The sequence below is a fragment of the Xenopus tropicalis genome, chromosome 8, assembly GCF_000004195.4.
Source record: "Xenopus tropicalis strain Nigerian chromosome 8, UCB_Xtro_10.0, whole genome shotgun sequence".
Lineage (NCBI taxonomy): Eukaryota > Metazoa > Chordata > Amphibia > Anura > Pipidae > Xenopus > Xenopus tropicalis.
Window position 1 is genome coordinate 10,866,880 of NC_030684.2, and position 69,807 is coordinate 10,936,686.

A 69,807-nucleotide genomic window follows, 5' to 3' on the forward strand; every position below is an offset into this window, starting at 1 on the left:
GGAATGCCAGGGGGGCTGTAAGGTGCCACAGACACTCACTATTTATTGGGCTGGGGGGGCTGTTTGTGCCTCTGGGTACTGGGAATGCCAGGGGGGCTGTAAGGTGCCATAGACAGTCACTATTGGGCTGGGGGGGCTGTTTGTGCCTCTGGGTACTGGGAATGCCAGGGGGGCTGTAAGGTGCCACAGACAGTGACTATTTATTGGGCCTGTGGGGGCTGTTTGGGCCTCTGTCTACTGGGAATGCCAGGGCCTATTTTGAATCCAAGTCTGGGCCTGGTCCTGTATTACTAATCCCTGCACTTTGTCTTTGAGTTAACTATTAGTATGATGTACGGGCTATTCTGAAACAATTTGTAATTGGTCTTCATTGTTTATTATATGTGGTTTTTGAATAACTTCATTTATTATTAGCAATGCTTCAGTTTATCTGCAGTTATCTGGTTGCTAGGGTCCAAATTATGTTAGCAACCAGGGAGTGGTCTGAAATATTAACAATAACAAAAAAATTCACAGAACAATAGTTTTTGGCTGCGGGGGTCAGTGACCCCCATTTGAAAGTTGGAAAGAGTCAGAAGAGGAAGGCAAATAATTCAGGACATATAAAAAATAAATAATGAAGACCAATTGAAAAGTTGCTTAAAATGTCTACTGTATAACATACCAAAAGTTGAACCGCCCCTTTAGGGTAAATACTGACACTTTGTATTCTGATGATGGTGTTATTTAAATGTCGGTGCTAACAGTCACAATAACCAGGTTTTATTCTAGGAACCATTTGTTTGGGGGCTTCCTGAATCTGCAACTCTTGCTGCCAACCCTCCCCAAAGTCAGCAGAATCTATAAAATCTATTTATAACAAAGGAGACAAAACAGCAGTGGTGTAACTTGGTCTCGCCGGGCCCCCCTGCAGTAAAATCTTTTGGGGGGGCCCAGCGTGACCAGTCACTCACCGCACCTCTGGTCCCAGGGAGGAGGGACTAAGGTACAGCAGACCCTGCGGTCCGGGCCCCCTGCTGCCAGGGCCCTCCTGCGACTGCGGGATCTGCTGTATATATAGTTACACCACTGCAAAACAGGATTAATATAAGCAGTTATCCCCTGAACCCCAGTAACTCACCTTCACACTGAACTGAGACGTTTTCCATTTTCCTTCGCCCATCATGCTGAATACAATCTGACGTCAAGCTGGTGCAGTTGGGGGGATTGAGTAGAACAAGGCAAGAACTGTCGACCTTTGCTTTGTCTTCATAACCTCTTATTAGGCTCCCATTGTCTGTCTGCAGTCTGTACCCCCCGCAGCGCCACGTGCACTTTAGTTCTATTAAAGGGGAGCAGACTTTGCAGCCTTCATGTTGATTCCGACCAGAGAATGCTGTGATGGAAAAGAAAAGGATATCAGATATTACGCTTCCCCTATACTGTACCTTATTTCAAGAGATCGAGTTGTGACTGCTGCGGGTTCGACCGGCCAAACAACAATTTATACTTGTGATACTGCGGCTTTTGCACCTGTGGTGCAGCCGGTGAGCAGGGGAAGGGCGGCTGCCAGATTTGGTATCAGCAATAAATACACTGAGAGCAACCCATCAGCAATTAAGGTCCCCATACACGGGCCGATAGAAGCTGCCGATATCGTTCCCTTGGACCGACTTGGCAGCTTATCGGCCCGTGTAGGGGCAGAAACGAGCGGCCTGGCCGACCGATATCTGGCCTGAAATTGGGCGGATATCGATTGGGCAGGTTAGAAAATTCAATCGGATCGGGGACCGCGTCGGCTGGTTGATGCGGTCCCCGAACCGAATTGCCCAATGGTGCTGTCAGAATTCGATCGTTTGGCCCCAGGGCCAAACGATTGAATTCGCCTACATGTTACCCGATATCGCCCATCCGTAGGTGGGGATATCGGGTAAAGATCCGCTCGCTTGGCCCCGGGCAGCTTTAGATTGAACACCTACAAATTAGAAAACAAAAGGAAAGATCTGATTGGTTGCTATGGGCAACATCACCGGGAGGCGTTGTCTTACACACTATAATAAATACACCCCACGGTATGTGCATACATCTCACCAAATATAACCGCCAGCTTAGAGAGCATCCTACTGGCATGGGCGGCTTAGTTCTGGTGAGGGGCTTTTTTCAGGGGAAAAAAACACTGTTTCCCCTACCGGAATGGGGGCTATATAAACCCTAGGGTTCCCAACTTTTCTGAAAAAAAAATGGCCTCCCAATATTTTTAGCTTTCTTTCCTACCAGTAAATTACTGACCAAATACCAGCCACGTGGCAAGCCACTCGGGGGGATAGATCAGTTTTTGTATGTATAATTGGAGTAATACAAATGATGGAAGCTTATCCAGTATTACAAGAATAAAGTGAACGAGTCAATCAGACACTGACAGGGCAGGATTACTTTGCCTTTATTTCTAAGCCAGTCATACACGTTCTGCTAGTATTCCTCAGAAGAATTTCCTGTAAGCTAGGTGCACAGTTCAGCAGGATGAAAACCCCGTCCCTTTAATGTAAGTGCTGAATAGAACCCGGCCGGTACAACCGAATAACTGCGCTGGAACAGTCACTGCCGGTAAAGGTTTTCCCCAGCCCTGTATCTACAGGCGGTACTGCTCAGCATTTAGAGGAGGGTTGGGCGACAGACTGATTCTACAGGCAGTGCCTTCTAACCAACTGTGTATACACATCGTCATTTAGAGAAACGGCATTTACCAGGCGAGGCTGCTGCCGGTAAGGCTGACACTACAGCAATAAGTGCAATGATAAAGTGAAAAGCCATTGCTGCCCGGTAACGTGTTCCTTAACACTAGTCTTCTTCTTAACAGACTGAAGACTTTCCTACGCGCCGAGACTTTAAAGTGCTAATGATGTAATGACAAACAAACGTGTGTAGCAGCGATTGGCTAGAACATCCAGAAGCTGTTTCGTCATTGAATGAAGTAGGCGGGTTCATAGCATAAAAAGGTGTATAAGGGTCGCGGAGGGATATCTGTCAAACTAGAGACCTAAGCGAAGATCCTTCCACTCCTGTAGCAAATAATTCAGGTGAGAGTTGAAAGAATATTTGCAACCACAGTGTTACTTACGTGTCAGCTCGAGGCAGATTTGCTTCTGTCCCAAATGAGTTGTCTTTTAACCCAAACTGTGTGTTTATGTATTAGGGTTGCCATCTCTGCCGATGTCTGTCGCCAGGCAGGGGGCGGGCAGTGACATCATGAGGCGGAGCCACGACATTGGGTGGGGCTATGACATTGCAATCGGGGATTGGCCGATCGTAGTGTCAATCTCAGTGAGTCCTGCTCGGTTTTCCTAATTCTCAGTACAAAATTGGTGTGCCATTATATGGCTTTATAATACTCAAGTTGCATTGAGTCATGTGACTCAATGACATCACTAAGCACCGATTATAACCGATGACATCAGTAAGCTCTGTTTATAAGGATATAATTTACAAGATATTCATGGCTCTTGTGCATTATAGATATATATATAAATATATATATGCTGCAATAATCCTGATGGACCTGATGTACCCAGTGCTACACCAACCAGAGGCCTTTAGCAGTAAGGATTTGTGACTCTGAAGAAGCCCTCAGTGGCTTCCCATCTTCTTTTCTACTAATTTACAGCTTTACTTAATTATACAAGTCTCTTTGAGGCCTGCCATGGTGCCAAGAAATTGCCAATTTGCTGTCAGGCCTCTCAGTCTGAAAACTATAGGCTTGATAGTTGGACATCTGTGGTAGGAAATCTTTTGGAAGGGATAATAAAGGATATGATACTTGAATACATTGCAAAGCACAATACTATGGGTTTGTGCCTGTATGGTTTTATGTGGAATAGATCTTCCCAGACTAATTTGAGGATGTGAGCTGGAACCTAGACTCAGGGATGGCAGTGAATGTGATTTACTTAGACATTGCTAAAGCGTTTGATACAGTACCTCAATGAAGGTTAATGGTTAAATTTAGGAATATTGGCCTAGAACATAATATTTGTACTTGGATAGAGAACTGGCTGAAGGATAGGCAAGATTATGCACTTTGTTAGAAATTATATAAATGTGAGTTATACAGTAAATAGTATATAATAGTGTGTTGGGGGGATCCTAAATTGGGAAGGATCTAGGCAGAGTCATTCCATGGCTACTAATCAAAAGGCTGTCTTACATAAAAAATGGCATTCAATTTATAAGTCTCTGGTAGAGCCCCACCTTTAGAATGCAGGGCAGTTTTGGGCTCCAGTCCTTAAGAAGGATATTAATGAGCTGGAGAGAGTGCAGAGACGTGCAACTAAACTGGCAAAAGGAATGAAGGATGTAAACTATGAGGTTAGACTGTCAAATTTGGGGTTATTTTCTCTAGAAAATAGATGCCTTTCAGGGGACATGATTACCCTGTACAAGTACATTAGAGGGGATTATAGGCAAATAGTGGGAGATTCTTTTTCCCATAAAAACAATCAGCGCACCAGAGGCCCCCCCTTTAGATTAGAGGAACGGAGCTTCCATTTGAAGCAGCGTAGGGGGTTCATCACGGTGAGGGCAGTGAGGTTGGGGAATGCCCTGCCGGGGGATGTTGGGTAGGGGGTTCCTCACGGTGAGGGCAGTGAGGTTGGGGAATGCCCTTCCTAGTGATGGGGTAATGGCAGATTCTGTTAATGCCTATAAGAGGGGCCTGGATGAGTTCTTGAACAAGCTGAGTATCCAAGGCTATTGTGTTACTACTATCAACTATAAGCATAGATATTGATATATACTGTATAGTTTATATATGTGAGTATATAGATAGGTCGGTAAGAAACTGTGTATATATTTGCACTGGGGGTCATTTGAACTTGATAGACTTTTGTCTTTTACAACCCAAATTAACTTTGTAACAAAAATCACATCGTTCCATTGATATTACATTAAGCCATGAAATTTCAACTGTGTAATAAAATCCATTTTAAAAATGAAATAATAAAGTTGTTTGAATGTTCAGATACTCCATCCCTTTGGTTTTTTAAACAACCCTGTCAGCTTTTATTGGCCAAGGTCTTTCATTTCATTATCAGAAGGTACAACTTAAAAAAAAAGACAATACAACAAGCAAGCATCAGTGGGAATTTTATTCAGCAGCAGCAGTTTATATATGGACTGGTAATGCCAGTCAGGAACAAGGCGAGAGAAGCAAATGCCTTGGGGGCTACAAGGTGGGATTAAAAAAAATACCTTTTGGGGCGGCGCTTCCCTGTAACACAGCTTTGACTTGGACATTTCTGCTACTTTATCTGCTCATAACCAACTGTTTCCACTACTAGGTGCCCAATTAAGACCATTTATGTTTGTGAAGCCAATGGGCAAATAATAAGCGTGGTGTCTAATTGCCTCTGAACTGAGCTATGGTGCATCATTCAGCCTGATCCCAAACTGAAACCTAATGGAGGATTGTGGCATTAAGTGGCTGGAAGGGGGCGGGGGAAAAAACAAAAATAAAGGGAATATGGAAATATTGAGGACTGGGAAAGAAGTGGAGGGTATGCAAAAATAAACCGTTTCTAGCAAAAAGGTAAAATCACCTAGGGCACAGAATACTTAGCTCTTTGGTTGGGTTGGCACAATCAGGTTGCAAGGATATTTTAGCCGTACACGTAAAAGTGGGTGGGGCTTCAGTTCCACAAAGATGTTGTAGCTACAATCCTAGATCTGACTCTTTCTGCCTGTTTGCTACACCCCCTTCACTTTCTGCGACATCACTGGGCGGGTTCATGGCCAAAATGGCTGAGACCAATACAGTTGTTGGTTGGAAATGGTTGAGTTTGGAGCTATTCATACATAGTTACATAGGGTTGAAAAAAGACCAGAGTCCATCAAGTTCAACCCATCCAAGTAAACCCAGCACACACAACCCACACCTACCAATCTATACACTCACATACATAAACTATATATACAACCACTAATACTAACTGTAGATATTAGTATTGCCCGTAATTGTTACCACCACTAGTGTAATCTAAATAAGTGGGAAAATAATGGAAGCATTGATAAATGAATGACTAGCTGCCTCCCCCACAGCTGAGAATAGCTCACCCCTACTCACCTCCCAATAGGGAAATCCTCCGGCACTGGGCAATTCTAATACAGATATATCATGGACCACCCATTATAATCCTTGGTGCCTTGGAATTTCCAGAAAAAGGCACTGTGCCTTAAGGATACTGAAAAGATTTGAACCTGCGCATCGGAATTAGTAGGAATTTATATATTATACCGCTATTGTCCTTAAAACTGTTTTTGGTGTTTGCATAAAGCTGACCCGCGGGTGTTGGTCATGGCCGACATTCCCAGCGGCAGATGAGGAACACGAGAGTGAGGATGGGAAGAAAGCAGAGAACTGTGCGTACAATAAATATAATTTCCAGCGTGTGTATCGTCGGCGCCTCTAAAAAGCAAGAAGACATCTTGGCATGAATGAGCAGGAACTATTTATTTCTCATTAGAAACTGTTTTATACCATATACCAAGTCATAATTTCTATTAGGGATAAACACATTTTTAGGTGGCAGTTAATGCTAAGTGCCTATTCAAGCCTTTTCCATCACTTCAATCCTTAGCACTCCTATGGGATCATAGTATTATCTATGAGTAGTGATGGGCAAAAATGTCACGCATCAAAAAAATTTGTCGTCCGCGACTATTCTTTTGACGCGCGACTATTTATTCTGATGCGCGACTGTTCTTTTGACGCCCATGACTATTTATTCTGATGCGCGACTATTCTTTTGATGCCCGCGACTATTTATTCTGATGCGGGACTATTCTTTTGACGCCCATGACTATTTATTCTGATGCGTGACTATTCTTTTGATGCCCGCGACTATTTATTCTGACGTGGGACTATTCTTTTGACGCCCATGACTATTTATTCTGACGCGCGACTATTCTTTTGTCGCCCATGACTATTTATTCTGACGCACGACTATTCCTTTGACGCCCGTGACTATTTATTCTGATGCGCAACTATTCTTTTGACTCCCGTGACTATTTATTCTGACGCACGACTATTCTTTTGACGCCCACAACTATTTATTCTGATGCGCGACTATTCTTTTGGTGCCCATGACTATTTATTCTGACGCGCGACTATTCTTTTGGTGCCCATGGCTATTTATTCTGATGCGTGACTATTCTTTTGATGCCCGCGACTATTTATTCTGATGCGGGACTATTCTTTTGGTGCCCATGACTATTTATTCTGATGCGCGACTATTCTTTTGATGCCCGCGACTATTTATTCTGACGCGCGACTATTCTTTTGGTGCCCATGGCTATTTATTCTGATGCGTGACTATTCTTTTGACGCCCGCGACTATTTATTCTGATGCGCGACTATTCTTTTGGTGCCCATGATTATTTATTCTGATGCGCGACTATTCTTTTGATGCCCGAGACTATTTATTCTGATGTGTGACTATTCTTTTGACGCCCGCGACTATTTATTCTGATGCGTGACTATTCTTTTGACGCCCACAACTATTTATTCTGCCGTGGGACTATTCTTTTGACGCCCGCAAATTTTCTGCGGCGAATTTTTTCAGCCATTTTTTTAAACAATCCGCCAATGGTGAAACTCGGAAATTCACTGCGAATCCATGCCTGGCGAAACATTTCACCCATCACTATCTGTGAGTCCAAAGTGGAGCCCAGGCTAGATGTATCTGGTTTGGGTAATGTGGCTTAGAAGTCCTTAAAAAATGCTCTACCCCAGCGAACTCTGATACAACTGGTCTTGACAGAGTTGCCATCTGAAATCTAATCCCCCCTTTCCCTCCATGACCAGTGAAATGGTCCCTTGTAAGGGCCAGCAGCCACACATTAAAACCTTGGAAATCCAGAATTCAGCTAATGTTACCTGGTATTTTCCCTATCAGGGCAATGTCAGCCTCAATTATTAGTGAAAAGGCCAACTATAATAATGGGATGGGTGTTATAAAGTGCACGTACCAGCTGCAAGAGTCTCGTGGACCCATACTTGGATTTCCTTCTGGATATCAGCTTTAGGATTTATGAAGGAGACAATGTAAATTCCTTCATCTTTTATCTGCAGATCCCGGAGCAGCAGGGACCCATTTCTCTTGTAGAATTCAATTCTTCTTCTGTCCTCAGCAAATATTGTGGTGTCTCCAGCTTCCCACGTGGGGAATCCTTGTGAGTCGATGGTGCAGTTTTGGCCATAATAATCCACAATGCACTGGTTACCTTTCCACCACTGTATGGTATAGCTAGAGAACTGGTGTGTTAGTTTGTACGAGGTCGGCAGGAGGATGGATTGCCCTACAGTGCCATTAACAGCACCGACATGAACAGTCATCTCTTCCCCTCCTGTGGGTGCTGGGAACACAAAAAAATAGCTATGAATTAACTGTACAAAATCATCTTATAAACAGTGTTAGTGAGGTAATTGGTTATTAATGTTTCTTTGTAGCCTTTGCTTTTAAATATGAGCATATTAGATTTCCCTGTATAACTCAGCCTGCAGCCTTGTGCCTTTATATGGGCACAGAACCCCTCAGTGACTGCTAATATCCTTATCATTTACAGTAGGGGGTACATTATCCCTTATAATACATGAGTGATACTCAGAGTTCCCTGTATAACTCAGCCTGCAGCCTTGTGCCTTTATATGGGCACAGAACCCCTCAGTGACTGCTAATATCCTTATCATTTACAGTAGGGGGTACATTATCCCTTATAATACATGAGTGATACTCAGAGTTCCCTGTATAACTCAGCCTGCAGCCTTGTGCCTTTATATGGGCACAGAACCCCCCAGTGACTGCTAATATCCTTATCAATTACAGTAGGGGGTACATTATGCCTTGTGCCTTTATATGGTCACAGAACCCCTCAGTGACTGCTAATATCCTTAGTTTACCCCCTACAGTAAATGATAAGGATATTAGCAGTCACTGAGGGGTTCTGTGCCCATATAAAGGCACAAGGCTGCAGGCTGAGTTATACAGGGAACTCTGAGTATCACTCATGTATTATAAGGGATAATGTACCCCCTACTGTAAATGATAAGGATATTAGCAGTCACTGAGGGGTTCTGTGCCCATATAAAGGCACAAGGCTACAGGCTGAGTTATACAGGGAACTCTGAGTATCACTCATGTATTATAAGGGATAATGTACCCCCTACTGTAAATGATAAGGATATTAGCAGTCACTGAGGGGTTCTGTGCCCATATAAAGGCACAAGGCTGCAGGCTGAGTTATACAGGGAACTCTGAGTATCACTCATGTATTATAAGGGATAATGTACCCCCTACTGTAAATGATAAGGATATTAGCAGTCACTGAGGGGTTCTGTGCCCATATAAAGGCACAAGGCTGCAGGCTGAGTTATACAGGGAACTCTGAGTATCACTCATGTATTATAAGGGATAATGTACCCCCTACTGTAAATGATAAGGATATTAGCAGTCACTGAGGGGTTCTGTGCCCATATAAAGGCACAAGGCTGCAGGCTGAGTTATACAGGGAACTCTGAGTATCACTCATGTATTATAAGGGATAATGTACCCCCTACTGTAAATGATAAGGATATTAGCAGTCACTGAGGGGTTCTGTGACCATATAAAGGCACAAGGCTGCAGGCTGAGTTATACAGGGAACTCTGAGTATCACTCATGTATTATTAGGTGTGGGTTAGGTGTGCTAGGTGTGGGTTAGGTGTGCTGGGTTTACTTGGATGGGTTGAACTTGATGGATACAGGTCTTTTTTCAACCCTATGTAACTATGTAACTATGTATTATAAGGGATAATGTACCCCCTACTGTAAATGATATCTCAGATAAACTGGATCTCTGTGTAACTCAGCACAGAACACAGTAGTAGAGGAGATACTTACCTAAAATCAGAATGACGGAGCAGAGGGCAAAGCCAGCTAACCCTTCCATAGCCAGTCTTCATATGAGATAAAAAGTTGGTGCACGGGAAATGAAACTGTGGCGGCTGCAGGACAGGATGTGGCCTGACATAGGCACCTGATGCCACAAGCCAAGGGACACTGTCAGCTACGTGAAATACAAACCAACAAGTGTTTGTGCCTGAAAATGTCCCATTTCTCTAGCCCCAGGTGATTATTCCTATTTATGTAATAAACTGAGTATTGATTCATTCTGAGAGGGCAGGCAACACAGCAGAGAGGGCGGAGCTCCACATTTCCCTTATTTTTTAGCTTGTGAATTTATTGGAAGTCCTGGTACAGCTCATTAAGAAATCGGCAGCAGCCTTTGTGGTTCTTTTACCCATAAGAAAGTATCCTCCCCATCTCGGTAAGATTTATGTCCAGCCTTGTTTCAGATTTACTCTCCCTATGACTGTACCATTGTGTTGGAAGGACAAATATATAAGGGCATAAACGGAATAATGTAATATAATGTACAGTCAAATATATAAGGGCATAAACGGAATAATGTAATCTAATGTACAGTCAAATATATAAAGGCATGTAATATAATGTGCGGTGTTCTAGTTACACATAGCAACCAATGATTTCCCTTTCAAACAGCTGGCCAGTAAATGTAAGCTGCTGATTGGTTACTATGAGTTACTAGACTACTAACAAACTTAGCAACTTTTATTACATCACCCCAGGTATATTAGTTGCCATTCTTTTGCCTCTTCTAGAACTTTACATCACAGCAGGAAGACTGCCCTGTCTCAACCCAGGACCAATCCTGCCTCAGAATGAGAAGGACCTTTTTGATCCCTCGTTGATCCATCCCCCAATAACAGCAACATAGATAGGCTCTGTGGGGGCTTTGTCCCTGGAGAGGGATAGGGAGAGGCTGTGAGCAGGCTGGGGTGTTGTGAGTAGTTTGGCTTACAGCCTACACCTGTTGTTATGTAGTCCCAAACCCACCTGGTCCACCTCGTTTTAGGTCTATCCACCGTGTTGGAACACCGCTTTTACTTCAGCACATTCTTGTCATGTTATCTGTCTTGTCATTTGTTCTGGGGTATTATACATGGAATTGGCACTGTATTTATCCCGCTGTGGGTTCTGGGGTATTATACATGGAATTGGCACTGTATTTATCCCGCTGTGGGTTTAGTTAAACAAGGGCATTAAAACTTTTACGAACATTTTTGAGAGAATTTCACAGAACCTGCAGCTTATGGCCTGTCCAGTATCAGGCTGGGGATCAGGATATGGGAAACTCCAGTTGCCGGTGAGGTTACTGATTCAGTCCTCTCCCGCACTGGCCCCTATTGTAATTCAATTACGAGTCAAACCAGACCAGCCAAATATGGGCCACTAGGTGGGTTGAGGGTTCTGCACAGTTCTACGTATAGTCTGATCATTGGGCCCAAAAAATGATCCACCCAAACCCTGCCCATTTACCACAAACTCCACAGATAGCATTTAAGACCCTTTCTGCCTCCGGGGCCCCTAATTGCAGTACCCCCTTGCACCATGGGTGTTCCCAAGCCCCTTGGTGGGTTGAGCCCCACACTCTGGAAGCAACTGGTCTATCATGACTGGATATGCGCATTATTTACTTATTCTATTGGTCTAAATCCATCCATCCAACAGGAGGTAAAGCAGGAGACGAGGCGAGTGAAATCTGTTATTTGTATTTACCTTTTGGCACAGGAATAGGCATTTTATACAGCAAAAAATATAATAAGATATAAATATAATATAAATATTATAATAATATATAAATAACAATTTCCTTATAATAATAATTATTTCCCCAGTTATTGTAAACACAACGCTATGAACCAAGAATTGGACGGAAAACTCGGAAATAAATCCTTCAGGAGTGTTTCTGTTCCCTAAATATACTTGGCGCAACTGCTGTGTCTGTAAAACTGTGTTTGAAAAGCAAAACTAATGAAACTACATCATTTTGTGCCTAATGCTATCAGTCAAAATTGCACATATTTGATTGTGTTTATTAGATTTTAGCAGTTTAACTGCATTGTCATTGATTTTGCTTTAAAAAAAATGAAGTTTGCTATAATTGGTGCCCCTACATGCCACAGTTTGGCAAATCTATGCACATTGGGCATCAAACTGTTCAGAAATCCCCTGGGGTTCATATTTAGGGCATTTTATAAGATAAGTGGAAGCTAAGAGGCAATTTCATCAAAACCGCCAACTACAGGAAAGCTTTGCAGTTTGCTAGTCTGGAGCAGAAAGGCATTTACCCATTTTGGGTGTGGGATAAAGTGTACTTTAAATATATAAATAAATAAATAAATATGGTTTTCTGGGGGAAAGTTGAGTTTGGAGTTGAAATCTAAAGTATGCAGATCTGGTAGTGTCATTCGGGGAGTGTTTGATTTATAGAATTATCTATAAAACTATACATATTTGGTATTAGCATATTTCGGGGATATGAGGCTTTTCAATTTTTTTTTTTTACAACCCCCATTTTCAGCCCCCCTTTTTTTGCCAGGAAAGTATGTCTCTGATATTTACCCACAGAGCTGTCACCTGTAGTGGAATAATCCCACCGCCAAAATTTTGGGGGGGGGGGGGGGGTGAGGCATGGGAGGCACAATATATAATATATATATATATATATATATATATATATACACACACACCAAATCAAACACAACCAGCACCAAGGGTCTTGTGGTTCAAACAAATATTAGTGTATTATAATTGCATGTACAACCGACGTTTCCTTGAAAACCGAAACGTCGGTTGTACATGCAATTATAATACACCAATATTTGTTTGAACCACAAGACCCTTGGTGCTGGTTGTGTTTGATTTGGTATCTATTTGGTATTCCATGCACAGGGGCAGCTACATTGTAGCAACTTTCGGAGTGTGGTGCTGTTGTGTGGACTTATATATATGTTACAAGGGGGGAATTATACAAATAATTGGGCTGTATGTATGTATGTATGTATATCTTTATTTATAAAGTGCTACTTATGTATGCAGCGCTGTACAGTAGAATTCATTAATACAGACAGGGGGTTAAAAATGGATAAATACAAAATGGATAAATACAAAGTACAACAATAAATACAATGTGCAGTTGCAATAAGAGTCAGAAACACAAGATGAAGGATGTCCCTGCCCCGTAGAGCTTACAATCTATATGGGAGGGGTAAAAAAGGGGGGCTGTCATTAAAAAAAAAAAAAAAGCAGTGTCCAGTTTTCCTTGCTGAACCCACAGTTGCCAAGGTAATGCCAAATGTTCAAAATCTGGCACTGGGTGTAAATAAAATACATTCAGCTGGTGATTAAAGGGTTAAGGCACTATATTAATGCCATGTACAGAAGACATACGCAGCGCTTACCACCTATGCTTCTACTAAACATAAACGCATTTACGCTGAGCCGCCATTTTGAGGAACTGTTACCAATAAAATCGGCATCGAGCCATAATAAATAAAAAAAGAATGTAAATTCAAAAGTGCTTAGATTAGAATAACACGGTCATCCATTTTACATTCACTTTTTGTAGAAGTCATTTTTAAAAAAGTGCGCACGGTTTTAAAAAGTGTGTACAAAAGAAGTAATTAAAAGGAAAGTTGCATTACGCACCATTTTTATATACCAGAAAGTAGAATGGATGCAAAAGTCCCACCTCTGCCAATTCATTGGCTGGTGCAGCCTAGCATTTGCGTGCCTTTGCGGGAGAGACAGACTCTATCTGGGGATTACCCAGAGCATGCCTCTCACTAGAGACACAGGCAGCATCAATCCCCCTATATTACATTGTTATTAGGCCTTTTAAAAATGGACAGAATCCTTGATCTTAAACTGCGCAAAATAGTGCGAAGATGAAAGCTGTTTTGGCCCGGTGAGCTTGTAGCCACATTCTGCTCCGGCACAGGAATCAGGCAGGGTCAGCGCTGGTTCCATTAGGATTCTCTGTATCACCATTCGGCACAATTACAACTACTGCATCTTGATTTCCAGAAGGGAGAAGATCATTCCTCTGATCTTGCAGATTGGGATTTGAGGGAATTGTGGGGTTTTCAGAAGAGCTTGTTCCTCCATCTCCATTCACCCTTACTCTGTAATAAAGGGTTAAATACACACAGAATAAGTACTATAAGCAACATGATGGCTGTTTCACCCTAAAAGTGGCCACACACGTGGCGATCTGGCGATGTTTCGTGTGACCATCGGTCACACAAAACATCGTCAGATCCGCCACACACAGTCAGGGCTGAATCGACAGGGAAGGAGGTAGAAACAATAGGATTTCTACCTCCTTCTGCCGTTTCAGCCCCGACGGCAGATTTTGGTCAGGCGCCTTCTATGGCGCCCAATCAAAATCTTTTAACCGGTCCGATCGGCGAGTCGCTTCCTGCGATATCGGTCGACTTGCCAACGTGCCATACACGCACCGAATATCGTACCAAACGAGGTTTCGTACGATAGTATCGGTGCATGTATGGCCAGCTTAAGATTTCATTCCCGTATCCCCTCTCAGTATCAGGCAGCATGAAAGCACTATTCATCAACGTATCTAATCTCATAACAAGGAGGGGCAGTGGCACCCATTAACAGGGTTGTTCACCTTAAAATTGCAGTTGGTCTTCACTTTTAATGCTCTGTGTTTTTTTCACTATTTAGCTTTTTATTCAGCAGCTCTCCAGTTTGGAATTTCAGCAGCTATGCGGTCACTAGGGTTCAGACTACCTTAGCAACCAGGCAGTGGTTTAAATGAAAGACTGATATATGAATAGGAGAGGACCTGAATAGAAAGATAAAGGAAAAAGTCGCGAGTCTTTTTCGGCAATTTCCCGAAATCGCCCCGCCGCGTCTGCCATCCCACCGGCGACTTACATGTTCGCCGGTGGGATGGCAGGGGAAGGCAACTCGAGGAGATTAGTTGCCCGCGAACAGGGAGTTTTGTCGCAGGCGACTAATCTCCCCGTGTGCCAGAGCCCTAAAAGCCTCACAGAGCAATAGTTTTTGGCTGCCAGGGTCAGAAGAAAAAGGCAAATGATTAAAAGGTATAAGATGCCAAGCAGATAGTGCCCTGGCTGGAACTGAACTCAGGACCCCAGCTGTTCCATTTAAGCCTCACTCTGCCTTGTTACAGAATTGTCATTTGGACAAGGAATTCCTAATATTTATCCCTGACAGACTGAATAATGGCCCATAATGGCTCAAGAAAACAAAACTGCCATTGCTTTCTCTGAGAACCACAGCAATCCAAATGGGTTTCTATTCCAGAAGCTGCTGCCTAACAGTATTTCCAATAACGAGCCGCTATATTCTCAAGAAGTCATACTTAAGTGCACTACATATGCGGGCCTGGGTTGGCACAGATTTATGGTATCAACGCACAATTCAGCAGGAACAGCCCCCTAAATTTGCTCATAGTCTGTGCCATAGTTTTATGGTATCTCTCTGTACAGACTATGAGCAAACTTAGGGGGCTGTTCCTGCTGAATTGTGCTTAATACAGGGGAATCCCTATGCTGCCATAGTTTTATGGTATCTCTCTGTACATGCTATGAGCAAACTTAGGGGACTGTTCCTGCTGAATTGTGCTTAGTACAGGGGAATCCCTATGTGCCATAGTTTTATGGTATCTCTCTGTACAGGCTATGAGCAAACTTAGGGGGCTGTTCCTGCTGAATTGTGCTTAGTACAGGGGAATCCCTATGTGCCATAGTTTTATGGTATCTCTCTGTACAGGCTATGAGCAAACTTAGGGGGCTGTTCCTGCTTAATTGTGCTTAGTACAGGGGAATCCCTATGCTGCCATAGTTTTATGGTATCTCTCTGTACAGGCTATGGGCAAACTTAGGGGGCTGTTCCTGCTGAATTGTGCTTAGTACAGGGGAATCCCTATGTGCCATAGTTTTATGGTATCTCTCTGTACAGGCTATGAGCAAACTTAGGGGGCTGTTCCTGCTGAATTGTGCTTAGTACAGGGGAATCCCTATGTGCCATAGTTTTATGGTATCTCTCTGTACATAGGGATTCCCCTGTACTAAGCACAATTCAGCAGGAACAGCCCCCTAAGTTTGCTCATAGCCTGTACAGAGAGATACCATAAAACTATGGCACATAGGGATTCCCCTGTACTAAGCACAATTCAGCAGGAACAGCCCCCTAAGTTTGCTCATAGTCTGTACAGAGAGATACCATACTCCAATAATTCCTACAGTAGTGTAGTATAATGGTATTTCTCGGTGCAGGTAGGTGCAATCCGGCTGTCTAATCCTGCTAAACTGTTTACTTATTCTAAAATACTTTCTGTAAAGGCTGCTAGAAACAATAGATTTGTTCAAATAAAGGTCCTGTAAATTGTATATTGAGTGGCAATGACACTAAAGACCTCCCTGCCTCTTATAATATATGTACACACACACAATTTTTACACTATAAATAAATGGGGAAAAAAAGAAATTGAAATAAAAAAAAAAGTACATGATGCATTGTGGGTAGAAATTCTATTTGAAATTACAATACATTGTCTCCTGAGCTGCGGGCAGAGGAACAGATTCCAGATCATTCATAGCTCAGTTCATGGACTGAGACCAGATTATATGGGATTAGCTACCGTGTCTGGTATCTAAAGCCACAAACCCCATATACCTGTAAATTTGCCCGGGCATCTTAATCTAAAGTGTCGCCTCTAGCCAAGCACTGCACATATCTTATTCCCTTAAACATGGCTACTTACCGTACTGCCTTATATTGGGCAGAATGCTCATAATTGGCCCCCGCCGACAGACAGGAACAACGCTCTCTGATATAATCTCGGAATTTCTGAAAGAGACAGGTGACAGTATAAATAAGGGATTATTTCATGGCTTGGGCTGCAAAAGTTAAATATTCAAAATAAGGGAATTTTCATGAAAGTTAATTTTTAACATGTCGTCTGGGGTCTTTAAAGAGGGACATTTAGTCTCATTCTGAAATAGACATGAAGGCTACAGCCGGGGAGTAGAGGAGTGCCAGGGGCTCGCAGCCTCACAGAAGCTGCATATAGGTTGTGCCCCCCATTTTTTTCAAATTTGTACAAAGTTGCTGATAGGTTATATGAAAAAAGTTGTTTATTCTGAAATTTAAAAGTTTGCAAAATTGTGCTGTATATGTAGCCTTCGAGTTTTGGAAATGATCATTAAAAAGTTCAAAGCCAACCCCATCCCAGTAAAGCTGCATTCATTTAATCATGTAACCTAGGTACCATCCATGAGAGGCACAGGCAGTGAGAAATAACATTTTTCAGCCATAAACGAATAGAAGTTCTTGTACCGATCAGATGGTGGGAATATCACAGAGGCCAGGAGTGGTACTCACCCAGACTATTGCACCAACACCGACGAAAATGACAACACCACCGATACCTAATCCTTAAAGAAAATTAATGATACTTTACTAATAAATTCAAAACAAGTTTTTGTTAATGCAAAATATTCAATTGCATCACCAGCAGAAGTCTGTATGTTAAACAGGAGAGGTTGGGAGATGAAGATGGTGGGAAATAGCTATAATAGCAAAATAGTTCCACTTCAGGACACAGCTGGAATGCTTCCATTCATTGTTAGGCAACTCACAGGCAGCTAGTCAGGGGCACAGGTGGGCACAGCCAAAGAAAATCAAGTTGATATGCCTACTAAGAGGTTCTCTGGTGGGACCTTCAGGGCACACTCAACTACTGGCTGTAGCTACAGCAGAATGATATAAACATATAGGGAAAACAGGAAAGAGCCAGTAGGGGCTGCCCATGGCCGGCTCTGGTTGGAAATGGATGCATTACCATATACACTATTGATAAACACTTACCAATATACAAGATTGTGTTTTTGTTGAAGTCAGATGTAGTCCCATTGGTTGTCATCTTCGGGTCAGTTGTAGTCCCGCTGGGTGTTACCTTCAGATCAGATGTAGTTCCGCTGGGTGTCACATTTGGATCAGGTGTATTCCTGTTGCCATCAGTGGAGGTTTGTGGTGGTGCAGGAATGGTTGGGAACACTAGAGAGAAAGAAAAAAAAAAAAAAACAAGGCAGCAATTAGAAAAACAAAAACAAGTAATCACCCTTTCTGCTCATTAACAACTTTCTGGTTTATGCTCAATTGTACAGATATGTATGGATTATACTGTACATTTCCCCAAGCAAGCGACTGTCACTTGTAGCACTCACCCCTTTGGTTTAAACCCTATAGAAATTAAGAACTTCAACAAATGGTGAGCAGTGCAGAGAAGGGAAAGGGACAGACACAGTGACAGTTACACATAACTATAAACCCAGTGAGAATGAGGGATGAATGGGTATTGGGGAGTTGTATCAGGAGTCAGAACCAGCAGTGCAGAGAAGGGAAAGGGACAGACAGACACAGTGACAGTTACACATAACTATAAACCCAGTGAGAATGAGGAATGAATGGATATTGGGGAGTTGTATCAGGAGTCAGAACCAGCAGTGCAGAGAAGGGAAAGGGACAGACACAGTGACAGTTACACATAACTATAAACCCAGTGAGAATGAGGAATGAATGGATATTGGGGAGTTGTATCAGGAGTCAGAACCAGCAGTGCAGAGAAGGGAAAGGGACAGACACAGTGACAGTTACACATAACTATAAACCCAGTGAGAATGAGGAATGAATGGATATTGGGGAGTTGTATCAGGAGTCAGAACCAGCAGTGCAGAGAAGGGAAAGGGACAGACACAGTGACAGTTACACATAACTATAAACCCAGTGAGAATGAGGAATGAATGGATATTGGGGAGTTGTATCAGGAGTCAGAACCAGCAGTGCAGAGAAGGGAAAGGGACAGACACAGTGACAGTTACACATAACTATAAACCCAGTGAGAATGAGGAATGAATGGATATTGGGGAGTTGTATCAGGAGTCAGAACCAGCAGTGCAGAGAAGGGAAAGGGACAGACACAGTGACAGTTACACATAACTATAAACCCAGTGAGAATGAGGAATGAATGGATATTGGGGAGTTGTATCAGGAGTCAGACAGACACAATGACAGATTTCCTTTCATTAGGCAAAATCTGTTTTTGGGTGGAGATCCCCTTTAATCATCTGTGTTTGAAGATATATCATTGTATCCTTATCCCGATCTGCGCAGTATTGTGTATCTGCCGATACCCTTGGGGGCCCTACAATAGGAGCCACTCTGGTACGATTGGTGCCTGTAACTATTCCATGTTCAGAACATCCTCCCATTTGTTATTTTTAGGGCTTCATCCTACAACTTCAGTCTGAACGTTACCACTGATATCTGAACAATGGTTGGAAGAAAGCTAAAATCTGAAGGTGTAAGGGCAGCTTTATATACATCTCAGCCCCGCTGCCATGGGCTGGCACCCAGACCCCACAATGCTCCTGTGTCACTAATCCCCCGGCAACTTGTTCTCAGGCAAATCCTTTGTATTTTAATGATCATGTTCTTTTATTGTTGGTGCTGCAGACACAATAACCACTGTGTTTCTTGTGCCACTTTGAGGTCTTCTGAAGCAGCTGTTTGGGGTGCACCCTGGGCCTGCAGGTGAACTCCAGCAACACCCACCCCCCCTCCGCAAGGGACAGGAGACTATAACTAGTGAAAAGAAAGCACCAAAGGAGACAAACAGTAATAATGTGACAAGTCTCACCCTCTGTAACTCACCATCACACCGCACTGTGGCATTACCAGGGACTTTACGGCCATCCTGCATACAACCTAAAGTAAAACTGGTGCAGTTGGGTTGAAACTTTAGATGAAGGCAAGAATTATTAACCTCTGCTTTGTGTTTATAACCGCTCGCTAGTTTCCCATTCCGCGTCTCCAGCTGTTCCACCCCACAGCGCCACGTACATTGATGTTGTCTTATTAAATCTGAGCAGACTTTGCAGCTTCCATGCTGATTGGGGCCAGAGGATGCTGTAATGGAAAAGAACAAGGAATCAATGCGGATACACACAGCGAGGGGCAACTTTGCCTTTATTTTCTGGCAGGTACCAGGGTTTGCCCTGCAATGTTCCCCTATAAGCTGGTCACACAGGAATTTAAGAAGTATTCTTGTACACAACCAAAAAAAAGAGCTGCCAGATAACAGACTTTAGGGCTGATTCACTAAAGTGCGTTTTAACGTGCACTATTTATAGTGTGTGTTAAAAATGTTATCGTGTCTAAATTTTCACGACTTATCGCACGAGTCACTATAAGCATACTTGCGATCATTTACGTGCGATAATTTACGTGCGATATTGCATGCGTTATTTAACTCGCGAAGACTATTTTCGTTCGGTATTTGACGGTACATGCGCTAATTAACGCCCGCGTATAGTTGCTGCAAATAGATAGTAGGCGCATATGAATTGTCGCCACATATAAATGGTAGCATATAATTAGTAGCTGCTTATAAAAATAGTAACTGCTAGTGATGAGCGAATCTGTTCCGTTTATCTTTAGCGAAAAATTCGCAATGTCGTGCGGCCAAAAAAAATTGTTGCCCGCGACTATTTATATGCGGATACAATTGATGAAATGTTTCGCCAGGCATGGATTCACTGCGAATTTTGGACGTGCGGCAAATTTTTTCATGCGTTTTGCCGTTGGCGGATTGTTTTGTGAAACGCATGAAAAAGTTTGCCGTGGAAAAATTCACTGCACGTCCAAAAATTTGCTGCGAATCCATGCCTGGCAAAACATTTCATCAATTGTATCCGCATATAAATAGTCGCGCAAATAAATGCACGCCATGTTAGCCATACATGCCAATACTTTTTTAAAATTACTGTATTGAAAATGCCCATTTCCCTGCAAACTGGCGGCTGCGTCACTCTGGGGCCAACACAGACTGAATAAATCCCACTGCAAAGTCCATATTGTGTTGCCAAAAGCTCATGAACTGTACTTTCCTATAATTACCGCCTGCCTGAAGTAGGGGTTATTTTTTGCATAGACTAATGCGATATTTAGCACTAACGCATACGGTTGCGCAAAAAATAACGCATGCGATACGTGACTTAACGCACGCGCTAATTTGCGCGTCTATTTTAACACAAAAAAACGTGCAATAAAATTTATCGCACTTTAGTGAATCAACCCCTTTGCCTGTTACATGATTTGTTTGGCAGGTGAAACTTGCCAGGAATGTGGTTTGGCAGCTCTGGCTCAGCGCCGGCCTGTCAGGTGATGTGTAGGCAAAGCCAGACTGGTTACACTGTTTGGCAGGGGATGGCATTTGGCTACATAGGAAATATGACACTTGGCTGATCAGGAGGGATACACAGGGTACAATGGGCGCTGCTCCCTGTCACACAGGAGGGATACACAGGGTACAATGGGCGCTGCTCCCTGTCACACAGGAGGGATACACAGGGTACAATGGGCGCTGCTCCCTGTCACACAGGAGGGATACACAGGGTACAATGGGCGCTGCTCCCTGTCACACAGGAGGGATACACAGGGTACAATGGGCGCTGCTCCCTGTCACACAGGAGGGATACACAGGGTACAATGGGCGCTGCTCCCTGTCACACAGGAGGGATACACAGGGTACAATGGGCGCTGCTCCCTGTCACACAGGAGGGATACACAGGGTACAATGGGCGCTGCTCCCTGTCACACAGGGTACAATGGGTGCTGCTCCCTGTCACACAGGAGGGATACACAGGGTACAATGGGTGCTGCTCCCTGTCACACAGGGAGGGATACACAGGGTACAATGGGCGCTGCTCCCTGTCACACGGGAGGGATACACAGGGTACAATGGCGCTGCTCCCTGTCACACGGGAGGGATACACAGGGTACAATGGGCGCTGCTCCCTGTCACACGGGAGGGATACGCAGGGTACAATGGGCGCTGCTCCCTGTCACACAGGAGGGATACGCAGGGTACAATGGGCGCTGCTCCCTGTCACACAGGAGGGATACGCAGGGTACAATGGGCGCTGCTCCCTGTCACACAGGAGGGATACACAGGGTACAATGGGCGCTGCTCCCTGTCACACAGGAGGGATACACAGGGTACAATGGGCGCTGCTCCCTGTCACACAGGGTACAATGGGTGCTGCTCCCTGTCACACAGGAGGGATACACAGGGTACAATGGGTGCTGCTCCCTGTCACACAGGGAGGGATACGCAGGGTACAATGGGCGCTGCTCCCTGTCACACAGGAGGGATACGCAGGGTACAATGGGCGCTGCTCCCTGTCACACAGGAGGGATACGCAGGGTACAATGGGCGCTGCTCCCTGTCACACAGGAGGGATACGCAGGGTACAATGGGCGCTGCTCCCTGTCACACAGGAGGGATACACAGGGTACAATGGGCGCTGCTCCCTGTCACACAGGAGGGATACACAGGGTACAATGGGCGCTGCTCCCTGTCACACAGGGTACAATGGGTGCTGCTCCCTGTCACACAGGAGGGATACACAGGGTACAATGGGTGCTGCTCCCTGTCACACAGGGAGGGATACACAGGGTACAATGGGCGCTGCTCCCTGTCACACGGGAGGGATACACAGGGTACAATGGCGCTGCTCCCTGTCACACGGGAGGGATACACAGGGTACAATGGGCGCTGCTCCCTGTCACACGGGAGGGATACGCAGGGTACAATGGGCGCTGCTCCCTGTCACACAGGAGGGATACGCAGGGTACAATGGGCGCTGCTCCCTGTCACACAGGAGGGATACGCAGGGTACAATGGGCGCTGCTCCCTGTCACACAGGAGGGATACACAGGGTACAATGGGCGCTGCTCCCTGTCACACAGGAGGGATACACAGGGTACAATGGGCGCTGCTCCCTGTCACACAGGGTACAATGGGTGCTGCTCCCTGTCACACAGGAGGGATACACAGGGTACAATGGGTGCTGCTCCCTGTCACACAGGGAGGGATACACAGGGTACAATGGGCGCTGCTCCCTGTCACACAGGAGGGATACGCAGGGTACAATGGGCGCTGCTCCCTGTCACACAGGAGGGATACGCAGGGTACAATGGGCGCTGCTCCCTGTCACACAGGAGGGATACGCAGGGTACAATGGGCGCTGCTCCCTGTCACACACAGACACTCACTCACACACACACAGACACTCACACACACACAGACACTCACACACACACACTCACACACACACACAGACACTCACACACACACACAGACACTCACACACACACACAGACACTCACACACACACAGACACTCACACACACACAGACACTCACACACACACACTCACACACTCACACACACACACAGACACTCACACACACACACAGACACTCACACACACACACAGACACTCACACACACACAGACACTCACACACAGACACTCACACACACACAGACACTCACACACACACTCACACACACACACACACTCACACACACACAGACACTCACACACACACAGACACTCACACACACACAGACACTCACACACACACAGACACTCACACACACAGACACTCACACACACAGACACTCACACACACACAGACACTCACTCACACACACAGACACTCACTCACACACACAGACACTCACTCACACACAGACACTCACACACACACAGACACTCACACACACACTCAGACACTCACTCACACACAGACACTCACACACACACAGACACTCACACACACACAGACACTCACACACACACAGACACTCACACACACAGACACTCACACACACAGACACTCACACACACAGACACTCACACTCACACAGACACTCACACACACAGACACTCACACACACAGACACTCACTCACACACACACAGACACTCACTCACACACACAGACACTCACTCACACACAGACACTCACACTCACACAGACACTCACACTCACTCACACACACACAGACACTCACTCACACACACACAGACACTCACACACACACAGACACTCACTCACACAGACACTCACTCACACACACAGACACTCACTCACACACACAGACACTCACTCACACACAGACACTCACACACACACACACAGACACTCACTCACACACACAGACACTCACTCACACACAGACACTCACACACACACAGACACTCACACACACACAGACACTCACACACACACAGACACTCACACACACACAGACACTCACACACACACAGACACTCACACACACACAGACACTCACACACACACAGACACTCACACACACACAGACACTCACACACACACAGACACTCACACACACACAGACACTCACACACACACAGACACTCACACACAGACACTCACACACACACAGACACTCCTTTAGCTGAAACTGCACTGTAAGAAGCCCCCCCAGTCCCATGATAAAACTGCCCAAGCGCTATGTGCATACGGGTATCTACAGGCGAATCTACCCTCAGTCAGTGTGCCGGGGTGACGGCTCCGAGAGGGGCCGGGGTGACGGCTCCGAGAGGGGCCGGGGTGACGGCTCCGAGAGGGGCCGGGGTGACGGCTCCGAGAGGGGCCGGGGTGACGGCTCCGAGAGGGGCCGGGGTGACGGCTCCGAGAGGGGCCGGGGTGACGGCTCCGAGAGGGGCCGGGGTGACGGCTCCGAGAGGGGCCGGGGTGACGGCTCCGAGAGGGGCCGGGGTATGAACCCCTAAGCAGCGGCTCCCAACCAACAGGTGATAAATCGTTCCTTTATCGCTCCCCCCACAAACCCAGACACTTACCGGAAGAGCCCGCCGCAAAGATAAGAAGGATGATCAGGCTGCGAGGCATTGCTGCTCGGTAACTTCCCCCCGAGTGCGGCTCCGTGCTTCTTCCCTCAGTTCGCCGGCTCCTCTCACAGATTTGAAGCGGCACCCAAAGCCCGCGGAACTCTCAGCTGTGCGCAGGCAGCCGTGATTGGGTGAAAGAACTATTGTGGGCGGGAGGGAGGGCGGGTCATATTGAATAGAACTAATGGTTCGGAGTGGGTGGGCGGGAGAGAGGGCGGGTCATATTGAATAGAACTAATGGTTCGGAGTGGGTGGGCGGGAGAGAGGGCGGGTCATATTGAATAGAACTAATGGTTCGGAGTGGGTGGGCGGGAGAGAGGGCGGGTCATATTGAATAGAACTAATGGTTCGGAGTGGGTGGGCGGGAGAGAGGGCGGGTCATATTGAATAGAACTAATGGTTCGGAGTGGGTGGGCGGGAGAGAGGGCGGGTCATATTGAATAGAACTAATGGTTCGGAGTGGGTGGGCGGGAGAGAGGGCGGGTCATATTGAATAGAACTAATGGTTCGGAGTGGGTGGGCGGGAGAGAGGGCGGGTCATATTGAATAGAACTATCTGGAACTATCTGGAACTATCTGGAAGCTGCTGCGCTGCTACAAGCCGATTGGCTATGTATTAGTTTCCTGCGCACCTATCGCTGGAATCGGCAGAGGAGCCGAGTGCGACTAATATGTTTTATTTTCTCAGTGTAACTACAGTTTGGTGTAATTCTCCTTCTGTATTAGAACTGGTTAAGATTCAAAACCTTCAGAATATATATTTTATAAAAAAAAATGAATGTGTGATTGGGAGCTGAAGGGGGAAACGCCACGCCCCCTGAGTGCCCCAATACCTACTGTGTATACAGTAGCTTTGGGGAGATTTCCTACAAAACATTCAGCTTATGGGCAGGTTTCATTAAGCCACTGAATCTAACAGACTTGGGATTTTCCAGTCTGAGTGGCAGTGTTACAATGCCGCAGCCTAACCTGGCAGGTATTGGCGCCATCGGGTCAGGGATTGAATTGACTCCATTGGAAAAATCAAAGCTGCCCCATTGAGATCTGCCCGATTGCAGACGGGTGTCGGTTGGGGAGGCCCATCTGTGGTGCCCATACACTGGCAGATAAGCCGCCGAATCGGTCTAAAGGACACAGTCTAAGGTTTTCTGGTAGGCCCCTGGCACCCTAGTCTGACATTGCCCATTGGCAAGTGTGTGTGTGGGGGGGGGGGGGGGTGAGCAGGTCACAGTGAAGTTAAAAAGGGAGAGTTGTGGGGGGAGAGAGGGTGTTGATGGGTGGGGTGAGATGAGGGTGAGGCTGAGGGGAGAGGGGGGGAGCAGTGGATGAGGTGGCGGCTGGGGGGCAGGAGAGGGTGGGCGACACAGAGGGCTTGCCTTGGGCTCCCTAATGTGTTGCTTCTGCTAAGAATGACTGCCAGGGTTCTTCATTTTAGAATTTTGCCATAAAAGTATTTGCCCGATGCTTTAACATTCCCTATCTGATCCCCCGTGTCCATAGATGGAATGTTCAAAAACACTCTCCCATGGCTTCAATTTGGCTGACCTTTAAATTAACTTTTAGTATGATGTAGACAGTGTTATTCTGAGACAGTTTGCAATTGGTCTTCATTTTGTATTTTCCTTTTTTTTTTCGGTTATTTACCTTTTTTGTTCAGCTTGGAATTTCGGCAAATATCTGGTTGCTAGGATTGTTCCTTAGCAACCAGGCAGTGGTTTAAATAAGAGACTGAAATAGCAACAGGAGAGGGACTGAATAGAAAGAAAAGTAATAAAAACTAACGATAACAGTAACATGTTAAGCTCACAAAGCAATAGTTTTTGGCTGCCGGGGTCAGAGACCCCTATTTGAAAGGCTGAAAAGTATAGAAGAGGAAGGCAAATCATTGAAACACTATAAAAAAATAAATAGAGACCAACTGCTCATTTTGCTAGGAATGGGACATTTTACAACAGACTAAAAGTTATCATAAAGGTAAACCAACCATTAAGGACTTGGTTAGATCAGAAAAACGTGTGTAGGTGCTGTGGGTAATTCTTATACAAAGGGGAGTATTTAATGAGCCAGTCATTATCAAGAATGCTTGGTGCCTTGGGATTACCAAAAGGGGGTCCAAAAGGGGGTCCTTCACCTCTGCATTAACGTTTAGTGTGATGTATGTAAGGGTTAAATCCTGTAATCTCTGTTCGTAACACCTGTAGCACGAACTGTTAGGGTAAATCTCTGTAACTCTGTCTGTGCACCTGTAGCACTGTCCCTATGTATTCTGAGACGATTTGCAATTGGTCTTCATTTTTTATTATTTTTAGTATGGTAGTTATTTAGAAGCTCTTCAGTTTATAGTATTGGCAGCTATCTGGTTGCTAGGTTCCAAATTACCTTAGTAACCAGTGGGTGGTTTGAATGATATATGAAGAGAGGACCTGATTAGGAAAATAAAGCTGTAAAAAGTAACACTAACAATTAAACTGCAGCCTCACTGAACAGTAATTAAGCTTTAGAATTTAGGAAGGAGACCACATAAGTTCCTTTATCTTTAGCTGGAGATTCTGAAGCAGCAGGGACCCATTTCTTTCATACAATCCAATTCTTCTGTCCTCACCACAGTGCCGGGCCAAGTCGGCCATGTGCCCTTGGCAACCTGGTCAGCTTGGCCTGCTCACGATCAACCCCCCCCCCCCCCCCGTGTGTGTGCACCAGTGGCAGGTGAAAGAAGAAATACCTACCTGGTGCCCCCCCCCCCCACCATTGTGGTGTCTCCAGCTTCCCACGTGGGGAATCTTTGTGAGTCGATGGTGCAGTTTTGGCCATAATAATCCACAATGCACTGGTTACCTTTCCACTACTGTATGTGTCCTGCTCCCATCACTGTGAGAAGTGAATCAACAGGCAGTTTACTCGCCCTTCAATCACCACACTGTATACGTTTTGAACTTGTTTAATGATGATGATCAAAAGAAGGTAGAACTGTAGGTACAAACATTACAATGGTATCAGAATACATTCTGGGTATGTAAAATACAGATGAAATACAATAGAAGCATATATAAACATCTTATATGCATTATACAGTCCTAGTGGGGCCTAACAGGCGGCTGCTAAGGGAGAAATAGTGAATCACAACTACTGCACAAAACAGCAAAATACACAGCTTATAATAAGCAGGCATTAAACAAAATGCAAACATACAGCGATGCTCGGATAGGCTTGCTTAGAGATGAGTGTTGGTACTGATTTCACCAGCCCTGGCAAAATGACTACAACATGTTACAACAGAAACGGCTGCTTCCTCTCAGGACCATGAAGTGATGTAATCAGGTGGCAGAGTGAATATCAAAGTAAATAATAAACCGCAGCAAGGGCACAGTACTAGAAGTGGCCAGGGGAGAGGGGGGGGGGTGCAAGGATACATAAAGCCCAAAATGTATAAGAAATTGTTACATATGAAGTATGGTATAGCTAGAGAACTGGTGTGTTAGTTTGTACGAGGTTGGCAGGAGGATGGATTGCCCTACAGTGCCATTAATAGCACCGACATGAACAGTGGGTGCTGGGAACACAAAAAAGCTATGAATTAACTGTACAAAATCATCTTATAAACAGTGTTAAGGCCCCCATACACGGGCCGATAGAAGCTGCAGATATGGGTCCCTTGGAGCGATTCGGCAGCTAATCGGCCCGTGTATGGGAAGAAACGAGCGGCCTGGCCGACCGATATCTGGCCTGAAATCATCCAGATATCGATCGGCCAGGTTAGAAAATCGGATCATTGATGAGGTCCCCGAACCGACTGCCCCATGGCCGCAAATGTAATCCGATCGTTTGGCCCCAGGGTCAAACGATCGGATTATTTTTTTTTAAAGCAACTTGCTACCCGATATCGCCCACCCGTAGGTGGGGATGTCGGGTAAAGATCCGCTCGCTTGGCGACATCGCCAAGCGAGCAGATCTTATAGTGTATGGGGACCTTTAGTGAGGTAATTAGATATTAATGTTGCTTTGTAGCCTCATTAACATTTATAGACAAGTAAAACACTGAAAAAAAAGTTTGAATTATATTGTATATATAAAAAGCTTTTACCTCACATTTGCATTGTTATGCTAGTTTTAGCTTAATGAATGAGGCAATAATAACATTTTCAGCAAATATATTGTATTCATGTTAATTTACAGGAAAAGTAAAGCCTCCCAGGTAAACTTTTAGTTTTAGCAGCAGTGCCCCCCTTTAATCACTTCACTGACATTTGCCCCAACTTATCTGCGCCCCCATAGCATGTCCAGAACTACAGAGCTGCCCAACAGCATTGGCCCCCACTTTTAGCTGTGTCCCTTCTGTTCCCAGCCGCCATATTGGGGTACAGGGTTGGACTGGCCACAACTGGGCACTGGATAAAGACCTGGTGGGCCCTATTCCTGTTGGACCTCTATTCACCGGGCATGTTGGTGTGAGGGCCGGATTGCTGCTGCCCAGTAATGAGTAGGGGCTAGAGAAGAAGGTATTTAGGCCCTTAAATCTTGTTACAGAAGTGGAATTACACAGAAATATAGAAACCATTACAAAGCCCAGCTTGTCCTGATAAAAATGAGGTATAGTCTTCCTGGGCAAACTAAAATTACCCCTCATGAAATGCAAAATCCTGCTGGTAAAATCCTTATCCCAAGGCTCCTGTAGCTGTGGGACTGGGTTTGATGGCACCGACAGATTTACTAAGAGCTAAAGGCAAATTTATAAAAAAAAATGTCGGTACAATGACTAAACCTGAAAACTGGCTGTTTAAAAGACAAATCCTGCACCTCAGCAGGGTTTCCCACTCTTTTTGGGACAAACCAAAGCTGCAGTTCAAGGCATGCCATACTGAATTGGATCAAACCAAGTTTGGAATTCAATAGGCAAGGCATTTTGGCCGACAGTTATTGGGCTTCCCAAACACTTAGCTACAAATGTAATTGTGTCTGTTACTGGGCAGCGCTGATATCACTGTGACCCAGAGTTATTGGGCCCTGGTTAGTGCCGGGCAGTGTTACTGGCTCAATATCCACATAATCCATAACCCCACGTGCATGAGGAGGGGAGGTCTATGTGTACATATGAGTATCACTATACATTATATAGAGGGAGTATACTGTGACTGGGTAGGAGTTGTACTGCGCCATCTTGTAGATCTGAGGAAGGAGTCTATAGGCTATACAGGCCCATAGGGCCACTTAGGGAGGAGAGGAAAGTAAGTGAGGGCCCCAGTGCTCCTGGGAGTTACATATATATATATATATTAGAGTGGGTAACTATGGGACAAACCCCACTGAGTGTCACTGGTTTAGAGACATTGGGATTTGCTTTTGTTTCAGGCTGAAAAATGAAGGTTATTGTCTATGTAGTACAGGTATGGGATCCATTATCTGAAAACCCATTATCCAGAAAGCTCCGAATTACGGAAAGCCCATCTCCCATAGACTCCATTTAAATCAAATGGTTCAGAATTTTAAAACTGATTTGCTTTTTCTCTGTAGTAATAAAATAGTACCTTGTAATTGATCCCAACTAAGATATAATTACCCCTTATTGGGGGCAGAACAGCCCTATTGGGTTTATTTAATGGTTAAATGATTCCCTTTTCTCTGTAATAATAAAACAGTACCTGTACTTGATCCCAACTAAGATATAATTACCCCTTATTGGGGGCAGAACAGTCCTATTGGGTTTATTTAATGGTTAAATGATTCCCTTTTCTCTGTAATAATAAAACAGTACCTGTACTTGATCCCAACTAAGATATAATTACCCCTTATTGGGGGCAGAACAGCCCTATTGGGTTTATTTAATGGTTAAATGATTCCCTTTTCTCTGTAATAATAAAACAGTACCTGTACTTGATCCCAACTAAGATATAATTACCCCTTATTGGGGGCAGAACAGCCCTATTGGGTTTATTTAATGGTTAAATGATTCCCTTTTCTCTGTAATAATAAAACAGTACCTGTACTTGATCCCAACTAAGATATAATTACCCCTTATTGGGGGCAGAACAGTCCTATTGGGTTTATTTAATGGTTAAATGATTCCCTTTTCTCTGTAGTAATAAAATAGTACCTTGTAATTGATCCCAACTAAGATATAATTACCCCTTATTGGGGGCAGAACAGTCCTATTGGGTTTATTTAATGGTTAAATGATTCCCTTTTCTCTGTAGTAATAAAATAGTACCTTGTAATTGATCCTAACTAAGATATAATTCATCCTTTTTGGATGCAAAACCATCCTATTGGGTTTAATTAATGTTTTATTGATTTTTTAGTAGCCTTAAGGTAAGGAGATCCAAATTACAGACAGATCCCTTATCCGGAATAGCCTTGGTCCTGAGCATTCTGGATAATGGGTCCTATACCTGTACAAAAGCAGTGTTGCAGAGGAAGCCCTTTATGTGTGCAATATAAGCAAACAGTTAGTATTACCTTATAATATTTTTTATTAATACACTAATTTATTAATTAAGACACTAATTAAGAATCAGTTCATTGGGGGTAGAGTGGAGTTTGCCCTAAATTAAAACCCTAAACTCCTTCCTGCCCCTGCTCTGCGCTGTCATTGTTTGATATGAATGTTATGTACATTTTTTAATCAATTCGAGTAAACTGTGTAAGTCTAGGGGCCCAAAGATGTTGCTGTGGAGTCCAATAACCAGTCATTCCCCTGTTCATAAAGCTAATACTCATATAATTCAGTAAAATACTTCCAAAATAAACAGCTGATGATATGCTGTAATAAGCAATTCATACAAATAGCTAAAATAAATAATGTGCTGATAAGTCAGTCAGTTCATTGGGGGCAGTGGATGTCGCCCCCTGCCTGCCCCTGTCATGCTTCCCTGCATGGCCTTTTGCTAGTTCTATAAGCTTCTAGGCAGTTTTTGCGGAAGTTACATGAATTACATAAGTTTATATGTAACTTACACAATTTGAATAAATTTCATGATGCGGCCGGGCCCCAATTCCAAAGAAGATTTCACTGGGCCCAGTACAGTACTACCCTTTCCCCCTCACTGATAGAGGCCCTGGGCAATGGCACCCTGTGGCATTTATTAAAGCTATATTATTTATTAAGGCAAGAAAAATTGCCAAGAACTGTCAGAAGCTCCTGCTCATAAACTGCTGCTCATAGGAGATTCCCACTGTCACCCGTCCCACAGAGATAGGTGGGGTCATACATCATCTCATTCCCAAACTTTATTAATAATGATTATTGTTATTAACACATTCCATGGTGCTGTAAAATTAGGTGTATACATATAAATATACAACCAATACAAGTGGTAAAGAAGGGCCTGCTCAAAATGGTTGCTTTTATTATACGATTCATTGCAGTTCATCTTCACTTTCAGTCCCCTCCAATCAGAAACTTTCCTGCATAGGGCTCTATACCTGGGTTATATCGCATTACCCAGGAAGGGGTTCTTTCGGAGTTAATGCAAACTTTACTGACTATATAGATGATGTCATCATGGTGTGGGATGGTGAGAAAAATGAGATACCTGGCTTTCTAAATTATGTTAACCAGCGTTTTTCAACCGCTGTGCCGCGAGATGTTGCCTGGTGTGCCGTAGGCAGGGCCGCAATTTTTACTTTCAAAGGGGGCCCAGCGATGCTACAGTTTTTCTTAGTAGCTCGGGCCCCCTTTAATAAAATCCGGGCCCTGTCATTGGTTGCGCCCCGTGTGTACGGGTGACGTCAGTACGCACGGGGCGCAACGTTATAAAAGGGCCTGTGTGCGGTCGCGTGTAGGCAGAAGTGCAGAGGCGGCGCGCGTGAGGGGAAGATGCTGCTGAAGCCGCCGAAGAGCAGAAGTAAAATGCTGCTGGGCACCAATGTATTAGGGGGGGCCACGGGGCACACTGACTTATGGGGGCACTGCTGCTGGGCACCAATGTACTAGGGGGGCTGGCTCTTGGCACCAATGTACTGGGGGGCACTGCTGCTGGGCACCAATGTACTAGGGGGGCACTGCTCTTGGCACCAATGTACTAGGGGGGCACTGCTCTTGGCACCAATGTACTGGGGGGCACTGCTGCTGGGCACCAATGTACTAGGGGGGCACTGCTCTTGGCACCAATGTACTAGGGGGGCACTGCTCTTGGCACCAATGTACTAGGGGGGCACTGCTGCTGGGCACAGAGTTAAATTTTTTAACATTTTCTAATGGTGGTGTGCCTTGTGATTTTTTTCATGAAACAAGTGTGCCTTTGCCCAAAAAAGGTTGAAAAACACTGACTTATTAAACCTGCAGCCATGATGGTTTCTGAGCAGTTTATTCAGACGCATGGCTGCAGGCTGCTCAGTTTCTGGGATGTAGAGACACTGAAACTACAAAGCTCTACGTATAGGCTACTCCCCCATTGGCAGGAAACTACAACTCCCAGTATCCTTTGCATGACAGACGCCTGCTGCCGGGCCCTGTAACACACAGAAGCGCTGGGTCACTTACAGTAGAATGGGAAATGGCCCTACTTGTGAATATACAGGGGACAAACAGGGACAATATAAGGGCAATTAGGCTACAGAGCAGCCTGGAAGTATCAGAGTAACTACCTCTCCCGACCAACCCTCCCTCTGCTGCGTGTAACTGTAACCCTTTGCCGCCCCTCCTGTCTGTCTGTGGGGCAAAAACAAGGAACGGGAAAGGGCAGCGCTCACTTCCAAGCGTTTCCGGCGCCTCATTCACTTGTTCAATTCACTCGGCGGAAGTGACCGCGTAGCCACGCCCACCGGCGCTATGGGAACAGAACGCTCGGCTTTTTTTCCTCAATGAACTTTATTAGTAAGAAGACACAGTAACAGCGGCCATAGGCAGCCATTAGGGAGTGAAATAGCGATGGGAACTCAGCCCCATTCACAGGTATTATACTGGGGCGGGAGATAAGGGATTTGAGGAGCAGGCTGTTACCCAGGAGCAGCCGCACAGCCGCAGGGACCGCTGCTCTGTACAGAATTTGTGTGACAAGATGGCTGCCTTCAAGTATGGCTTATTTTACTCTGTATTAGTAACCATAGCAACCATAAGTATAATATATAATGTTCATAATGCATTTAAGCAGATGGATGAATTGCATGCTTTGTATGGTTAGGATACAAAAAAAACAATTTGTCATTGAATATTAGTGTTATAGGAGCCTGGATGGGTTACCTGCACCCCCCATGTCTATTGGTCCGTAGGGGCCTCTCCAGCCCTCAAAGGGTTAAGTATCCCCCTGAAACTAATTTAGGTTTCATTAAAATAAGTCATTCTTAGCAAGTTCCAAATATCCACTCATTCTCACTGGGTTTAATGTTATGTCATACCCCCCAACTGTCCCGCTTTTTATAGCGCGTCCCGCTGTCCCGCATTTCCGTAACATTAATGGAACGATCCGTGATAGCGAGATCCGCCGGGTGAAGGTGGGCGCTCCTGCTCCTTGCGCGCCTTCTCTCCTTATGTGGCTTCTCCGGCGGTGCCAGGCCCTTTTATAAGGTTGCACCCCGTGCGTATTGATGTCACACATACCCACAGGCGCAACCTTATAAAAGGGCCTGGCACCGCCGCACATGGAGCCACATAAGGAGAGGAACCGCGGAAAAAGTAGGAGGATTGCACTGTGTATGAAGGGTACTGTGTATGGGGGCTCTGTTTATTGGGGGAACTGTGTATGAAGGACACTGTGTATTGGGGGTACTGTGTATGAAGGGCACTGTGTATTGGGGGCACTGTGTATGAAGGGTACTGTGTATTGGGGGGCACTGTGTATGAAGGGCATTGTGTATTGGGGCACTGTGTATTGGGGGAACTGTGTATGAAGGACACTGTGTATTGGGGGTACTGTGTATGAAGGGTACTGTGTATTGGGGGCACTGTGTATGAAGGGTACTGTGTATTGGGGGCACTGTGTATGAAGGGTACTGTGTATTGGGGGCACTGTGTATGAAGGGTACTGTGTATTGGGGGCACTGTGTATGAAGGGTACTGTGTATGGGGGGCACTGTGTATGAAGGGCATTGTGTATTGGGGCACTGTGTATTGGGGGGCACTGTGTATGAAGGGTACTGTGTATTGGGGGGCACTGTGTATGAAGGGCATTGTGTATTGGGGCACTGTGTATTGGGGGGCACTGTGTATGGGGGGGTACTGTCTATTGGGTCATTGGGGGCACTGTGTATGGGGGGGCAAATCTGGTACATAGTTATAACTCACTTATAACTGACTGCCTTCTCTCTATATTTGTATTTTATATGTAGGAGTTGCTATATTGTTTTCCTTAGGTCGTACAGTATGAGGGTATAGCACATTTGCGTCTGATCTCACCATTTCAACTATATAAGAGGAGTATTTTGGTGCTGCGCGCGCCAAATATTTTTGTCCCTCTTTTCATTTTTCCAATGTTGGGAGGTATGTTATGTGTAACTGTCACTGTGTCTGTCTGTCCCTTTTCCTTCCCTGCACTGCTGGTTCTGACTCCTGATACAACTCCCCAATATCCATTCATTCCTCAGTTACACATAACTATAAACCCAGTGAGAATGAGGAATGAATGGATATTGGGGAGTTGTATCAGGAGTCAGAACCAGCAGTGCAGGGAAGGGAAAGGGACAGACACAGTGACAGTTACACATAACTATAAACCCAGTGAGAATGTCACTGTGTCTGTCCCTTTCCCTTCCCTGCACTGCTGGTTCTGACTCCTGATACAACTCCCCAATATCCATTCATTCCTCATTCTCACTGGGTTTATAGTTATGTGTAACTGTCACTGTGTCTGTCCCTTTCCCTTCCCTGCACTGCTGGTTCTGACTCCTGATACAACTTCCCAATATCCATTCATTCCTCATTCTCACTGGGTTTATAGTTATGTGTAACTGTCACTGTGTCTGTCCCTTTCCCTTCTCTGCACTGCTGGTTCTGACTCCTGATACAACTCCCCAATATCCATTCATTCCTCATTCTCACTGGGTTTATAGTTATGTGTAACTGTCACTGTGTCTGTCCCTTTCCCTTCTCTGCACTGCTGGTTCTGACTCCTGATACAAGTTCCCAATATCCATTCATTCCTCATTCTCACTGGGTTTATAGTTATGTGTAACTGTCACTGTGTCTGTCCCTTTCCCTTCTCTGCACTGCTGGTTCTGACTCCTGATACAACTCCCCAATATCCATTCATTCCTCATTCTCACTGGGTTTATAGTTATGTGTAACTGTCACTGTGTCTGTCCCTTTCCCTTCTCTGCACTGCTGGTTCTGACTCCTGATACAAGTTCCCAATATCCATTCATTCCTCATTCTCACTGGGTTTATAGTTATGTGTAACTGTCACTGTGTCTGTCCCTTTCTCTTCTCTGCACTTCTGGGAATTTGATATTAGATATATATATACACTGATTAACTAACGACATAAATGACATACAAGCAAGACTATATATCACAACTATACATTACCAGCAACTGTGACTGAAGAAGAACGGATAGACTTGTGATCAGCAAATAGCCCCCAAAAGAATATCTAGCTATATGGGCTTACATACTATTATATACTGTTCATAAATAGGGCAATTCTTATCACTTTCTATAATTGCATTAAACACAGATATACATCACTGTAGTAAATATGCCTTTCAAATATAGGGTAACTCATCCTCTCTGTTCAGTTTTTTTTCTATAAAAGAGCAACTAAGACTCGGCTTATAAGCATAAGTTTGCTGTACTAAACTCTCTAACCCCATGCACCGATTGGGCATGCCCTTGCAGCGCTCAGTTCCCAGTAAATATATGGTTTAAGAAGGGTGTTTATATGACTAACCTAAATGTTTGTAGCCTTAGGTAAAAAAACATAATTTACTGCCCCTTTAGAGTTTTGGAGCTACTGCCTGTAGCTTCCTTGTAGGTCTGTGACAGGTCACATTTACTTAACAGAATGTGTGAAATACTATGTTATATGTACATGTTTAGTAATTTAGGTGTGGTTATATGATAAGTAAAATAATATTAACCGAATCCTAAATATCCTAAATATTTTTTTTGCAGAGGACAATGACACCAATAAGAGTATTATTTGAACGAGTTTTAACATCAGGAAGTTTGCCTCCCGACAAATCAGGGTGAGTCTGAATATAAAGTTGACTTGGTATATGGACGGCCAGACAGAAACTGCAGTGAGAGATGAGGGTCTCAAGTCAAGGGCCTTCCCCTGCGCAGCCTTAAGCCTTTTGCTCTACACTGTCATGTAACACAGACTGCAGGGTTTATTTTATGATCCTTTTCCCAGTGCAGCATAAAAGCTTTACCCAGTGGAGCCCTAAGCAGGCCTGTACCCTCAACTATATCATGGGAAACATCATATATTTATATGGTAGAATTCCTATAAAACTCTATTCGGTTCATACGCTGCCCCTGTGCAAGTTTTGCTGCTCGTGCAACAGTATTGCCATTCCCCTGCTCAGATTAAATCCTGCCTGCTCATGGCTCAGGCTTCATCCCCATGCAAGTGGTGCGAGTGTACAAGGACAGCACAGGGGAAGGGGAAAGTGAAGAGGGAAGAACAGCTAAAGTGAAGCTGCACAATGCTGCTGTTATATGCTGAATGTGGCCTTTATACAATGTCTGACAAACTGGAAGCCTCACTTTGTCCCTATTTGGGAAAACTGAATTTCCTTGTTTTTTTCCCCCCTTGATTTCTGCAGTGAGATTTGGGCACGTTTCCTGGCCTTGGAAAGTAACATTGGAGATTTAGCTAGTATACTGAAAGTGGGAAAAAGGAGATACACCGCATTCAAGGAGGGGTATGAAGGGAAGGAGACGGCACTCCTTGTGGATAGATACACATTTATGGACCTGTACCCCTGCTCCACAAGTGAACTGAAAGCTTTGGGATACAAGGTATGTCAGGATCAGGGTTTGTACCTGCATATAGCTATCCCGCCTTTTCTCCATTATGGGAATGATGTTAAATTCATATATTAACGTGGTGCTTAGGCTTATCTCTGGGCTCTAGTATATGTGCCAGCAGCTGCTATCCCTTACCGCTCCCATGCCTTTATACCTAGCAGAAACACATTTATTTCTTTCTCTCCCTTCACGTTTGCTTCTCTTTTTCAAGATTCTCAGGCAACAGCAAACTGCTGCTTGATTAACTAATAAAGGAACAGATATGGCTGGTTGCTATTGGCGGCTTGCAGTATTGTCAATTAGCACAAGGAAATGTGTCTTTTCCTCACCCCTAACTTATTGCCAGTAATGTCTCATTCTTATTTCTAGGATGTACCGAGAGCCAAACTGGCAGCACTAATCCCAGACCCTGTGGTAGCTCCATCCATAGCCCCTTCGCTGAAAGACGATGTTTAAAACCAGAGTATCCCAAACCTGACACGTCCCAGATGATCCCTTTCCAGCCGCGACATTTAGCTCGTAAGCCTTTTTACAGCAAACTGATTGCTTCAACCAGGAAAATCTTTTGAGCACTTTTATTTGCTGATTGTAACTAGTTGCTTCTTTATCTACTAATCCATTCCTGGGGGTTCCATGCCTCCATGCGCACCATGTTATCTGCCTGGGAGTGCTGCACATTGGCCCGCTGCCATTGGTCACTTTAGTAATCACACTCCCATTTCCTTTTTATAGGGCTGCATATAAATAACCTGCAGATATATTCCTGTGACTTAAGGAAAATGTCCTTTACTCTTAAATGTGCATGAAAACCAAAGGCGACTGCATAATTTCAAGAACTGATAGTGTTGGCTTGCAGAACAGCTGCATGTAATAACCACCAAAAACAATATTTTTCTGTTCTGTAGCACCTGGACTCCATCCTGTTCCTGGCGGAGTATTCCCAGTCCCTCCAGCTGCAGTGATCCTAATGAAGCTGCTTCCTACCCCTATTTACTTCCAGGTTAGTGTGTAATTTTGCTTTTTTTTTACAATGTAGGGGTTGTTACCTTTGCTTTGACAGCCAGGAGAGGAGGAGAGGGCCGCAATGAGAGATGGGCCACAGAGGATACGTTCTTCTCTAGCTGTTGGTGGCCCATCATTACTGGGACCATGGCTTCTATCAGCAATCATGTGGCCCTATTCTACTAAGTAAATAGGATGATCCCCAGCGAGGGGGGCCAACTATCAACCCATTGGTCACCTGCGGCCCTTGGACCCTGCTAGCAAGAATAATGGGGCCCCAGTGAAAATAAAGTGACCTGCAGAAGGAAGCATGGTCACACCCCCTGATCCACCCCAGTCACCCATAATACAACAATATGCCCAATTGATGTCCAGGCAACCAATCAAGCCTCATTTTATAAAAGGGGTTTTTACTGTAATATTTAGCTAAACATTTGCATTTTTAGGCCAATCATTCTGAGTACTGTTGGGTGGGATTATGAATTAAAAGTTTAATTCTTTCATCTCTTTAGCCCCAAATTTTACACCTGCCACCATACCAATGAGATTGTGCTATACCATAGCATCGTACAACTATTTAGCAGCCCATTGTTACAAAGGAGAGACCATATAACGTCCATAGTGATTCTTAAGGGTGCTGAGCTTAGTTTGCCTGCAGACCTGATTGGTTTAGCAGCCAACGCAGAAAACAGGCCCAATTGCCTTTCCAACCAATGACACTTTTGCATTCAAACTTTTCAGCAGCACCAAGGCGCATGTGCTGGGGCAAACAGTTATAGCCAATGGTGGGTGCCTAGCAAATGGCCCCCCCCACCCTCTTATGCATTAATGCAATACCACTAACAGCCTCCAGACTCTACATTAAAACTTATGGGGTGACTGCTAATGATGGAAACCCAATGCAGATCAAGTTAAATCACCTTTTTGCCTGCTGGGACCTGCCATTCCTCTGCCCCAATAATAATACTCATGGCAATGGCTTGTATATCAGCTGCTCTCATCCAGGGCAATAGTCTTCTACTAACAGAGACATGTTTATGGGTCTGTTTCTCCTAGGCCCAAAGGGTTCTATTGGCAGAGACATGTTTATGGGTCTGTTTCTCCTAGGCCCAAAGGGTTCTATTGGCAGAGACATGTTTATGGGTCTGTTTCTCCTAGGCCCAAAGGGTTCTATTGGCAGAGACATGTTTATGGATCTGTTTCTCCTAGGCCCAAAGGGTTCTATTGGCAGAGACATGTTTATGGATCTGTTTCTCCTAGGCCCAAAGGGTTCTATTGGCAGAGACATGTTTATGGGTCTGTTTCTCCAAGGACCAAAGATCACTAATGGCAGAGACATATTTATGGGATGGTCCTTGAGCCCAAAATGTAACAAGGGTATTAATTTAATAATAAGTCTTCCGTTCCTCTTAAACCCAGATATATATATATATATGCACCATCTATCATTGTATGTGAATTTTAAATATGTGTTGAGTTGAAATTACCCTTCAAGGCTTTGGCCACTGACCAAAGCTCTGAGCTCAGTGACAGTCACTAGGTCTGGGTTCAAACATGGCTAATTCCCTTTTCACATTTCTTCACCTTAGGATCTTCCCTCACCCATTTCTCCCACCCCTGATTCCGACAAATGATGGCACTTAATTTTAATGAAACTGCTGAATTGCATCAATATGTCTCAGTAGGGCGGGCCTGATACATTCCATTCAGGTAAGAATACACAAAATCAACTATTTTATAAATAACATTTCCACGTCATATTAAAAATATGGGGTTCGAATTCCTGATACAGTATGGGATCCCTAATCCAGAAACCCATTAACCAGAAAGCCCTGAATTACAGAAAGCCCGTCTCCCATAGACTCCATTTTAATCAAATAATTCAGAATTTTAAAACTGATTTCCGTTTTCTCTGTAGTAATAAAAAAACAGCATCTTGTAATTGATCCCAACTACAATATCACTAATCGTTATTGGAGGCAAAACAATCCTATTGGGTTTAATTAATGCTTTATTGATTTTTTTAGTAGACTTAAGGTATGGAGATCCAAATTACGGAAAGACCCCTTATCCGGAATACCCTTGGTCTCGAGCGTTCTGGATAACGGATCCTATACCTGTATTGCATTTTGTTGTCTTTATTATGGAGGATGCTTAAGCTGCCATACAAGGGAGGAGCTGATATCTGTGCAGTTACCATTCAAGGGGAGGGCAGATTTGAACCTTGGGCCAATTATCGGATAACACTGGAGGGAACCTTTATTTTGGACACCACTATCTTTGCCCAATGGGGTTTCATAAACCTTCCTGTCTGACTTAGCCCATATTAGTCAGGGATGCTATTGTTTTGGCCCCTTACATGGTCCAATCTTCTTTTTCATCTGATTCCCCCCCATCATTTACCTAGGATTTATGCTCCTTTGACAAAAATGTTCCTACTGTGCCCCAAACTAAAACTCCCAGTCCGTTATTTCATACTATGCAGCAACACAGAAGTGAAGCTCTGTGTCTAGGGCCACGTGGATCCAACAACATATTTGAGGACCCCAAGGGGCACATGTAAGATCGCTTGAGCCTTTTGGTTGGAGCAATCATAAAGGAAACCCTGCGTGAGTTTTTGGGTAAAAATACCTCGTTAGTTAGGTTTTCCTTCCCCGAGCAGGCTCTTATAAATACGAAAAAGTTCAGCCAAACAAAGGAAAAAAACCCCAACTAAGCAAGTATTTTATTCCCTTTATTTGGTTTCTTAACTTACGCGGGGTTTCCTTTAAGTTTCCTTTCCTAAGCCAAGGGGCTCAATCGATCATACACGTGCCCCTAATATATAAACAAGAGCCTGTAATTGATAGTTACATTAGTTTTGCTAGGATTGAAGGATAACACTTAGGGGCTCATGTAAGAATGCTCGAGTGGTCGGACCCTAAACCCACATGAGAGTTCCCAAACAAATCCATGATTTCTTCATCCGAATAGCACGAATCAGGTTTTTCTTTTTCCCCCAAACAATAAAGAGCTTTTTGGACAAGCTTTTTTTTTATTGGCCAGGGAAAAGAAAAACCCAATTTGTGCAAAGTGTGCTACTCGGATGAAGAAACCACGGGCTAGTTTGGGAACTCTCATGTGGGTTTGGGATCTGAACGCTTGAGCATTCTTACATGAGCCCCTAAGTGTTTTCCTAACAATCTAGTACAAATTTAAGCCCAAAGGCTCGAGCAATCTTAAATGTGCCCATTAAGTCTTAATAGATGGAGGAAGCAAATTGTTCTATATCAATTATTTTGCTCATTCAAAATAACTGCCCCATTGGCTAGTGCTAAGTATAAGACGTCCCTAAGTTGCTAAGTGAGTTGTTCCTCTCAGTATAAGTAAAGGGGGTATAAGGCCAAATAGAAATTTCAGCTTTGCATTAGCAGTCACTGCTCAATACAAAACAATCCAAGTGCTTGGGAGAGGGTTTAGGAAGTTTTCTCGTTTTTTATTGAACTTTAGACAGAGGCATTGAGCCCGGTCCCTCAGACTGTTGGGGGCAAACTATGGCCCACTCCTGCATTCTCTCTCTTCCAGCTCCCCCCTCCCGCTACCCGCTGCGTCCTCTCTCTTCCACAGACCACTCCCCAACACCCCCCACTGCCCCCGCCCTCCCCCTCGCTGCCCACTGAGTCCTCCCTCTTCCAGCTCCCTCCGCTCCGTCTGTCTTCCCAGCTCCCCCTCCCACTCAACGATGAGTCCTCTCTCTGCCAGCACCGTCGGTCCTCCCTCTCAGCTCCCCTGTCCCGCTCCCCGCTGAGTCCTCTCTCTCCGCTGCCAGGGGTGAGGACGCAGCAGGGGGCCGGGTAAATTAACCAGGCCATAGTTTGAGGATCCCTGCTATAGAGGATGCAGACCCCATGCATGTGGGGGGGCCTGTGGGATAGGGGTCTGTTTTCTCTATAGTTGTTAGAAATCCCCCATCCTTCATAAGCGTGGGGGGATGGAGGGCCGGGCAGGGGCTGCTGTGTGCGTGCCGGGCCCCTCTGAGGAGCATTTTGCAGCCCTGTTCTTGTTACACCACTAGCACAAATTGCCCCACATAGAATGCCCGGCACTTAAGGCTAATGGCATGTGGGGAGATTTGTCATCCAGGGTTAAATCTGGGCTACTGGGGCAACAAATCCACCCCAGACTGTTTCCCATCGACAATAAAGTAACCCACTAGTGGGAAACCATACGCAGCATTTTGTTTACAAGGAAACTGCGGGCGACTTTGGAAAAGCAAGACCCACGTATGCTTTCCCACCAGCAATTTACTTTATTAAGATTTGGGTGATTTCTGAGCTCACATTTTAAGAATATGCATTTACCAAAACATTAACCATATCCCAATTTTTGCATAAAGGGGACCTTTAAGTTACCTATTACTATGTTACAGAGAGAAAGAGATCCCTCCTTTCCCTATTTGCACTATTATATCCACACTCGTCCACTGCCACCAAATTAAAATTCTCATTAAAAAGAAACCCTTATTTTTGTAGTTTGTTTCTCTTTTTTTTATAAAACTTTTATTATAACAATATTTTTTACATTTTCTCAAGCAAAATATAATATACATGTACAGTACATATACATCCAAAAATATCAGGCAGATAAGTGTTTGAGAGTTGTCACTGGAACTCCTCTCTGAACACAACTGGTTCATAGCATTAAGTAGATGCATTTTGGCTCCAGATGTTCCCAACCCTTTCCATCCCTTCCCTTTTCTTTTGGGAACATATCGAAGGAGCCAAGTTTCAGGTTGGTAACAGATCCTGCCTGGGGTAGATTCCTTTTTGGCGCTTATACGTTCTTCATTGGATCTGTTAATATTCTATCATAGAAATTCCTTTGGGCAGATTGTTGGCCTTAGTCTCTAATAACTCGTCTTATGCAGTTGTTTTGCACCTAAGGGAAGAATGTTATAATATTAGCTACGGAGCAGATCTTTGGTTTAACAAAGTCAATTCTAGGAAACTACAAATGAATGTGAGATAATAGGTGTAATTTCAGCTAGCCATTTAGCATATCTCCACATTTATGTAGTAATTACCCCTAGTAATTAAACACCTACACCTGGATATTAAAATGCCCTAAAAGCACCCTGAGGGGCAGATTTATTAGCATTTGAATTTTTTAAATCCCCAAAAAACCTGAAATCTCAAATGTGGCCATCATCACAGCCACTTGGCCATTATTTCCCCTTGAGCTTAATTGTTAAAAGAGTCTGATTGAAAATCCTAAGGGATTTTCTTATTACATTTGTTGCAGATTTAGTTCTTTTCAACTTACGCCATAGTCTTCCTCTGATTCATCAGAACCATAAACTTCTTCTTCATAAACTTCTTCATAAACTTCTTCATAAATTTCTTCATAAACAAGTTCTTCATCAGATTCCTCCTTGTTAAGAGAAAAAGACAAATACAATTACACAAAAACACATTTTACATTCAAAGTCAATCAATATCGGGATTTTCTTATTATATTTGTTGCTGATTTAGTTCTTTTCCACTTACGTCATAATCTTCCTCTTCCTCTAATTCATAAGAACCATAAAATTCTTCATACAGTTCTACTTCCTCAGGTTCCTCCTTGTTAAGAGAAAAAGACAAATACAATTACACAAAAACACATTTTACATTCAAAGGCATTCATTATCGGGATTTTCTTATTATATTTGTTGCAGATTTAGTTCTTTTCCACTTACGTCACAGTCTTCCTCTTCCTCTAATTCATAAGAACCATAAACTTCTTCATACAGTTCTTCATAAACTTCTTCATAAATTTCTTCATAAAGAAGTTCTTCTTCATCAGATTCCTCCTTGTTAAGAGAAAAAGACAAAAACAATTACACAAAAACACATTTTACATTCAAAGTCAATCAATATCGGGATTTTCTTATTATATTTGTTGCTGATTTAGTTCTTTTCCACTTACGTCATAATCTTCCTCTTCCTCTGATTCATTAGAACCAAAAAATTTTTTAAGTTCTTCATCAGGTTCCTCCTTGTTAAGAGAAAAAGACAAATACAATTACACAAAAACACATTTTACATTCAAAGTCAATCAATATCGGGATTTTCTTATTATATTTGTTGCAGATTTAGTTCTTTTCCACTTACGTCATAATCTTCCTCTTCCTCTGATTCATTAGAACCATGAAATTCTTCAGGTTCTTCATCAGGTTCCTCCTTGTTAAGAGAAAAAGACAAATACAATTACACAAAAACACATTTTACATTCAAAGTCAATCAATATCGGGATTTTCTTATTATATTTGTTGCAGATTTAGTTCTTTTCCACTTACGTCATAATCTTCCTCTTCCTCTGATTCATTAGAACCATGAAATTCTTCAGGTTCTTCATCAGGTTCCTCCTTGTTAAGAGAAAAAGACAAATACAATTACACAAAAACACATTTTACATTCAAAGTCAATCAATATCGGGATTTTCTTATTATATTTGTTGCTGGTTTAGTTCTTTTCCACTTACGTCATAATCTTCCTCTTCCTCTGATTCATTAGAACCATGAAATTCTTCAGGTTCTTCATCAGGTTCCTCCTTGTTAAGAGAAAAAGACAAAAACACATTTTACATTCAAAGTCAATCAATATCGGGATTTTCTTATTATATTTGTTGCTGATTTAGTTCTTTTCCACTTACGTTATAATCTTCCTCTTCCTCTGATTCATTAGAACCATGAAATTCTTTAGGTTCTTCATCAGGTTCCTCCTTGTTAAGAGAAAAAGACAAAAACAATTACACAAAAACACATTTTACATTCAAAGTCATTCAATATCGGGATTTTCTTATTATATTTGTTGCTGATTTAGTTCTTTTCCACTTACTTTATAATCTTCCTCTTCCTCTGATTCATTAGAACCATGAAATTCTTCAGGTTCTTCATCAAAGATGTAAGTTTGTTGTCTGTTCTGCTCTGGGGGTTCCTGCGTAAGAGACAGAGATATCAGGCCTCACCCCTCTATACGGTATTTAACGTATCTTTCATGATACAAAAACAAGCAACTTTAGTTCATATTTTTATCAGTTTTATATTATGTATTTCTTGCAACTTACATGAGCGACAACATTACTAGTAGGATGAACTGGTTCCTGGTTCAGGAAAAAAAGAGAATAATGAGATCAGGGAGATCAACTCGGCTCTTTGCTGGAAAAGCTAAAACCTATTTCTTGTGACCTTATGGGTTTGGCAGTTGCGATAGATAGATAGATAGATAGATAGATAGATAGATAGATAGATAGATAGATAGATAGATGATAGATAGATAGATAGATAGATAACTTTGTTAGGAGATCAATAAATGTGAATTTGGAAAAGTCAGATGGCTCAGGTGAATACTCCTATTTAGCCAAAGAGAAATTATTCTTTATACAAAGGAAGGTTTTTTTAAGAACTTTTTTTTTGTCTATTTTAACTTACCTGGTGAATATCCACGCCAGTTTCATCTTCTGTTTGTTCCTGGTTAAAGAATAAAAAAAAAGTGTGATTAACTCATTCACTACTGTAATGATGTATTTGATAAAGGGCAAAATAACCAGTTACTTTCCACTATTGCCTTTCCCACTTACTTGGAAGGTGTTATCTCCAAGCCCCACAATCTGCTCCGGGTTGTCCTGCGTAAGAGACAGAGATATCAGGCCTCTATACGGTATTTATCTTTCATAATACAAAAACAAGCAACTTTACTTCATATTTTTATCAGTTGTAAACAATTTATTTCTCGCTACTTACTTGAGAGACAACATTCCCAGTAGGTGGAACTGGTTGCTGGTTAAGAGAAAAGAGAATAATGAGATCAGGGAGATCAACTCGGCTCTTTGCTGGAAAAGCTCAAACCTATTTCTAGTGACCTTATGGGTTTGGCAGTTGCATTAATCTGTATTTAAAATGGATTATTAATTGTATGTGGCAGGGCACATGGCTAGAGCCGACTGTGTGTGCCAGTATAGGGGTGCAAAGCGGATATATATAATGTAGGGGGGCAGTACAACTATGGGAGCCTACATACACTGGCAGGTACAGGCGCAGTAGGGTAAAAGCCAATTACACATGAAAAGCTGCTTTTTCCCTTTACTGTGTATGCGCCTGTCTGTGTCCAAAGGGAAGAAGAGGAAAAAGACAGGTGGGCAGATAGATAGATAGAGCGATGGATGATAGATAGATAGAGAGATAGATGATAGATAGGTAGATAGAGAGATAGATGATAGATAGGTAGATAGATAGAGAGATAGATGATAGATAGGTAGATAGAGAGATAGATGATAGATAGGTAGATAGATAGAGAGATAGATGATAGATAGGTAGATAGATAGAGAGATAGATGATAGATAGGTAGATAGAGAGATAGATGATAGATAGGTAGATAGATAGAGAGATAGATGATAGATAGGTAGGTAGATAGATAGATAGATAGAAAGATAGAATGATAGATAGAGAGATAGATGATAGATAGGTAGATAGAGAGAGAGATAGATAGATAGAGGATAGATAGATAGATAGATAGATAGATGGATGGATAGAGAGAGAGATAGATAGAGAGAGGATAGATAGATGATAGATATATGATAGAGAGATAGATAGATAGATAGATAGATAGATAGATAGATGGATGGATAGGTAGATAGATAGATAGATAGAGAGAGAGATAGATAGATAGAGGATAGATAGATGGATGGATAGAGAGAGAGATAGATAGAGAGATAGAGGATAGATAGATAGATGATGATAGATAGATAGATAGATAGATAGATAGATAGATAGATAGATAGATAGAGGATAGACAGACAGATAGATAGATAGAGGATAGACAGACAGATAGATAGATAGATAGATAGATAGATAGGAAAGAAGACAGAAGAGGAAAGAGATATTTGCAGCTTCTCCGTTTTGCTTACCTCGCAGATGGTTTCAGTGGGTTGATGTTGTTGTTCTTCTGGTTGAACCTGTTTCACATAAAGAAAAGAGTTTATTTAATAGAAATAAAGAGCCAAGTATTTGATATTATACTGAAATGCAAACTGGGATGGGTACAATATATTTGCTTGGCAGTTCCCTCCTTACCAGAATAACAACCTCTTTATCTTTCACAAGTCGTTTCTGAAAACAAAGAGAATAAAGTCGGATTATAAATGGTAACGATCGCGTTGGGAAATCGGTAACTTTTATTCGCAAACCCAAATCAGAGATATTAGAGTCAAACAAAGGCCCTTACTTTTCTAAAAAGTGGGAGGCAACAAAATACTTTTCGAAGTATGCGCCTCGCCATTTTCGCTGCCATTCTTTCTGCGGAGAGAGAGAAACATCATTGGTGCAAACGGTAGTAATCCGATTGGTTGCTTTTATTTATATTTTATTATTTATATAGAGACATTAAACAGTTTGGCCCCACTTTTGAGCCTTGTACCAAACCCTTTTCTTTAATAGTGTTTTAATGTCGGTTTGAAAAACAGGTGAAGCCACTGAATGAGATGTGATTGGCTGTCGGCTTTTTGTAACCGTGAATACATAGTCACCCAATGGGAACCCTGGAATTAAGCCAACAAAATTCAAAAGGTGAAATCGGATTGGCTGTTGGTGGCTCCGCCCACTTTTTCTACAAATAAAACTGCAATCCCCTAGTGACCAACTGTGAAGAGTTTGGGGACCCCGGGGTTAATACTGTGAGAATGGCAGCAGGTTGGATTTCCCCATTGAAAGTCAATAGATAAAATCTGATTGGATGTTCATAGCCCTGCCCACTTTTGGGCATCCAACATATATCATCTTTTCATTCAAGCTGACCCCATGACTATGCGATTCAAGTTTGGGGGTGCAGCTTCAAAGCTGTAAGATTGGCAGCAGTTTGAAAATCTTCCCTGTCAAAGTCAATGGGAAAATTGGGGGGTTCGGAGCGGCGCCACAAAAAGAAGGGGGGCGGGATCGCTTAGAAAAACACAAGCAGCCTGCTCTGCTATAAGGCGAAGAAGTGTGGGGAGTTTGGGTGTTGTACCCCTAAAGTTATAGGAGGAGTAGCGTTTAGAAAATGGGGGGCGCTAACCAACATAATTACGTTTCCCCATAGCAACCCATAGCAACCAATCAGCAGCATTTACTGGTCACAAAGCCAAAACAATATATTGGTTGCTATGAGTTACTGCACACAGTGCTTAGTGGCTTTTATTACATAAGGGGTAAACCTCTGAATTTAAAAAAAAAATAATACTATTTACGAATGATAAAAGACGACCAATATAGATAAATAAAAGGAAGAAAACACGGTGTGGAATCCAATAAAATATATTAGAATTGGTAGGGTGATAAATCCCCGTAGGGAAAGGGAAACTGTATGTATAGTATATACTGTATTGTATTTATATTGGCCCCTCCCCCTGGGGATCTTACAATGGAACTGATTGGCACAGGGAACATATTTGCCCCGCCCCTGTTTATATGTATAAAGCCGGACGCGACTGGCGCATTTAATGTACAAACGTAATAGCGAATTTTTACTCACAGTGCGAATGTCATGAAAAGCTTTTTAAATATGGCTTATTCCCAAATTGCTCTCTATAATAAATATCCCCCCCACTATGTTACACTCTGTAGTAGGGAATTAAATACAGTCGCGCGGGGTGTATCCTTCCCCCACTTGTTACACTGATAAATCTGTCCCTAAACCTTTATTTCCATAATGTCCCCCCTATGTAACCGGAGCTCCACTCACCTTGCTCGCGTAAGAAAGAATGTGCCAATCCCAGGCTGCTTAGCAACAACCTCAGCTTTCTGCATTGTGACATCACAATACAGCTGCCTAAACTGTGACATCACAATGGCTCAAGCAATGCGATTACTGACAGGAGTTATGGGCACTGGGGGGGCTGTAATACTGATACTAATAATGGCAGGGGGTAAGGTTATTGGGGCAGTTGATATTGATATATGGATGTATAATATAAATAACATAACAATACAGGGCATTATTGTGCTGTTTATATTGAGCTAATACAGTATGTATATGTACAGGTATAGGATCCATTATCCAGAATGCTCGGGGTCTGGGGTTTTCCAGATAAGCGGTCTTTCTGTAATTGGGAGCTCCTACCTAAGTCTGCTACAAAAATTATTTAAACTGTAATTAAACCCAATAGGGCTGTTCTGCCCCAATAAGGGGTAATTATATCTTAGTTGGGATCAAGTACAGGTACTGTTTTATTATTACAGAGAAAAGGGAATCATTTTTAAAAATTTGAATTATTTTCTTATAATGGAGTCTATGAGAGACGGCCTGTAATTCCGAGCTCTGTTACTAGAACTCCCACAATCCCTTGCTCCAGCCCATGTGATGCCATCATTACTAGCAAGAGATACTGAGAGCCTGTCTGTTATACAGAATGTACCAATACATGGGCCGGGGGTACCAATCTGCACATAGGGGGAGTTGCAAGAATGGCAGCTCCCAAATAGAGGGGATCCCATAGAAAGCAAGGGGAGGGTTACAGGCACTTATTTGGATTTCATGGAATATAAAGGCCAATGGGTTGGGAATGATGGGGCTGCTTAACTGTATCCCCTGTGTGAGTGTCTGTATGGTACAGATTAGCTGTATGGGTTACTGCCAATCACAGTAGCCCAACTGTAATTGGCTGCGGGATCTCCTCACTAAATGGTACTAAGGTAAATGGGGCGCTGACAACCAGATGGCAAGGGACACAGACTGCAGATCTGATAGGGGATGCTGGGACATGTAGGCCAGTGACAGTTATAGGACTACAGGCTGAAGCTCTGATAGGGGATGCTGGGACATGTAGGCCAGAGACAATTATAGGACTACAGGCTGCAGCTCTGATAGGGGATGCTGGGATATGTAGGCCAGTGACAGTTATAGGACTACAGACTGCAGCTCTGATAGGGGATGCTGGGACATGTAGGCCAGTGACAGTTATAGGACTACAGACTGCAGCTCTGATAGGGGATGCTGGGACATGTAGGCCAGTGACAGTTATAGGACTACAGGCTGCAGCTCTTATAGGGGATTTTGGGACACGTAGGCCAGTGACAGTTATAGGGCTACAGACTGCAGCTCTGATAGGGGATGCTGGGACATGTAGGCCAGTGACAGTTATAGGACTACAGGCTGCAGCTCTGATAGGGGATGCTGGGACACGTAGGCCAGTGACAGTTATAGGACTACAGGCTGCAGCTCTGATAGGGGATGCTGGGACACGTAGGCCAGTGACAGTTATAGGGCTACAGGCTGCAGCTCTGATAGGGGATGCTGGGACATGTAGGCCAGTGACAGTTATAGGACTACAGACTGCAGCTCTGATAGGGGATGCTGGGACATGTAGGCCAGTGATAGTTATAGGACTACAGGCTGCAGCTCTGATAGGAGATGCTGGGACATGTAGGCCAGTGACAGTTATAGGACTACAGACTGCAGCTCTGATAGGGGATGCTGGGACATGTAGGCCAGTGACAGTTATAGGACTACAGGCTGCAGATCTGATAGAGGATGCTGGGACATGTAGGCCAGTGACAGTTATAGGACTACAGGCTGCACCTCTGATAGGGGATGCTGGGACATGTAGGCCAGTGACAGTTATAGGACTACAGGCTGCAGCTCTGATAGGGGATGCTGGGACATGTAGGCCAGTGACAGTTATAGGACTACAGGCTGAAGCTCTGATAGGGGATGCTGGGACATGTAGGCCAGAGACAATTATAGGACTACAGGCTGCAGCTCTGATAGGGGATGCTGGGACATGTAGGCCAGTGACAGTTATAGGGTTACAGACTGCAGCTCTGATAGGGGATGCTGGGACATGTAGGCCAGTGACAGTTATAGGGTTACAGACTGCAGCTCTGATAGGGGATGCTGGGACATGTAGGCCAGTGACAGTTATAGGGCTACAGGCTGCAGCTCTGATAGGGGATGCTGGGACACGTAGGCCAGTGACAGTTATAGGGCTACAGACTGCAGCTCTGATAGGGGATGCTGGGACATGTAGGCCAGTGACAGTTATAGGACTACAGGCTGCAGCTCTGATAGGGGATGCTGGGACACGTAGGCCAGTGACAGTTATAGGACTACAGGCTGCAGCTCTGATAGGGGATGCTGGGACATGTAGGCCAGTTACAGTTATAGGACTACAGGCTGCAGCTCTGATAGGGGATGCTGGGACACGTAGGCCAGTGACAGTTATAGGACTACAGACTGAGGCTCTGATAGGGGATGCTGGGACACGTAGGCCAGTTACAGTTATAGGACTACAGGCTGCAGCTCTGATAGGGGATGCTGGGACATGTAGGCCAGTGACAGTTATAGGACTACAGGCTGCAGCTCTGATAGGGGATGCTGGGACACGTAGGCCAGAGACAGTTATAGGACTACAGGCTGCAGCTCTGATAGGGGATGCTGGGACACGTAGGCCAGTGACAGTTATAGGACTACAGACTGAGGCTCTGATAGGGGATGCTGGGACACGTAGGCCAGTTACAGTTATAGGACTACAGGCTGCAGCTCTGATAGGGGATGCTGGGACATGTAGGCCAGTGACAGTTATAGGACTACAGGCTGCAGCTCTGATAGGGGATGCTGGGACACGTAGGCCAGTTACAGTTATAGGACTACAGGCTGCAGCTCTGATAGGGGATGCTGGGACACGTAGGCCAGTGACAGTTATAGGACTACAGGCTGCAGCTCTGATAGGGGATGCTGGGACACGTAGGCCAGTTACAGTTATAGGACTACAGGCTGCAGCTCTGATAGGGGATGCTGGGACACGTAGGCCAGTTACAGTTATAGGACTACAGGCTGCAGCTCTGATAGGGGATGCTGGGACACGTAGGCCAGAGACAGTTATAGGACTACAGGCTGCAGCTCTGATAGGGGATGCTGGGACATGTAGGTCAGTGACAGTTATAGGACTACAGGCTGCAGCTCTGATAGGGGATGTTGGGACACGTAGGCCAGAGACAGTTATAGGACTACAGGCTGCAGCTCTGATAGGGGATGCTGGGACATGTAGGCCAGTGACAGTTATAGGACTACAGGCTGCAGCTCTGATAGGGGATGCTGGGACATGTAGGCCAGTGACAGTTATAGGACTACAGGCTGCAGCTCTGATAGGGGATGCTGGGACATTTAGGCCAGTGACAGTTATAGGACTACAGGCTGCAGCTCTGATAGGGGATGCTGGGACACGTAGGCCAGAGACAGTTATAGGACTACAGGCTGCAGCTCTGATAGGGGATGCTGGGACATGTAGGCCAGTGACAGTTATAGGACTACAGGCTGCAGCTCTGATAGGGGATGCTGGGACACGTAGGCCAGAGACAGTTATAGGACTACAGGCTGCAGCTCTGATAGGGGATGCTGGGACACGTAGGCCAGAGACAGTTATAGGACTACAGGCTGCAGCTCTGATAGGGGATGCTGGGACATGTAGGCCAGAGACAGTTATAGGACTACAGGCTGCAGCTCTGATAGGGGATGCTGGGACATGTAGGCCAGTGACAGTTATAGGACTACAGGCTGCAGCTCTGATAGGGGATGCTGGGACATGTAGGCCAGAGACAGTTATAGGACTACAGGCTGCAGCTCTGATAGGGGATGCTGGGACATGTAGGCCAGAGACAGTTATAGGACTACAGGCTGCAGCTCTGATAGGGGATGCTGGGACATGTAGGTCAGAGACCGTTATAGGACTACAGGCTGCAGCTCTGATAGGGGATGCTGGGACATGTAGGTCAGAGACCGTTATAGGACTACAGGCTGCAGCTCTGATAGGGGATGCTGGGACATGTAGGCCAGTGACAGTTACAGGACTACAGGCTGCAGCTCTGATAGGGGATGCTGGGACATGTAGGCCTGAGACAGTTATAGGACTACAGGCTGTAGCTCTGATAGGGGATGCTGGGACATGTAGGCCAGAGACAGTTATAGGACTACAGGCTGCAGCTCTGATAGGGGATGCTGGGACATGTAGGCCAGAGACAGTTATAGGACTACAGGCTGCAGCTCTGTTAGGGGATGCTGGGACATGTAGGCCACTGACAGTTATAGGACTACAGATTTCAGCTCTGATAGGGGATGCTGGGACATGTAGGCCAGTGACAGTTATAGGGCTACAGGCTGCAGCTCTGATAGGGGATGCTGGGACATGTAGGCCAGTTACAGTTATAGGGCTACAGGCTGCAGCTCTGATAGGGGATGCTGGGACACGTAGGCCAGTTACAGGTCTACAGGCTGCAGCTCTGATAGGGGATGCTGGGACATGTAGGCCAGAGACAGTTATAGGACTACAGGCTGCAGCTCTGATAGGGGATGCTGGGACATGTAGGCCAGAGACAGTTATAGGACTACAGGCTGCAGCTCTGATAGGGGATGCTGGGACATGTAGTCCTGAGACAGTTATAGGACTACAGGCTGCAGCTCTGATAGGGGATGCTGGGACATCTAGGCCAGAGACAGTTATAGGACTACAGGCTGCAGATCTGATAGGGGATGCTGGGACATCTAGGCCAGTGACAGTTATAGGACTACAGGCTGCAGCTCTGATAGGGGATGCTGGGACACGTAGGCCAGAGACAGTTATAGGACTACAGGCTGCAGCTCTGATAGGGGATGCTGGGACATGTAGGCCAGAGACAGTTATAGGACTACAGGCTGCAGCTCTGATAGGGGATGCTGGGACATGTAGGCCAGTGACAGTTATAGGACTACAGGCTGCAGCTCTGATAGGGGATGCTGGGACATGTAGGCCAGAGACAGTTATAGGACTACAGGCTGCAGCTCTGATAGGGGATGCTGGGACATTTAGGCCAGAGACAGTTATAGAACTACAGGCTGCAGCTCTGATAGGGGATGCTGGGACATGTAGGCCAGAGACAGTTATAGGACTACAGGCTGCAGCTCTGATAGGGGATGCTGGGACATGTAGGTCAGAGACCGTTATAGGACTACAGGCTGCAGCTCTGATAGGGGATGCTGGGACATGTAGGTCAGAGACCGTTATAGGACTACAGGCTGCAGCTCTGATAGGGGATGCTGGGACATGTAGGCCAGTGACAGTTACAGGACTACAGGCTGCAGCTCTGATAGGGGATGCTGGGACATGTAGGCCAGAGACAGTTATAGGACTACAGGCTGTAGCTCTGATAGGGGATGCTGGGACATGTAGGCCAGAGACAGTTATAGGACTACAGGCTGCAGCTCTGATAGGGGATGCTGGGACATGTAGGCCAGTTACAGTTATAGGACTACAGATTTCAGCTCTGATAGGGGATGCTGGACATGTAGGCCAGTGACAGTTATAGGGCTACAGGTTGCAGCTCTGATAGGGGATGCTGGGACATGTAGGCCAGTTACAGTTATAGGGCTACAGGCTGCAGCTCTGATAGGGGATGCTGGGACACGTAGGCCAGTGACAGTTATAGGACTACAGGCTGCAGCTCTGATAGGGGATGCTGGGACATGTAGGCCAGAGACAGTTATAGGACTACAGGCTGCAGCTCTGATAGGGGATGCTGGGACATGTAGGCCAGAGACAGTTATAGGACTACAGGCTGCAGCTCTGATAGGGGATGCTGGGACATCTAGGCCAGAGACAGTTATAGGACTACAGGCTGCAGATCTGATAGGGGATGCTGGGACATCTAGGCCAGTGACAGTTATAGGACTACAGGCTGCAGCTCTGATAGGGGATGCTGGGAAATGTCGGCCAGTTACAGGACTACAGGCTGCAGCTCTGATGATAGGGGATGCTGGGACATGTAGGCGAGTTACAGGACTACAGGCTGCAGCTCTGATAGGGGATGCTGGGACACGTAGGCCAGTGACAGTTATAGGACTACAGGCTGCAGCTCTGATAGGGGATGCTGGGACATGTAGGCCAGAGACAGTTATAGGACTACAGGCTGCAGCTCTGATGATAGGGGATGCTGGGACATGTAGGCCAGAGACAGTTATAGGACTACAGGCTGCAGCTCTGATGATAGGGGATGCTGGGACATGTATGCCCTTTACAGTTATAGGAGTTGCCAGCAGGGGCCAATTAACCACTGTTTGTCGTAGACCCATGAATGAGTTTTCAAACTGTGCGGCTTATTTGGGAATGGGGTGCTATGACTTTTGCGAGGGGTGGGTAGTTAATTGCCCCAGCAGGGGCAATTGTCACAGAGAACTGAAGGAAACATTGTAATATTGGGGCACGAGTTTTGCCATGGCAAGCACCACTCACATTTTCTTCAGGAAATGTACCTCTCTAGTTATATTTTAATGGTTCCCAGGTTCTTTATAATAGGGATGTAAACATCTGAATTCTAAACTCTTCTGTTATATCTTTTAGTAGAAATTAGGCAAAAATTAGGGCTTATTTATGATGCCCGAGTATTTTGACAGAGTTATAACAATGGCTAATGCTCTGGGAAAATTACACTCTGCCATTTAACATTTTATTCTTGAACCAACAAATGTATTTGTAGCTGTAATATTGGTGTGTAGGCGCCATCTCAGTGCCTTGTGCCTGAGTCTGAGCTTTCAGCCAGCGCTACACATTAGAACTGCTTTCAGCTAACCTATTGTTTCTCCTACTCCCATGTAACTGGAGGAGTCCCAAGCCGGACTTGGATTTCTTACTATTGAGTGCTATTCTGATACCTACTGGGAGCTGCTATCTTGCTCCCTTCCCATTGTTCTGCTGATCGGCTGCTGGGGGTGAGGGGGGGGGATATCACTCCAACTTGCAGCGCAGCAGTAAAGTGTGCCTGAGTCTGAGCTTTCAGCCAGCGCTACACAGTAGAAGTGCTTTCAGCTAACCTATTGTTAGCTTATTCTTCCGCTTCTTCTTATTCTTAGCGCCCCCCATTTTCTAAACGCTACTCCTCCTATAACTTTAGGGGTACAACACCCAAACTCCCCACACTTCTTCGCCCTATAGCGGAGCAGGCTGCTTGTGTTTTTCTAAGCGATCCGGCCCCCCCGTCTTTTTGTGGCGCCGCTCCGAACCCCCCAATTTTCCCATTGACTTTGACAGGGAAGATTTTCAAACTGCTGCCAATCTTACAGCTTTGAAGCTGCACCCCCCAAACTTGAATCACACAGTCATGGGGTTGCCCTGAATGAAGCAGCAAACATTTGTTGGATGACCCCAAAGTGGGAGGGACCAACAACAGCCAATCAAATTGTAATAATTGACTTTAATGGGGAAATTGAAACTGCTGCCAATCTTACAGCTGTGAGGCCACACCCCCCAAACTTGAATCACACAGTCATGGGCTCAGCCTGAATGAAAATAGGATGATTGTTGGATGCCCAAAAGTGGGCGGAGCTGTGAACAGCCAATCAGATTTTACCTATTGACTTGGCAGAAATCCAACCTGCTGCCAGTCTCACAGTATTAATCCCGGGGCCCCAAACTTGCAGAGTTAGGCACCAGGTGACTGCAGTTCAGAGTTAGAAAAAGTGGGTGGAGCCACCAACAGCCAATCAGATTTTACCTATTGACTTTCAATGGGGAAATCCAGCCTGCTGCCAGTCTCACAGAATTAACACCGGGGCCCCCAAACTTTTCACAGTTTGCCACTAGGGGACTACAGTTTTAGTTTTGAGAAAGTGGGCGGGGCCACCAACAGCCAATCAAATTTCACTTATTTTATTTTATTGGTTTGATGCCAGGGTTCCCAAACTTTGCACAGTCACTGGGCGACTTTGTACTCAAGGTTAGAAAAGGTGGGCGGGGCCACCAAAAGCCAATCACATTTCTTTCATTGTTTTCAGTGGGAAAATTTTAACTGCTGCCGTTCTCACATGTTTAATGTCGGTCCCCAAACTTTGCGCAGTTTGTCACTAGGTGACTATGTTCCAAGTTTAGAAAGGTGGGTGGGGCCAACAACAACCAATTAGATCTCACCTATAGACTTCTTATGTTTAAATTTAAACTGCGGCCATTCTTTAAATTTTGATACTAAGGTCCCCAACAGCCGCCGACAGCCAATCAGACTTGATTTTTTTGGTTTATATTTAAAATGTTGCTTTGCTCACACTATTTATGTCAGGGTTCCCAAACAAGTGGGAGGAGCCACCAACAGCCAATCCATTTCCACCCATTAGATTTCATTGGTTTATATTTAAACTGATGCCATTATTTAAATATTAATTCCAGGGTTGTTAAAGTTTCCAGAGTTAGTCACTGGGTATTTGCCATTCAAAGTTAGAAAAAAGTGGGCGGAGCCACCAGCAGCCAATAACATTTCACCTATTACTTTCAATGGGGAAGTGTAAAATGCTGCCATTCTCACAATTTTTATGCCTGAGTCCCCAAAATTTGCAAAGTTGGTCACTGGGGGACTGCAGTTCAAAAATAGGAAAAGTAGGTTGGGCCACTAACAGCCAATCAGATTTCATCCATTGAATTTTATTGGTTTAAATGTAAAATGCTGCCATTCTCACACTATTTATGCCGGGGTGCCCACTGTTTGTCACTGGGTGACTTCGACTCAAGGTTAGAAAAAGTGGGCGGAGCCACCAACCACCAATCACAATTCACCTATTGACTTTTATTGGTTTAAATTTTAATTGCTGCCGTTCTGTAACTATAAATCCCAGGGCCCCTAAACTTCGCAGAGTTAGTCACTGGGTCACTGCAGTTCCAGGTTAGAAAAAGGGGGTGGAGCCACCAACCGCCAATCAGATGTCGTTGACTTTCAGTGGGGAAATTTAAGTTGCTGCCATTCAGACACTATTAAAACCAAAGTCCCCAAACTTTGCACAGTGGTTTACTGTATAACTGTGGGTCCAAGGTTAGAAAAAGTTGGCGGAGCCCAATCAGTGATGTCATGTTTTTCAACCCAACATGAAGATTGTTCTCAAACTTCCCTTTCTAGTTCCTACTGTGATTGGCTGCAAGTTTGCCACACATGTATATGTTGCTAAAGTAAGTGGGACCCTAGCAACCAAAAGACACAGTCATTACTGTCTCCCTTACTTCAGCCCGTGGTCTCTCCCAGGCAGGTACCAACTGGCAGCCATCAGACTTATGGCAGTGACAGTTGGAGGCTGGGAATAGGGCAGCTCTGAGACTTGTATCTCTATACCCTTTAGCCCTGACACTTACATACAGTGTAACTTACAGAGAGAAATAAGAATATGAAGGAATCTGGTACCAAATCCCTTTCTATCCTTCTGTGTATTTATCCCGAGAGGTTTGCAGTCTCCCTGCTCCCCCATTCCTCCCACCAACCCCAACTCTCCCATAATGACATTTATATTAGAATAAGTACAAACCCAAGACTGATACCCCAAGTGCTGCCCAGAGTCCCACCCAGTGATTTCCTCCATTTCTGCCATTATTTCCCTTAATGCCCCCCCCCCAGTGTATCAGTGCTGCACCCCTCCAGCTGAACATTCCCATCATTCCCGTACCCCTGACTTGCCGAGGGGTAACATAAACGTTCAGACACCATTGGATAGCCCTGTTTGAGTCACGGGGATATTAGACTTACAATAATGAGAAATAAACCCATTTAGAATTATGGTTGTGTTCATGATTTATTTTCCTATTAAACAGACCAACTGCATTAAGCTCACACTGTGCAACACACTCACATCTGACATATTAGTGTAAATTGCCATATTGCTGCCACATCTGAGTGTTCATTCACTGGATCATTCTGGTCTCTTTATATAAATCCGCTCTGCCTTTTCCTGGTGTCAAATGCAAACATGGAAGAGGCAGAGTGGTATGGCAGCTCCACCCAGCAAAGGGAGAGGGTAACATGGGGGCAGGTATGAGGCCAATGCAGGATAAGGTGGTGTTGGCAGAGGTTCAAAAGGGTTTAATTCTAAAAGGTTCATTAAAAGACCTTCCCAATTACAGGGCATTTACCTTTATATACATGGGTTATATGATGCTATAAGTACGTCCCCACACTCATACATATACACACACATATACACACACATACACACATATACACACCCATACACACACATACACACCCATACACACATATACACCCATACACACATATACACACCCATACACACATATATACACACCCATCACACACATACACACACCCATACACACATACACACACCCATACACACATATCCACACACGCCATACACACACATACACACATATACACACCCATACACACATATACACACCCATACACACATATATACACACCCATACACACATACACACACCCAATACACACATATACACACCCATACACACATATACACACCCATACACACATATACACACCCATACACACATATACACACCCATACACACATATACACACACCCATACACACATATATACACACCCATACACATACACACACCCATACACACATATACACACCCATATACCCACATACACACTCATACACACTCATACACACATATTCACACCCACACACACATATATACACACACACATACACACATATACACACCCATACACACTCATACACACATATACATACCCATACACACACCCATACACACATATACACACCCCATACACACCCATACACACATATACACACCCATACACACACCCATACACACATAACACACCCATAACACACACATACACCATACACACCATATACACATATACACCCCATACACACATATACACACCCATACACACATATATACACACCCACACACACATATATACACACACACATACACACATATACACACCCATACACACATATACACACCCACACTCATACACACATATACATACCCATACACACACCCATACACACATATACACACCCATACACACACATACACACCCATACACACATATACACACACCCATACACACACCCATACACACATATACACACCCATACACACACATACACACCCATACACACATATACACACCCATACACACATATACACACCCATACACACATATACACACCCATACACACATATATACACACCCATACACACATACACACACCCATACACACATATATACACACCCATACACACATATATACACACCCATACACACACCCATACACATACACACATATACACACCCATATACCCACATACACACTCATACACACTCATACACACATATATACACACACACACCCACACACACATATATACATACACACATATACACACCCATAACACATATACACACCCATACACACATATACACACCCATACACACATATACATATACACACCCATACACACATATACACACCCACACTCATACATATACACACACATACACACAATATACACACCCATACACACATATACATATACACACCCATACACACATATACACACCCACACTCATAGTAACCATAGTAACATAGTAAGTTGGGTTGAAAAAAGACATACGTCCATCAAGTTCAACCATAATGCCTATACCTAACCTGCCTAACTACAAGTTGATCCAGAGGAAGGCGAAAAACCCATCTGAAGCCTCTCTAATTTGCCTCAGAGGGGAAAAAATTCCTTCCTGACTCCAAGATGGCAATCGGACCAGTCCCTGTATCAACTTTGTACTAAGAGCTATCTCCCATAACCCGTGTATTCCCTCACTTGCTAAGAATCCATCCAGCCCCTTCTTAAAGCTATATAATGTATCAGCCAGTACGACTGATTCGGGGAGGGAATTCCACAACTTCACAGCTCTCACTGTAAAAAATCCTTTCCGAATATTTAAATGGAACCTCCCTTCTTCTAAACGGAGTGGGTGCCCTCGTGTCCGTTGAAGGACCTACTGGTAAATAAAACATTAGAGAGGTTATTATATGATCCCCTTATATATTTATACATAGTTATCATGTCACCTCTTAAGCGCCTCTTCTCCAGTGTAAACAGACCCAACTTGGCCAGTCTTTCTTCATAACCGAGACTTTCCATACCCTTTACCAGCTTAGTTGCCCTTCTCTGGACCCTCTCTAGCTCAATAATGTCCCGTTTGAGCACTGGGAGACCAAAACTGAAACAGCATATTCTAGATGGGGCCTTACCAGTGCTCCTGTAAAGGGGAAGAATAACCCCCTCCTCCCGTGAATCTATACCCCTTTTAATACAGCTCAGAACCTTGTTTGCCCTTGCAGCTGCCTGCCTGGCATTGCTTGCTACAGCCAAGTTTATTATCTACAAGGACTCCAAGATCCTTCTCCATTATGGATTTGCCTAGTGCAGTCCCATTAAGGTTATACGGGGCTTGCATATTTTTACATCCCAGGTGCATGACCTTACATTTATCCACATTAAATCTCATCTGCCACTTAGCTGCCCAGATTGCCAGTTGGTCAAGATCCTGCTGCAGGGATGTCACATCCTGGATAGAATTGACTGGTCTGCAGAGTTTTGTGTCATCTGCAAACACTGATACATTACTCATAATACCTCTCCCCTAAGTCATTTATGAACAAATTAAACAAAAGTGGACCCAGTACAGAACCCTGAGGGACCCCACTGAGAACCTTACTCCAAGTAGAGAATGTGCCATAACAACCACCCTCTGTACCCGATCCTGTAGCCAGTTTTCTATCCATGGTGCAAACGGCTTCACTAAGACCAATAGACCTTAGCTTAGAAAGCAGTCGTTTGTGGGGAACGGTATCAAATGCTTTGGCAAAATCCAAATAGATTATATCTACTGCATCCCCACTGTCCAGCTTCTTACTTACCTCATCATAAAAAGCAATTAAATTGGTCTGACATGACCTGTCCTTCATAAAGCCATGCTGATTACTGCTCATAATGCCATTCTCCACTACATAATTTTGAATGTGATCCCTTAACAAGCCTTCAAATAACTTGCCCACCACGGATGTCAAACTTACAGGCCTATAATTGCCAGGCTGAGATCTTATTCCCTTTTTAAATATGGGAGTGACATTCGCCTTCTTCCAATCACTAGGTACCATACCTGATGAAAGAGAGTCTGAGAATATCAGAAACAAGGGCCACTGCAATTCTGCCCCTAGCTCTCTCAGTACCCGAGGGTGTATTCCATCTGGCCCAGGTGCCTTGTTTACATTTATCGTGTGTAACCCTTTAAGCACCATATCCTGTGCCAACCACTGTGTAGTTGGAGCTGAGGCAACAGTGAAGCTATTGGGTGAGACTTGGCCCACTGGCTCCTCTACTGTATACACAGAAGAAAAGAACTGGTTAAGCACATCTGCCTTTTCTGTATCCGCTGTAACCATATTGTTATTATAACTCAATGGGGCCACACCCTCAACCTGCATCTTTTTACTATTAATATACTTAAAAAACTTTTTGGGTTAGTCTTGGCCTCGGCCGCGATGCGCTCCTCATTTTCTATCTTTGCCTTCCGGATTGCTGTTTTACAACACTGTTATAGTGTTTATATTCATTAAACGCAGCTACTGTCCCTCTGACTTATATTTCTTAAAAGCTTTCCTTTTTTCCCTATTAACTTCTTTACCTCAGAGTTAAGCCACATAGGGTGATTCTTAACACTTCTACTTTTTCTTATTAATGGAATGAATTGAGAACAGTAATGATTTAATATCAATTTTAAATGACAACCATTTCTGCTCTGTATTTTTATCAGAAAACATAATGCCCCAATCTATGCCCTGAAGCGCTGCCCTTAAGGAGCTAAAATTTGCCTTCCTAAAATTCATTGTCTTTGTTGCCCCGTGTAAATTTGTTTCTGCACCAAACATCAAATGAAATAACATTATGGTCACTATTACCCAGGGTTCAACCACTTGCACATTTGCTATACGTTCTGGGTCATTAGAGATCACTAGATCTAGTATAGCATTGTTCCTGGTTGGCTCCTCAACAACCTGTGACATAAAGTTGTCGTGCAGCAAGTTTATAAACTTGTTCCCATTTACTGTCCTGGCAGTACTATTGCCCCAGTCATATCAGGGTAATTAAAATCCCCCATTATATCACTTGCCCCAAACTAGCAGCACTCATACATATACACACCCATACACCCATATACCACACATATACACATATACACACCCATACACACCATATACACACCCAGACTCATACATATACACACCCACACTCTACATATACACAGGGCCGCCATCAGGGGGGCACAGGGGGGACTGTTGTCCCGGGTCCGGCCGATTGTTGCTTTAAAGGGGGCCCCGGCCGTGACAACAGCTTTTAAGCACGGGCCCCCTTTAAAGAAATTACGGGCCCTTGGGTCATTGGTGGTCAGCGGGTAATTCAATTGGCTGGGCCCCGGTGTACTGACGTCACAAGTATGCACGGGGCCCAGCCAATGAATTACCCACTGACCACGGGCGCAACCTTATAAAAACTGCAGCCGGCAAGCCGGTGGGCATAAGAAGAGGATACAAGCCGGAGGAGGCGGCGGGCGGCGGATGATATAGAAGGCGGGTGCTGGGGAGAGCAGGGAGAGCCACAGGACATGCCTCAGGAGGATGGTAGGGAAGGAGGATGTTAGGGGGGGCTGGAGGATGTTGGGGATGACGCTGGGGGAAGCTGGAGGATGGTAAGGGGGCTGGATGATGCTGGGGGAAGCTGGATGATGGTAGGTGGGGCTGGAGCATGCTGGGGAGGATGCTGGAGGATGTTGGGAAGGACGCTGGGTGAAGCTGGAGGATGGTAAGGGGGGCTGGAGGATGCTGATGAGGTGCTGGGGGAAGGTGGAGGATGCTGGGAGGGAGCTGGAGGATTTTGTGGAGGATGCTAGGGGGCAACTGGAGGATGCTGCAGCGGGAAGCGGGCCATAGTATGAGGATGCTGGGGAGGACCAGCAATGTTTTAGCGGGGCCCTCGGCTGGCTAGCAATGTTTAGGGGGTCGCTACCCTGGCTACCAATGTTTTAGGGGGTCCCTGGCTACCAGTGTTTTAGGGGGCCCTGGCTACCAATGTCTCTGTCCTTTGTACTGATGGGAGGGCCATTGGGGAGGTGTGTGGGGCATGGGAGGAGGGGGCCCAGAAAATTCTGTTCTGAGGGGCCCCGTGATTTCTGATGGCGGCCCTGCATATACACACCCATACACACATATACATACCCATATACACATATACACACCCACACTCATACATATACACACCATACACACATATCATACCCATATACACATATAACACACCCACACTCATACATATACACACCCATACACACATATACCACCCATACACACACCCACACACACATATACCCACCCATACACACACACACATATACACACCCATACACACATATACACACCCACACTCATACATATACACACCCATACACACATATACACACCCATACACACCCATACACACAAACACACATATACCCACCCATACACACACCCACACACACATATACACACCCATACAACACATATACACACCTATACACACTCATACACACATATACACCCATACACACACTCCCATACACACATATACCACACCCATACACACATATATACACCCATAACACATATTACCACATATAACACACCATACATATACACACCCATACACACATATACACAATATACACACATATACACACCCTATACACACATATATACACCCATACACACTATACACACCCATACACACATACTGTATACACACCCATACACACATATACATACCCATACACACATATACACACCCATACACACATATACACACATATACACTCATACATATACACACACCCCATACACACATATACACACTCATACACACATATACATACCCATTACACACATATACACACTCATACACACCCATACACACTTACACACTCATACACACATATACACACCCATACACACACTCCCATACACACATATACACACCCATACAACCATATACACACCCATACACACATACTGTATACATACCCATTACACACATATACATACCCATACACCATATACACACCATACACACATATAACACATATATACACACATATACACACCCATACACACATATACACACCCATACACACATACTGTATACACACCATAACACATATACATACCCATACACACATATACATACCCATACACACATACACACAACCCATAACACAACTCATACACACATATACATACCCATACACACATATACACACATATACATACCCATCACACATACACACACCCATACACATATACACACCCATACACACATAAACACACCCATACACACCCATACACACCATACACACATATACCATCCATACACACATATACATACCCATACACACATATACACACTATACATACCCATACACACACCCATACACACATATACACACCATACACACATAAAACACACCCATACACACCCATACACACATATACACACCCATACACACATATACACACCCATACACACTATACACACCCATACACACATATGCCGCTGTCCCCGCATTTCCGTAACATTCATGGAACGATCCCGTGATAGCGAGATCCGCCGGCTGAAGGTGGGCGCTCCTGCTCCTTGCGCGCCTTCCTCTCCTTATGTGGCTCCCTTCTTCGGCGGTGCAGGCCCTTTTATAAGGTTGCGCCCCGTGCGTATTGATGTCACACATACCCAAGCGCGCAACCTTATAAAAAGGGCCTGGCACCGCCGCACATGGAGCCACATAAGGAGAGGAACCACGGAAGAAGTAGGAGGATTGCACTGTGTATGAAGGGTACGTGTATGGGGGGGCACTGTGTATGAAGGGTACTGTGTATGGGGGGGCTCTGTGTATGAAGGGTACTGTGTATTGGGGGGCATGTGTATGGGGGGCTTCTGTGTATGAAGGGTACTGTGTATAGGGGGTACTGTGTATGGGGGATACTGTGTATTGGGGGTACTGTGTATTGGGGGTACTGTGTATTGGGGGTACTGTGTATTGGGGTACTGTGTATGAAAGGCATTGTGTATTGGGGGGCACTGTGTATGAAGGGTACTGTGTTTTGGGGGGCACTGTGGTATTGGGTTCTGTGTATTGGGGGGTACTGTGTATTGGGGTACTGTGTATGAAGCCATTGTGTATTGGGGGCAACTGTGTATTGGGGGGGCACTGTGTATGAAAGGTAACTGTGTATTGGGGGGGCACTGTGTATGAAAGGTATGTGTATGGGGGCACTGTGTATGAAGGGTATGTGTATTGGGGTACTGTGTATGAAGGGTACTGTGTATTGGGGGACATGTGTATGAAGGCATTGTGTATTGGGGCACTGTGTATTGGGGGGCACTGTGTATGCAGGGTACTGTGTAATGAAGGGCATTGTGTATTGAGGGGCACTGTGTATTGGGGGGAACTGTGTATTGGGGGGAAACTGTGTATTGGGGGTACTGTGTATGAAGGCATTGTGGTTATGGGGGGGCATGTGTATGAAGGTTACTGTGTTTGGGGGCACTGTGTATTGGAGTTCTGTGTATGGGGGCACTGTGTATTGGGGGGCACTGTGTATGGGGGGCACTGTGTATGCGGGGTACTGTGTATGAAGGGCATTGTGTATTGAGGGGCACTGTGTATTGGGGGGAACTGTGTATGAAGGGTACTGTGTATTGGGGGTACTGTGTATGAAGGGTAATGTGTATTGGGGGGCACTGTGTATTGAGGGGCACTGTGTATGAAGGGTACTGTGTATTGGGGGAACTGTGTATGAAGGGTAATGTGTATTGGGGGCACTGTGTTTTGGGGCACTGTGTATTGGGGTACTGTGTAAATTGGGGCACTGTGTTTGGGGGTTACTGTGGTATGAAGGGCATTGTGTATTGAGGGGCACTGTGTATAGTTATGGGGTACTGTGTATGAAGGGTACTGTGTATTGGGGGTACTGTGTATTGGGGTACTGTGTATGAAGGCATTGTGTATTGGGGGGCACTGTGTATGAAGGGTACTGTGTGTTGGGGGCACTGTGTATTGGGGTTCTGTGTATTGGGGGTACTGTGTATTGGGATTGGGGTACTGTGTATGAAGGCATTGTGTATTGGGGGGCACTGTGTATGAAGGGTACTGTGTTTTGGGGGCACTGTGTATTGATGGGGTTTGTGTATTGGGGGTACTGTGTATTGGGGGCACTGTGTATGAAAGGTACTGTGTATTGGGGGGCACTGTGTTGAAAGGTACTGTGTATTGGGGGCACTGTGTATGAAGGGTACTGTGTATTGGGGGTACTGTGTATGAAGGTACTGTGTATTGGGGGACACTGTGTATGAAGGGCATTGTGTATTGGGGCACTGTGTATTGGGGCACTGTGTATGCAGGTACTGTGTATGAAGGGCATTGTGTATGAGGGGCACTGTGTATTGGGGGGAACTGTGTATTGGGGAACTGTGTATTGGGGTACTGTGTATGAAGGCATTGTGGTTATGGGGGGCACTGTGTATGAAGGTTACTGTGTTTTGGGGGCACTTGTGTATTGGAGTCTGTGTATTGGGGGTGCTGTGTATTGGGGCACTGTGTTATGAAGGGTAATGTGTATTGGGGGCACTGTGTATGAAGGGTACTATGTATTGGGGGGGCACTGTGTATTGGGGGCACATAAAGAGAGAGATATATACCCCCTCCAACACACCCACACACACAATATAACAACCCATACACACATATACACACCTATACACCATACACACATCTACTCACCACATCTACAACACACTCCCATCACACACATATACACACCCAAACACATATACAACACCCATAAACCATATACACACATAACACACCCATACCACACATATTCAACCACACCATACACATACACTATACACATATATACACATATACACACCCATAACACACATATTACACATCCCATACACACATATACCACACACCTAACATACACACATACACACATATACAACTACCATATATACACACATATACACACCATACACACTATACCACACATATACACCTCATACATATACACACATCCACTACACACATATACACACTCATACACACATATATACATACCCATAACACACATATACACAAACTCATAACACACCCATACACCACATATACACACCTCATACACACATATACACACCCATACACACACTCCCATACACACATATACACACCCATACAAACACACATATACACACCCATACACACATACTGTATACATACCCATACACACATATACATACCCATACACACATATACACACCCATACACACATATACACTATATACACACATATACACACCCATACACACATATACACACCCATACACACATACTGTATACACACCCATACACACATATTACATACCCATAACACATATACATACCATACACACATACACACATCATACACACTCATACCACATATACATACCATACACACATATACACACATATACATACCCATACACACATACACACACCCATACACACATATAACAACCCATACACACATAAACACACCCATACACACCCATACACACCCTACACACATATACACATCCATACACACATATACATACCCATACACACATATACACACATATACATCCCATCACACACCATACACACATATACACACCCATACACACATAAACACACCCATACCACACCCATACACACATATACACACCCATACACACATATAATACACACACATACACACATATACACACCCATACACACATATGCCGCTGTCCCGCATTTCCGTAACATTCATGGAACGATCCGTGATAGCGAGATCCGCCGGCTGAAGGTGGGCGCTCCTGCTCCTTGCGCGCCTTCTCTCCTTATGTGGCTCCTTCTTCGGCGGTGCCAGGCCCTTTTATAAGGTTGCGCCCCGTGCGTATTGATGTCACACATACCCACAGGCGCAACCTTATAAAAGGGCCTGGCACCGCCGCACATGGAGCCACATAAGGAGAGGAACCACGGAAGAAGTAGGAGGATTGCACTGTGTATGAAGGGTACTGTGTATGGGGGCACTGTGTATGAAGGGTACTGTGTATGGGGGGGCTCTGTGTATGAAGGGTACTGTGTATTGGGGGGCACTGTGTATGGGGGGCTCTGTGTATGAAGGGTACTGTGTATAGGGGTACTGTGTATGGGGGATACTGTGTGTATTGGGGGTACTGTGTATTGGGGGTACTGTGTATTGGGGGTTATGTGAATTCGGGGTACTGT

General features: G+C 44.5%; 1 protein-coding gene and 2 long non-coding RNA genes across 4 annotated transcripts; 1 reads left to right on the top strand and 2 right to left on the bottom strand.

The window, feature by feature from the left end:
• Window positions 1–13,259: 13,259 nt before the first annotated feature.
• Window positions 13,260–24,826, bottom strand: LOC116406899. 2 transcript variants are annotated; one of them, XM_031891967.1, is made up of 6 exons: window positions 24,666–24,826; window positions 19,641–19,895; window positions 17,796–17,984; window positions 17,310–17,356; window positions 16,690–16,775; window positions 13,260–14,056 (listed from the first exon to the last, which is right to left on the bottom strand). In XM_031891967.1, the coding sequence occupies exons 1-6, from the start codon at window positions 24,712–24,714 to the stop codon at window positions 13,876–13,878; spliced, it is 807 nt and encodes a 268-aa protein (XP_031747827.1). In that variant the 5' UTR covers window positions 24,715–24,826; the 3' UTR covers window positions 13,260–13,875. The 2 variants fall into 2 exon arrangements, with proteins under 2 accessions (XP_031747827.1, XP_031747826.1); XM_031891966.1 differs by having other exon boundaries at window positions 17,310–17,362; window positions 24,666–24,824.
• A 12,634-nt stretch (window positions 24,827–37,460) lies between these two features.
• LOC101734615 lies at window positions 37,461–40,330 on the top strand. The gene is made up of 4 exons (XR_001923740.2): window positions 37,461–37,605; window positions 37,984–38,133; window positions 38,520–38,614; window positions 40,206–40,330. It is a non-coding gene; the product is annotated as an uncharacterized LOC101734615 (long non-coding RNA).
• A 5,891-nt stretch (window positions 40,331–46,221) lies between these two features.
• Window positions 46,222–47,695, bottom strand: LOC116406678. Its single transcript, XR_004219746.1, has 3 exons — window positions 47,542–47,695; window positions 46,379–46,414; window positions 46,222–46,260 (listed from the first exon to the last, which is right to left on the bottom strand). It is a non-coding gene; the product is annotated as an uncharacterized LOC116406678 (long non-coding RNA).
• Between the last annotated feature and the right edge of the window lie 22,112 nt (window positions 47,696–69,807).

What these genes read in the sequence shown, in the direction of transcription:
- LOC116406899 (XM_031891966.1), bottom strand. Translation starts at nt 24,714, where the DNA reads ATGCCTCGCAGCCTGATCATCCTTCTTATCTTTGCGGCGGGCTCTTCC. An exon ending in CTTTGCGGCGGGCTCTTCCG is followed by an intron (nt 19,896 to 24,665) that starts GTAAGTGTCTGG and finishes TTTCCATTACAG; the next exon opens with CATCCTCTGGCCCCAATCAG. An exon ending in GTGTTGGTGCAATAGTCTGG is followed by an intron (nt 16,776 to 17,309) that starts GTGAGTACCACT and finishes TGTCTCTTTCAG; the next exon opens with AAATTCCGAGATTATATCAG.